This window comes from Telopea speciosissima, chromosome 5, assembly GCF_018873765.1.
Source record: "Telopea speciosissima isolate NSW1024214 ecotype Mountain lineage chromosome 5, Tspe_v1, whole genome shotgun sequence".
NCBI classification, from domain to species: domain Eukaryota; kingdom Viridiplantae; phylum Streptophyta; class Magnoliopsida; order Proteales; family Proteaceae; genus Telopea; species Telopea speciosissima.
Window position 1 is genome coordinate 57,068,997 of NC_057920.1, and position 64,405 is coordinate 57,133,401.

Genomic DNA, 64,405 nt, shown 5'->3' on the forward strand with positions numbered 1-64,405 from the left:
GGTGATCTTGGGTTTCTATGTCTTCTTTGCCCTGGGCGTGCCGCACTTGTTCCCATGTTCTCCCCTTTTATCTGAGCTGAAGAGGGGAACCATGGATGTTATCACTTTGCTCGCGCGTGCTCAAGGGGCCCTATGCCTCGTGGAGCTTCTCACGGGGATCACTAGCAACGTGAAGTATTGGAGGGATCGCTTCTTTTTTGCCACGGTCCCCGATGCCCACTACTGGATCTGTTAGGGAAGTTATTGACCTCAAGAGGGTCAATCGGGGCTTGAGCCGAGTGATTTTGAGGGTGACTCCCTCAGGTTTGTGCACGCGATCCGTTCCACGTCCAGGAGTTGGACTCGGAGGCCTTCTGTCTCTCTGGAAGTCGAGTCTGGTAAGAGCATTGTCTTTTGTACTTGATTGGCATGTTGGTATTTGAATGTATGTGTCATCCGATTGGTTGGTCGATCTATGCGGTGGATACGCGTCAGGACTTGCTTTGCTCCGCGGCAATCTACGGAGGAAGGCCGCTTCTCGGGGGTGGTCCATCTGCACCGGAGTGACCGATGTTAGTGGTGCTCTGCGCTCTGTGGTTGTTGGGAGCGAAGCGAGAAGGGTGGACCAGGACATGCCCGCGTGACGAGCTCGGGCGTGCGGGTCCTCCTTCCCGTACTTCTCCCTGGTAGCGATGGCGTTCCCGGCTACGTGCCTCTGCCTCCCTCTCGTTGTTCCTTCGGATCTTGTATTGCCCCTTTCCAAGGGGAAAGGTGTGGGTTCCTCCGGCGGGTGCGCCCTCGATCTTCCACGCCGGGTGAGTCCCCTGGTGATCACCTTGGGCGTGTCGGAGGGCTCGACCTTGGCCGAAGCCGCGTGTCGCGGGGAGTGGGTGGATAGGGCGGGGCTCCCTACCGAGATGGCCTTGCAGAGGCTTAGCGATGCTTGTCGCTCAGACCCTCTACCATGACATGGCTTCGGTGAGTTATTCCCTTCTGTCTCCTCATGTCCATTGCTCCATTTATTTTTACATTATTTTATCGCTTGCCATGTTGATTGTAGGTCCATCACCGTATTGCCGAGGCGGTGCTTATTTGGAGGGTCACGCTTCTCGTGAGGCAGATACAGCGCACCACGCGTGATGTGGAGAGGGAGCTCCGGGTCGAGGTCGATGCCCGTGAGAGGGCCGAGGTTGACGCCGAGAGGGTGTCGGGAGCTCGTGTGGCGTCCGGGAAGCTCCTAGAGGTGTCTCGAGGCTCGCGTGTGACTTCTTTGGTGCGGCCGGGAGCTCGGCTAGGGTTCGCTTTAGAGGAGGAGCTTCATTCATTGAGGGGAAGGCATGAGGTGGAGCTGCATCTGCGGGTGAGCGGTGTGGCTGAGTTCGGGCATCCTCTGCGTTCTCGACACCAATGTGCTCGCGCAGCTTCACCCGCCTATAAGGGAGGGGTCCGGGACTTAGCCGCTTGTGTCTCGAGGTGACCCCCGACTATGACTTCTCTGTCTTGGGGTTCTCTCGAGTTTGCCGCGGCGCCCGGTGTGGGTATGTGGTAGAGCGCTCGGTGTCGAGGTGGAGGCGCTCGGCCTCGAGGGGAGGTGCGCGCGTCCTCCCGAGGCGGACATGATGTCTCCAGCCGGGTCGGAGGTGACCCACCACTCTGTGATCCCTTGACCTTATGGTCGTCCCGATCTGTAGACGTCTCAACCTTTTTCCTTTTTTTGAACTCGAGTTGTAACTACTATGACTTTTCTATGTGATCGCTTTTGCTTTTCTTTGCTTACCTTGTCTCTTGGTGATTATTTGGGCGTTGATGCTCTCGACCCTTGATAGTCCTCGGATTTTGGTAGTGACGTCATGCCTTGGTGATCTCTCGACCTTGGTGTTGGCATGTCGCCTTAGGCATGAAGCCTCAATGTTGGCATGTCACCTTAGGCATAAAGCCTCAATGTTGGCATATCGTGCCTTAGGCACGAAGCCTCGGTGTTGGCATATCGCCTTAGGCACGGCCTCGATGTTGGCGTATCGCCTTGGAAGGCACGAAGCCTTAGTGTTGGCATATCGCCTACAGGGCATGAAGCCTCAATATTGGCATGTCGCCTTAGGCATGAAGCCTCAATATTGGCATGTCGCCAGGCACGAAGCCTCGGTGTTGGCATATCGCCTTAGGCACAAAGCCTCGGTGTTGGCATGTCGCCTTAGGCAAGAAGCCTCAATGTTGGCATGTCGCCTTAGGCATAAAGCATCAATGTTGGCATATCGCCTTAGGCACGAAGCCTCGGTGTTGGCATATCGCCTTAGGCCACGAAGCCTCGATGTTGGCATATCGCCTTAGGCACGAAGCCTCGGTGTTGGCATATTGCCTTAGGCATGAAGCCTCAATATTGGCATGTCGCCTTAGGCATGAAGCCTCAATATTGGCATGTCGCCTTAGGCACGAAGCCTCAATGTTGGCATATCGCCAGGCACGAAACCTCGGTGTTGGCATATCGCCTTAGGCACGAAAGCCTCGTGTTGGCATCTCGCCTTAGGCATGAAGCCTCGATGTTGGCATGTTGCCTTAATGTAGTGGCCGTGATTCGATTGAGTGGTAGGAGAAGACAAGTATTCTTGCAACATTTCTTTATTTTGATTGAAATTCACATTGTCCTGGATGTCGTCTCTTGCTAATCCTCGCTCACAGCATACGCTTCGCCATCTATCACTACCCTCGCTATGCTTCTACTGATGGTAGTACTTCTTGGATGTTCGAGTTCCCAGGTGCTTTCCCTACCTTCTTGCCCCCCGGAGTCTTCAGCGGTAGATCACAAGGTGTATTTGCTGGAGACTATGCCAAAGGTCCTTCAGATTGGGTGACGACTTCACACGCCGCCCAGGCTGCGATGCACTTGCCCTCCGTAGTACTAAATCTCCCTGGTGGAATAGCCTTTCCTTGACTTCAGCCGGGCGTTATAAGTACCTGGCAAGACGTTCTTTGGTAGGCGACGTTCCTTAGTAGTGCTCTTTCGCGGACCTCATCTATAAAAAGTCTAGGTTTGCCCCGATCCGTCGACATAGGTGCGTTCATTGAAGTCGCGAGAACCCTATGGGACATAGCACGGGACCTCTACCGCGCCAATAGCCTTGCTGCCACATGCTAGGCGGAATGGGCTCTCTCCTGTGGGCGTCCGTATGTAGTCGGATATGCCCACAGGATGCTTGGTAGTTCTTCTACCCACTTGCCTTGGCTCCTTCTAGCCTTTTCTTGACTCCTTCCCAGTAGCGTTAATTGGCAGACCTCCACGACCATTGGCTCGTGGGTATGCTACCGACACAGCCGATAGTCGATGTTGTAGCGGTGATGAATGCTTGGAATTTAGGGTTGTTGAATTATTTTCCATTGTCGAGACGAGGATCCGTGGTACCCCGAACTCGTAGATGACGTCATCGGATAAACTTCTCCATCTCTCGTCTCTGTTATCTTGGCCAAGGGTTTAGCTTCAACCCACTTGGTGAAGTAGTCGATCGCGACACCGTGTACTTTCGCTTTCTGGTCGCGGTGAAATTGCCTAAGATGTCTAGTCCCCACATGGCAAAAGGTATGGGGTTGAGGATTGATGTCAGCTTGGTGGCGGGTAGATGGGGCGAACAACCGACATTGCTCGCACTTCTTGGCATATTGGATGGCCTCCTCTTGCATTCGTGGCTGAGTATAGTCACGGCGGAGGATTTTGTAGGCTAGGGCTCGTCCCCCATGTGGCTTCCACATATCCCTCATGGACTTCGGCTGGGCGTACTCGCCCCTTGGGTCCTAGGCACCGGAGTAGTGGTGCTGTTGCCCCCCTTGTACGTGCACTTCGTCTAGGACGGTGTACTTTGCGGCCTCTCATCCGATCTTCCTTGCTTGGCCTTGTCTTACGGTAAGACATCGTTCTAGAGGTAGTTGAGTAGAGGGTCCATCCAGCCAGGTCCCTCCGTGATCTTGTTAACACGCTTTTCCTTATCACGTTGGCTCATGCAGGATCTCAACATAGACTGCATAGCCAAATTTCGAGTTCCTCATTGGCTAGCCTGGATAGGGCATCGGCGCGGCGTTCTCCTCTCCGGGAACTCGAACCATCTCAAACTTCTCAAAACCCTCGATCAATGCTTGAGCGCGTGCTAGGTATGATGCCATCCTCTCATCTTTTGCCTCATACTCCCCATTCCCGATTCACCACGAGTGGTCGCTCCGGGTGGATAGGTGTGTGACTTGGATGGCTTTGGCCACCGGAATCCAGCTAGTAATGCCTCGTACTCTGCTTCATTATTGGATGCTTGGAAGGTGAACCGGAGAGCATATTGGATACGAAATCCTGGGTGGTTAATATGAGCCCAGGGCCGCTTCCTCGCCGCATTGCTCGACCCGTCCACGAACATGTCCCAAGATCCGTGATCCTTCTCTTTGGGCTCCCTGCTTGTGACTCGATCTCGATGGGTACACTCGCAATGAAATGCAAGAGTCCGGCCTTTGATGGCTGTCCTTGGTTGGAACCTGATGTCATGCTCACTTAACTCCACCGCCCATGCTATCAATCGTCCAGGAGACATCCGGCTTGTGCAATATCTTCTTCAAGGGTAGGTCTGAGGGGAATTTGTGAAGGTATGGGCTGGAAGTATTGTCGTAGCTTCTGGCTGCCATTACCAATGCATAGGCTACCTTCTCGATCCTAGTGTACCTGGTCTCTGCATCGATTAGGACATGGCCGACGTAGTAGATCGGCCTCTGGACTTTGTCTTCTTCCTTTAGCAAGATCTGCGCTGACCGCGGCAGGGTGGCGGCCGAGGTAGAGCGCAACTCTTCGTTAGGTTCGGTCGCCCAAGCAAGGGTGGGCTCTCTAGGTACTCCTTCAATTCTTGAACGCTTTTGGCACTCTTCCGATCCATGTGAAGTCCTTAGGGCTTGGAGGTTCTTCAATGTTTTGAAGAATGGTAAGCACTTATCACCGATCGTGACACGAACCTGGAAAGGGCGGCAACCCTTCCATTCAACCTCTCGCACTTCCCCGACCGTTCGAGGAGGTGCCATCTCTTGGATGGCCTTGATCTTGGATGGGTTGGCTTCTATTCCATTTGGCGAGACCATGAACCCCGAGAATTTTCCCGATGTTACACCGAAGGCGCACTTTGCAGGTTTAGCTTCATCCGGTTCCTCCTCGATCTTGTGAATGCTTCCTCTAGGTCGGTCGGTGTTGGTTGGTGTGGGCGCTTTTCACGAGCATGTCATCCACATATACTTCCATGTTCGCGCCCGATCTGCTCCTCGAACATCTTGTTGACCATTCTCCGATAGGTGGCCCCGCATTCTTTAACCCGACGGCATGAGCGTTGTAGCATTAGTTCTCTTTGTCCGTCCGAATGCGGTGTAAGACTCATCATCCTCATACATGAGGATCTGGTTGTATCCGGAGTAGGCATCCATGAAACTCAAGCATCTCATGGCCGACGGTGGCGTCGATCAAGAGGTCGATCGGGCGTGGGTATTCATCTTTTGGGCATGCCTTGTTTAGGTCGGTGTAGTCGACACACATCCTCCACTTCCCACTTGGCTTTGGTACCATGACCACGTTGGCGAGCCAGGTTGGGAACTTCTCCTTTCGATGAACCCGATCGACTTAACTTCTCGACCTCCTCCTTGATTGCGCTTTGCGGCCGAGGGGCGAAGTTACGCCGCTCGTTGAACGGGCTTCTGGTTGGGTCGACATGTAGTCGGTGTTCCGCTATGGGCGTGGTATTCCTGGCATGTCGGAGGTCGACCATGCGAAGACATCTATGTTCGCTTGGAGGAGGTGTCCAAGCTCTTCTTCTTGCTTCCTTTAGCAATGAGCCGACCTAAACGACCTTGGAGGGGTCATCCTGGCGAGTGGCCATGGGATGAGGTCTTCCACCGGCCTTCCCCTTCTCTCTCGTCGTTCATCTCTCTCGGTCACCGATCATGCTCTCTAGGCAGAGTGCCATTCCACGGGTGTTGCCATTATTCTTTTTCATGAAGGTGGCGTAGCACTCCTTGCTTTCTTTCGATCTCCTCGGACTTCGCCTACCCCGTTCTCGGTGGGGAACTTCATCTTCAGGTGAAGTGGTGATATGACTCCTCTAAGGGCTGTCGGTGATGGTCGCCCTAAGAGGCCGTTGAAGGACACCACGGACTTGACTACCATGAAATTTACCATGATGGTTACTTGTTGAGGGTGTACCCGAAGGTGACGGGTAGCTCTATGGTACTCGATGGAGGCGGTGGCACCGAGAATCCATGGAGATAAGTGGGCTCTGGTTTGAGCTGGTCGTCCCGAACCCAGGCGTCGATAGGCGTCCAAGGAGAGTCGTCACAGATGCCCCTGTGTCTATTAGTACCCGTGTGCAGTCGATTGGCTACCTCCACTGTACTACCAAGGCATCTTCATGGGGAAGTTTAGTCCTTCCGGTCTTCATCGAGAAGGAGATCACCGCCTCGATCTTGGCTATCTTCTTTGGGCTTCTCGCCACTCCCACGAACACAGCATGAGCTTTAGCTTTTCTCGGTGGACTCTTGCCTGGTCCTCCAAGTATGGTGAGGATAGGAGGTCCTTGGTGCCACTAGGTTACAGTGGCATCTCTCCGCTCTTCTCGGGCGGTCTCTCTCTCGATCTGTTCTTCTTTCTTCTCATCTCGGCTCCACTTTGTCTCCGTCGCGACCTCTATCTCCTTGGCACGAGCGATTGTCACGTCTCCCTTCACATACTTGTTCAAGCTTCTGCTTTTACCGGTTGTTCTATCTCTCTTCAATTGATAGCACTCCTCGTGTCGTGCCCATTCTCTTTGTGGAAGAGACAATATTTGTTAGGGTTTCGCTTCTCTGCGTTGCTAGCATGGGTTGTGGCCAATGGAGTAGGTCACGGTCTGGATCTGCATGAGTATCCGGGACTGGTGGTGTTCGATGGTGTGAACTCGGGAGTGCTTGCCCTCTCGCTTCTCTCGGGCGCGGTCTGTCCTCCTAGATGGGCGGTCGCTCTTCTCTTGTCGGCGCTCGTCTCGACCTCTTACCCTTGTTGCGGTCATCGGTGCGCGACCTCTTGTTGTCTGTGGCTTGGCCTCGATTATTTTGTTCTAGCTTGTAGTACCTCGGCCATATTTGCAAACTCGTTGCACCGCTCCAGGAGCTCTTTCATAGTCCTGGTCTCATGACGTGCCAGGTCCTTGATCAAGTCCAGGTCCCTAATACCTCCTGCTAGGGCTGCATGTCGTGTCACGGTCATCCAAGTCTCGAACCTCCGGGGACTCCTTGGTGAACACGGTAACGTATTCCCGAGAGATTCCCGGGGTTACGTACCACGTTTAGTAGATTGACGGTGGTCTTCTCTCGCTTGACGCTTTGAAGCGGGTGACGAACCGCTCGCATAGCTCGCGAACGAGCCTATAGATCTCGGTCGTAGCACGGAGAACCATGATGTGGCTGCTCCCTTGAGGGACGCGGGAATGCCCGACGGATACCACGTCCGCCCCCATACAGCGTCATCATGCCATTAAAGTAGTTGATGTGGTCATTAGGGTCGTGGTACCACCTGTAGAGTTCAAAGGTGGGTAGTCGAAACCGGAAGGTAGTGTGGTGACATGATCTCGCCGAGAAGGGGTGTTGTCCAGGTATGGAATGTGTCTCGCCTTTGGTGCGCTTCTTCAACCCTTCCAGCCTTCTCATCCAGGTCGCGGAGTCTTTGATCGAGCTCCTCGTCCCGTGTCTGCCCCCACGCCTAGCCGGACGTTCGCTGCGACCCGTTCACGTTCTCTCCTGGATGTCCCCTCCCGCCTTGAGTGTTGGCGGGATGGTGAATGGTCATGCCGTGATGACCCCTGTCGTGAAGGTGAGGGGCTTTCTCTCTCTGTAGGTCGGCAAATGCGTGGTATGTGACTTTCTTCCGCGTCGTCGAATACGGACCTCCGGACCGATCTCTGCGGGCTAGACACCCTCGCCTTGGGTGTTGGCGTCCTCCCACGTTCGACCGTGGCGAGAGGTCTCTTGTTCTCCCGGGATCGGGAAGGCTCCCCCGCGGAGTGGGGTTGCCTGTCGCGCAAGTCTCTCGATCTCGCGCCCGGGAGATGATCTCCTAGGGTTTGGCTCTTATGGAGGTATGGACTCCACCCTTCTTGTTGGTGAAATCCTCCGATGGTGAGATGTCGCACGCTGCGTCGGTATTCTCGAAAGAGTCGTTGTTCATCGAGGATCCGTCGTTGCAGGTCGTTGATCCGACCCACGATGGCCGGAGCATTGGGGTCGGTGTCACCTCCACCACCACATCGTTGGCCTCGTCATTGTTGGGCTCGGCGATCACGAACTGGTCATTAAGGGGATCTCCTCCTCCGGAGGGACATGGTCCCGGTGGTTGGCTCGGCGAGAGCACTCGGGGGTGGTGATCCATTCCTTGCTCCGTTGTTGGTGGTGGTAGTCTTCCTTCGTGCCATTGAATGAGTATGGGAAGCGAGCTAGTAGTCGTAATGGCTAGCGTCGTTCCCACAGACGGCGCCAATGCATTGCGTCAAGAAATCGTCGAGCGGTCTCCGCGAGTGCCGTCACCGCAAGTGGACCAAAGGGGTCAGAGAGAACCGGTGTGGTCCGCCTAGGGCTCTCCGATGCCAAAGTTAGATCTCCTGACGCAACAGATGAATAGTGATTATCCAAGATGAGTTTAGATGTCCTCTATGGGGTTGTGTACCTTTGCCTTTTATAGTAGCATATGGCGGTGTGGAGAGTCCCCGTTTGATTGACGATTGTGCCGTTGAGTGGATAGAGGCCCTGGGTAGCGGGGCTCTATCCTCGATTGGCCATCTCCCGCGGGAGGGAGTGTCCTGGTGGATCGGGATCCTTGGTGGATAGATATCCGCGTGTGGTGATAACGTCCTTGGTGCTTGAATCCGTCCGGATGACGTGACCTCTAAGGGTCTAGAGTCCTGGTAGTGACATGAGTCTTAGCGATACGATCGGGGTCGTAGATGGGTGGCCCCCACCTCGGTGCCCATGATGTCTGCGCTGGGTGAGGCCGCGCCCGGTGAGGAGGTCGCGCTGGTGAGGCTATGAGGAGGTCGCGCTGGGTGAGGCGTGAGGAGGCCGCGCCGGGTGAGGCCGCGCCTGGTGAGGAGGCCGCGCTGAGTGAGGCCGCTCCTAGATGAGGCCAGTGAGGAGGCGCGCTGGGTGAGGTGTGAGGAGGCCGCGCCCCTGGTGAGGGGTGAGGAGGGCGCCGGGTGAGGCCGCGCCCGGTGAGGAGGCCGCACTGGGTGAGGCCGCGCCTAGGTGAGGCCGTGAGGAGGCCGCGCCCGGGTGAGGCCGCGCGGGTGAGGCCGCGCCTAGGTGAGGCCGTGAGGAGGCCGTGCTCGGGTGAGGCCGCGCCCGGTGAGGAGGCCGCGCCCTGATGTGTGGCCGCGCCCGAGTAGTGGCCGCCCCGAATGATGCTGGGACTCCGGTTCGTTCCCCTTGGCTATGGGGCGGGTCGTCTATGACACGTGGCGGTCGTTGATTGGCCCTGTGAATATTGGATGTATCAAATGGATACATTGATTAGTAGTTAATTACTCAATTAAGTAGATGTCGACAGGGGTGGGGAAGAGTGGGGCCAGAGACAAAGAAAACTTCATTGTGAGCCACAATGACGAGAAGATGACCACATTGTCGAGACGATGACAACATGCTCCCTCTTTACTTACTTGCTTACTTGTCCTTCTCGTTACTGAGAACTACAGAAGAGAAGAGAGTACGAGCTTCTCTGCTTCAATTACAGTGAAACAGAGCACAAGACCTGAACCGTATAAGAACTAACGGCAACGAGGGCCCTTCGTGGCTGTCTTTCCTCTTTTTAGTTAATTCCCCTTCGTTAGCGTCTCTATCTCTTCTTACTTTTTCTGGGTTTTTGTTGTTCGAGAGAGAGAGAGAGGGAGGAGGCAATGGGTGAGGAAGCAGATGCAGAGATCGATCGCCTGCCTGTTGACCTTCTTGCTCATATCTTCCTTTTACTCTCTTCCTTCACTGATTTGGCCCAGTGAGTGGTTTTGATTTTACTTCTATTGTTGCTGTTTTACTATTGTAGAATTGTACTTGAATGAAAATGTTGATATTTCTGAGCTGTTTTTTTTTTTTTTTTTCTTTTATATGTTCTTGTTTCTGCCCGCGCCTGTTGACCCAGGGCGAGCAGCGTTTGTAGGAAATGGAGGAAAGGGATGAAGCAATCTCTGGCTCGCAAAGAACGCCTGAGCTTTGCTGGTTGGAAGATGGATGATGACTCCACCGCCCGTCTCGTTGCTCATGCCTACAACCTCAAGGACCTCGACATGTATCTCTCTCCCTCTTTCTTTCACTGTGTGTGTATGTGTGCAGGATATATAGCTTTCCTCTTGTTTTGTTTCGTGATCATTGAGCTTGTTTCCTGGAAATTCCTTTTAGAATACCCTTTTTTCATTCAATTTTGAAAATTGCAGTTACGAATTCCTTAATGAACCGAATGCTCTGCGTCATGTATGGGGGTAACATTTTTTCTTCTTTGTTTTTCTTTTTTTGTTTTTTTTTTTTTTGGGGGGGGGGGGGAGGACGTGGGGTAGGTGTAATTTCTAGGCTACAGGGCATCACATGATGGCAGAGAATCAAATCTAATACCTAAAAGCCAGTATCTGAGAATAAGTCCTGTTGGCTAAATTGGGTGTTGTATTCATTTGCATTCTGAATTGATTCCATATCTTGGGGTAGTAAACTTCCAAGGGATATTTTGACAGGTTTTTAGGTTAAAAATTGATTGCTGTATCTCAAAGCATTTGAGTCCTTGTGTGTGGTTGAATGATTCAATAGGAGGAAATTGGGGAGGGGGTGTTTGCTATCACTGGCGTACTTGCTGTTATAACATAATTTTAAGAACCAAGTAATTGATACCTTGAACCTCATTCCCAAGGTGATCATGTGTCACAAGTATACATATTTGAGTGTTTCCAGTTCTTATTTTGAGAGTGATTTAGATGTGAGAATGTCAAACTTTAATTCTAAGATGTCAACATTGTGGAGCCATGGAGGGTATCAATAGAACATCCACTCTGTGAGAAATGTCACTGGATGCCAGAATGCCAGATTGTAGTCTGTCTGGAGAATTCAATAAATGTCTGGATCGTGTGCCATCTCATGTGAATGTTTTGGTGAGCATTATTCTCGAAGTTTGAAGTATATATTTTACTGGGATAGTAGTGGAGAATAAAGCACTCTCAACAGCTTCAGTACAATCTTTTTTGTGAACTGATGCTCTGGATGCTGCTGGAGGTGGGCATAGAATTCTCTGCAGTAGCAATATGGAAATCCATGTCTCAAAACTTATTTATTTTTGTTTCTATATTTGAGATCCTCTTTTTAAAATTATCTTTTGACTGATTACATACGACTTTATGAAAAGACAATCTCGCAGCTTAGCTTTTTTCTTTTCATAATTGTCTGGAACTTGCAGCTTGCACTAGGCAGTATGTAGAAGTTTGTAATAATTAATGTTGCTTCTTCTTTCGTATGTTTCCACAGTATTCAAGGTACTGAGAAATCAGTAAAGTCATGTACTTATTTAAAGATAGTGCATGTATAACGAATCAATTATTGTTGTCCTGATTTGCTCTAATTTGTTGTCAGTTCAAGGAGCTGTTGGGGCTGCCAAATAACAGATGATGGTTTGTACAGAATCTCTTTAGCAAAGTGTATCAGCAACCTGACATCAATATCCCTGTGGGGTATAACAGGAATTACAGACAAAGGTGTAATTCAGTTGGTATGTGATCATTACATTTAAGAACTTATATATTTGATTGATGCCATACAGTGCTTTGATATTTAGTTGGTTTGCGATCATTAAATTTTAAGTTTTAGTGCATTTGATGAGAAAAATCCATCGATAACTTTTACAAATGAAAGATCCCCCTTCTACAAGATTAAAGGATCTGCAGTAAATTTAACTGGATGCAAAATAGCTTCATCAGGGCATGTACAAAGAGCCAAAAGCTTTTTTTGGAATTAAACACTCTGAAAAAATTCAAAATACCACAAATAATGCAAATAGTGCATTCAATTGTAGCCTATCTTGCCATTGACAGCTGGACCTCCTTGTCAGTGCCTCCATAGGAGCAAGGAAGTCATCTTAAGGATATCCTTGGAAGCCACAGTTTGAAAGAATGTTATTCTTCTCTGAATAAAGATACAACTGCAAAAATAGAAGAATCTTGAAGGAGCCCAATAAAGGTAATGACTTAAGTGTCATCTTTTATGATCATATACAGTCCCTTCATAAGCTTATCTGAATTGACGGAAGAACCATTCACATTAACAGTGCAATGATTTTGAAGGGGGGGGGGGGGGTTCACCCAATGACACAATTTTATCAAAGAATGTGTGTGAACAGCTAGCAAGAAATTTAGGCCTGAAATGAATAGACTGCTAAATCAAAAACTTGAGCAATTGTCTCATATTCACAGTTCCATATATCGCATAATTACTTGAAGCAGTAGTCCTTGTATGCTAATAATGGCATGGTACTTCGCATGAATTTTGACTTCCATTTAGATTTACAATGAAGTATTTCAGTAATATTGGTCTCTTCTTTTAGTAAGGAGCATGATCTTCATGATGTTTTGCTTGATTATGTACAACACGTGGTTCTTGCTAGTTCTGAGGCTAAGAAAACTTACAGAAATTATACTTTTTGTATAATTCATTCACAGGGAAAATCATGTTAACCTCTCCTATTTAATTTCTGGGGATTCAATGATGAATGTTTTTTTGTATATCCGAAGGTCATCAAGAGTGGGATTTTAGTGCTTCATATAAGGTTGATTAATGTGAAAAGGGAAATTTGGGTTACAAGAGAATGTATCATATCTCCAGGTAGGGTTAGCAGCTACTTATCGAGCTTAGCAAGTACCCAAGGGTTATTTCTGAACTCAAAGAGAGGGATGCCATGTCTTGGACATTTCATGAAGAGGAGGTAAAATGTTTTGTCAATCACTGAAAATCAAATAGAAGAGGCCCTTAACGATAGCTTCCTTTTACCTTCTTCCCAGAGTTGAAGGAGCTCACATATAATTTCCTTAGACTTATCCAATAAACCCTCAATCCAATTTATCATTTTTATGGTTTGAACTAATCTTTAGAGGTAACATGTCTAGTTAGCTTTACTTTAAAGCTGTCTTCCAAGAAAGTTTCTCTTAATTGAGATGGTCTCAAGTTAATGATCAGTTACGATCTCATTCATGGAATCACTTGGTTTCGAGCTTCTCTTTATATTTTTGGTCTTCTTCTGGCAAGATTAGGATCCAGTGGCTTGAATGATTTTAGTTGCATCTAATCAACATATATTGCTCAAGTTTTGCTGTACCGTGTACATTTATCAAATGCCCAATATCAATGGCCATGGATTTGATATTTGAGAATACTCAACAAGGTATCATGCGCAAGTGACAAGAATAGTTTGGTTGAGGAGTTATCAGTTAGCTTAAGATTGTAGGGAGCTTTGGTCTCACTAAGCTTAAGGGAGTTCAATTATAACCAGATACATTATTTTTCTCCTCCCCCTTTTTTTGGGGATGTTAAGATACAATTAAACGGGAATTGCAGAGTACTATTCATAGGTTCTAGATCCTCTGAGGCAGGAATGGGAATAACCTTTTACTCTTGGTGGTTGAAGGTATCATGTTCGATCCATTGTGGCTGTTGAATAAACTTGATGCTTAAAATTTTAAAGTTTTTCTTTCAAGCAGGACCCTTTCAACTGATTTGGAGCCTTGGAGGTTATTCAAGTGAGAACCAGAGGGAAAAATATCAGACATGTGAGTACCATGTGAATGATTGTTCAGTTGGGGGTAGCCAGAAGAGCTGGAACTTGTCCTATATGTTTGAAGCTTGGATCATAGAATCTAGTATTCTGTTCATTCTGGTATGAAGTTTGGATCAGAATAATGGAATTTGGACCCTTCAACCAGAGAAAGGCTTCATTTTCTTTTTCCCTTTGGAAGGGGTAGTAGTTGGGGGCTGCACAATGAGGAACTTCCAAAACAAGGGCTGGAAGAAGCATATAAGGGGTCTTTATGTAATACACTGGTCTTTATTAGTAACACTAGATCCAGTTGTACTTACCAACCTAGCATGGAATGCTTTTTCTTGCTCTGGCTTTGATGCTTTCTCCTGTTCCTCCTCTTATTCCATCCATAATGAAGCATTCTCAATTCTTGAATTTCTTTGTTTGTTAAGATAATAGTGGAATAGTGGATAGTAACATTCATTTCATAGGGTCACACTAATTCCTCTTTACTAGCCATACTAGTGCATGGATATGGTGGCAATGCTCTTGTCCAATCAAGATAATTTTCAAGTCCTAGGAAGTGTCCTTGTACTGAATAGAAGTAAAACTGTTCAGGGTCCACAATTCTAGTTGTACACTAGATCTGTAGCATGCATTGTAATGATTATGCAATGGTCATAGACCTGTTGCTCCCCTGCTGCTTTGGTTCTGTTTCTGGTTTTTTAAAATTGTAATACTGCAAAGCTGACAAGCGGTTGCAATTTTTCTTCCGTCCTTATCAGAAGTATCTGTCTTCCCATTTATATTTTTCTATTGATTTAATTATCTATTTATTTGTAGGTTTCAAGAGCTACTTCCTTGCAACACCTGAATGTGGGTGGTACTTTTATTACCGATGAATCATTATTTGCAGTTGCAAATAGCTGCCCGCATTTGAAGGTTAGTTATTGATTTAATGTATTTCTTGTCCATGCACCGTGTTACTTGCCTTATGAAACAGTAACAATTGCATATTATCATTTTAATTGGATAAGGTGCAATGGGTGTGTATCTTGGTGATAATTATTATAATTCAAGGGTATGCCAATTATGAAAGAACGAGAATCGATCTCTTTTCTCCTCCCAACCCCCGTTTCTAGTGGCTCATAATCAAGAAAATATACCATTGCTTAAGAGATTGCTCTTTTACAGACAATTGTCCTGTGGAGTTGTCGCCATGTTACTGAGAGTGGACTCTTCTACCTTGTCAATAAATGCTGCAAACTGGAGTCGATTAATGTTTGGGGGATGAGAGTTCCCGTCGATTGCTTCGTTGCTTTACTTACCATAAGTCCTGCTCTTCAGATAAAGCCTGGAGGAGTGCATCTTAATGTTGAAACGGTTTCTCTTTGGCCCATCCATTGAGTTCCTTTCTTAGTTGCTTTTGAAGCACTTTGTTCATTACTTGTTCCTTATTTTTTGTATTTTGTAAGGTCATTATCAGAATTATTGTCTTAGATGGATTATTGTTAGACAAATAGCAACCTGTAAATAAATAAATTTTATTCACCCAAAAAAAGAGGAACCTGTAAATAGCTTTGCATGGTTTTTATACCAGATTCTTTGCAACATGAATCTTGTAGTGCCTTCTGTAACAACTCTTGCACTTGGAAAAATGCATATTGGGGCCATAATTATAAATTATAGAAAGGACTTCCTTGCCCTCACTTCTCAATTTACATCTTTTTTTTGGAAATTTTCCTTTCCAAAAATAAATATTCTGAAATCGTTTTTCTCATATGTTTCACATTTTTTTTTGTAAGAAAAATCAACAATCTCCACTTTCTTAGAAAACTCAACAGAGGCATCTTTGTCTTAGTAAGAAGCTTGTCTCCCTCTTCTATTCCTCTTCCATATCACTCTTTATTAGGTCCTCTACCCCCTCCCCACCTCCCAACCCCCAAATTGTGAAACCTATCTCTTTGTTTCTTTTGCTCTACATCTCACCCTCCGCTCCCCATTCCTCTTACTGGGTTCATCACACCAGTCATGTGCCATCACCGAGTTTCGCCATTCAACTCTCTGACTTGGTTTGAGTGGCCAAACTGGATTTGTACATTTGCCCCCATTTATTTGGGATAAGGCTATTGTTGAATTATTGAGTTGAGTGTACATTTACTCGTGAAAATGTAGGTACACAGATCATGGTTGCAGATAATCTAGTTGGGGAAATAGATAGATTGAAATAATTGCAAGGGTATAATCTGGACTTTATAAGAACCCTTACCCAAGGTTTCAAAAAAGAGGAGAATTTTAGTAATCCTTCTAAATTTGAATATAATTTTTTTTCGGGATTTCATAAAATTGTTCAAGTTACAAGTAGATCTTCCCCCTCAGCATTGAGAGCAGGTCTCTTACCATAAAAGCTACATTATTAGATTACAAAATCCACATTAAATTTTTTTTGGGGGGGGGAGACACTGATATCATGGCTGTAGAGCACCCACGGACTGTTAGGATCCCACATGGGATCATTCTTCTCTTCATATACTCATGAGTACCTTCATTTAATAGAATGGTCTTTTGAGATAGAATTACAACATGGTATTAGAGCAGGTTCGGATCCTCTCGCTGTGATTCTTTCACGTGTCATGTATAGGGTTTGTTCTGATACCCTTACACGTGAGGGAGCGTATTAGGATCCCACATTGGACAACTTGGAAGATAAGGTTGTCCTTGGAATTATTGAGTAGACACTATAACCAGCCATAAAACCCCGAGAAAATGATATCGTGAACTCACAATGGCATGCGTTGTGGTTCAAGACTTCAAGTAATCGAAATCAGGATCGGAATCGGTCGCCAACTATTCCAATCCGAATCTGGAAGCATCGGCCTTTTTCTGTAAAGAATCAGAAGTAATCTGCAAAAAATCCCTAAAATCGTTGGATCAGATTAGCCGGATTGGCTATGACCGATTCAGCCAATCCGATCCTGATTCCATGAACCATGCATATAACTTCCATGAACTTGTAATGAAATTACTTCTACTCTTGGAATTAAGGACAATAATGCAGGGCTCAATCTTTTTTTGTTTGTTCTTCATGTCTAAACTTTGTCATAGTTTTATGGAAATATCCCTTTCTCTCACCAATTTCTCTGGCAATCTCTATAAGTTGTCCATTCACACGGATTTATAAGTTTCATGTTCTAGCTTTAAGGAGCATTTTAGGTCTACCACCCCCCCTTCCACAAAAAAAAAAATCGCATAAAATTAAGGGTGTGGTTGTGGATGTTGGCCCAAAACAAGAATATTTGGATGACCATATAAATTTGATGGGGCTGATATCTTGTGGAGAGGTAGACCCCAAGGCCTCCAACACACATGTCAACTTGTTTACATTAGATAGAGTTGGCTAAGTAGCAAGTAAAGCTTTGAAAATATATGTTGGGGGCTAAGGGTGCACGCCGTTACATGGATGGTTGAAAAATAAAGGGAATATGCCAAAACATGGGAAATATGATTACATTTTAGGCACAATTTTGACATGTAGTCAATCCAAAATATTTCTTCAATTTTTTCTATGTCTAGCCTATCTTTGCCCAATGGGACTTTTAACTACAACTACATGAGAGAGTTGAGAAGTAGGAAAGGGAGTGCCTTTTGGCACTAGGTGAAGAGAAGAGAGTTGAACCCTTGAACATCTTGGGAGCTTGCACTCTACTTGAAAGACACTAACCAACTGAGCAAACAATTGTCATCTTTCTTAGATATTCCACAATTGGAATTATACACCATTCTTTCACGTGGCAAAACTAGATGCAAGTCCAAATATTTCTTTTTGCATTTTTGTCGGGTAAACTTTTTTGTCTAAAATTAAAATTACTGTTAATCTTTTAAAGAATATACTAAATGTGAATGTTAAATTGTTAGGGGAAGGGGGAGGGGAAGGGGAAGGGGAAAAGGTAGAGCATGGAAGGGTGGGGAGAATGGTAGAGTTCCCTTTGGGACTGGATTAAGTAATAAATTGCTACTTCTTAAGCCATAGGAATTCACACCCTACCTTTCCACCAGGAGAAAAAATGGAAATTGGATGATATATGTTGCTACATTACTTGTAAGACAGTAAAAGTGTGAATATTTGAAATTACTTAACCTTTAATTAAGCTGTGCCTTAGTAATTGAATCCTTATATTAGGGGTGGTGTTTCCACTCTCAATCCTTAAATTCACATTTTAAGGGAGACTGGACACAATCCTCAATAAATTCTCATGAAAGGATGTTATATAAAAAATACACTATGAGTTAATAATATGTTTTGGATAAGGGAGTGTTTTCTTTGAGCAAGTGGCAAGAGAAACTCAATTATGAGATGCGGTAAAACGGTATCATACATTGAAGGGCAGCAAGGACATTTCTTGTATGGAGGAAAGAGAGACACAAGGTTGCTAGTGTACCCTGCCCCAACAGCTCAGAGAACTTTTTCCCTTTGAATAATTACTGGGTGACAATTTGATTGTATTCTAAATTCAATGGATATGTTATTCATATTATCATATATTCATAAACCAAGTTTTCTTTCAGACACAGTGAATGAAAATCCATTCATCGTGGGTTTTTCGATGGACATGAGAGGGTATGGAGGTTCTTTTGGGGACATATTAAAACCCTATAGGGGTTTAGTAAAGCCTCAGATGATGGCTGAACCTTCACCCTACGGTGAAACAAAACTCTGTCCTATATCATTATCAACTTTTTTTAGATGATTTGATATCACTAGGTGTAATTATTAAGGTTAAAAAAAGTTTGAAAATTCAACCAAGAAACTCAACATGAACTAATTGAAGAACATGGGAGAAAGCCCATATAGTAGTTGAGCCATACATTTGGGATAGGTAAAAATTGGACAAGGGTCTTAGACTGTCCTAAATCTATTTAATGGTCAACTTACCAAATTATTATTGGTGGCTGAAGAGTGTAAGGTATGATGGGAAGTCTTCCGTGTCTAGGTATAATAGAAATATGAGAAAATGTTCTTTGAGCCACTAGGTAGGGTACACTAGCAGCTTTGTGTCTATCTTCCCCTTTCTCACATGAAATGATCTCGCTACCCTCCTATGTACGCTACTGTTTTAACGCACCTCATTGGTGCACTCCCCCATGACCCCTGCTCAGTGAACCCTCTCCCTAAAAATATTTTAGGAATGATTAGGGAGGCCTCACACCTTGCTACAAAGGTGCCAGACAATGGCCAAAAGGGCCGAACCCAGCTTATTTACAACTTTGCCTAAGGCTAGGGTCTATCTGGTCACTCATCCGTGGAAATAAATCCCCTCTAGCGTGCATTCAACAGCTGGATGAACTCGGGATGCGTGCCTACAACTGTTGGATCCACGCTAGAGGGGCTAGCGTTGGAGAGGATCCGAGTCCTCAGCCATGACGCTTCCATGAGTTTTATTAATTAACTGAGAAAAAGATCCCCACCCCAAAAGTGTGGGGATCCTTCCCATACCATCACATCTTGACCATGTGGGACCTATATGGATATTATCTCCTCCTTGATCATGTGGGTTTCTTTTTTTGAAAAAAACCACTTTTCTGCATTGTGATTGGTATGGTGTAGGGTTTAGGGAGAGTGTTCTTTAAGCAAGTGGCAAGAGAATCACACTTATGCGATGTGGTAAGATGGTATTATACATTGAAGGGCAATGATGACATTTCTTGTGAGGAGGAAAGAGAGACACCAGGGTGCTAGTGTACCCTATCCCAATGGCTCAAAGAACTTTTTCCCTTTAATAATTACTAGGTGACAATTTGATTGTATTCTAAGTTTAATGGATATGTTATCCATATCATCATTTATTCATGGACCAAGTTTTCTTTCAGCCACAGTGAATGAGAATCCATTTACCGTGGGCTTTTCGATGGGCGTGAGAGGGTATGGAGGTTATTTCAGGAATATATTAAAACCTTATAGGGGTTTAGTAAAACCTAAGATGGTGGCTGAACCTTCACAACATGGTGAAGGAAAACTTTGTCTTATATGCATTATCAAGCTTTTTTTAGATGATTTCATATCACTAGGTGTTATTATAAAGGTTCAAAAAAGTTTGAAAAGTCAATGAAGAAACTCAGCATGAACTAATTGAAAAACATGGTAGAAAGCCCATATAGTAGTTGGGCCATACATTTGGGATTGGTAAAAATTGGACAAGGGTCTTAGAGTGTCCTAAATTTATTTAATGGTCAACTCACCAAATTATTATAACTGCTGAAAAGTGTAAGGTATGATGGGAAGTCTTCCGTGTTTAGGTACGATAGAAATATGAGAAAAAGTTCTTTGAGCCACCAGGTAGGGTACACTTGCATCTTTGTTTTTATCTCTCTCTTTCTTACATGAAATGATCTCACTACCCTCTTATGTACGCTACCGTTTTAATGCACCTCATTGGTGCACTCCCCCATGTCACTTGTTCAGTAAACCCCCCTATAAATATTTTAGGAATGATTAGGGAGGCCTCACACCTTGCTGCAAAGGTGCCAGGCAATGGCCAAAAGGGCCCAACCCAGCTTATTTGCCACTTTGCCTAAGGCTAGGGTGTATCTAGTCACTCATCCATAGAAATAAATCATCTTTAGCGTGCATCCAATGGCTGGAGGAACTCGGGGTGTGTGGTTGGGTGCCTGCAACTGTTGGATTTGCGCTAGAGGGGTTGGCGTGCTGGAGAGGATCCGGGTTCCTCATCCATGATCCTTCCATGAGTTTTATTAATTAAATGAGAAAAAGATCCCCACCCCAATAGCGTGGGCTTCCCGTACCCTCACATCTTGACTATGTGGGAACTATATGGACATTCTCTCCTCCTTGATCATGTGGGTTTCTTTTTTGAAAAAAATAATTTTTTTGCATTGTGATTGATCTGGCGTAGGATTTAGGGTTTAGGGTTTAGGTGATTCCTCTCACTCTGCGACGTGAGGAACCCTCTGCTTTATTAAATAATACCGCGGCAATTATCCTTGGGTTTTAATCCTGTCATCCTCGGTTGACTCTTCCATCAGGTCCGGTCCGGTCCATTGAGAGCCCGGTCTAGAGAAGAAGTGGCAGATCAGTAATTTCATGGTTACTCAGAGGTATTTCTCTTTCTCGCAAAAACCCTAGACGTAAATGTATATAAAATCGACAGTGGCTACGTGCTTTCTTTTCTTTTCCTGCAAATTTCTCGCTCGAGTTTGCTTGCTAGGGTTAGGGTTTTACAGACCGGGAGGAAGGTACCATCTAATTTGCTCTCATGACGAGCGTGGATTCGGTTCAATGCTTCGGGCGCAAAAAGACTGCTGTTGCAGTAACCCACTGCAAGCGAGGCAGGGGTCTCATCAAGATTAATGGCTGCCCGATTGAGCTCGTGGAGCCGGAGATCCTCCGCTACAAGGCCTACGAGCCAATCCTTTTGCTCGGTCGTCAGCGCTTCGCAGGTGTCGACATGAGGATTAGGGTACGCGGTGGTGGTCACACTTCGCAGATCTACGCGATTCGCCAGAGTATCGCCAAGGCCCTTGTTGCTTACTACCAGAAGTACGTCGACGAGCAGTCGAAGAAGGAAATCAAGGATATCCTCGTAAGGTACGATAGGACTCTCCTTGTCGCTGATCCGAGGCGCTGCGAGCCCAAGAAGTTCGGTGGTCGTGGAGCTCGCGCTCGTTTTCAGAAGTCTTACCGTTGAGAGGAGAAGAATGACGGAAGAGAGGAAGAAGACGGAGAGGTTTTCCTCTCTTCTACTTTTTGTTTGCGTTATATTTTAGTTTTTGCCGTATTGTTGGTTATTGATTTTGATTTTTCGAGATATTTGCAAACACAATAGCTATTCGGATGGTAATTATATTTATTTCCAGTGGGAAATCGTCCTGCATTTTTCTTTCTGTTTGAACTATGGATTAGGATTTTGAATTTGAATAGAAATAAACTCTTATCTTTTATAGTTCCATTTCACTCTTAAGGCACATCAATTTAACTACTAACTCGTCCATATGTTCTTTGACTGTATGGTTTAAGCACTGGGTTTTGGGACTACGGTGATGGCTGGGATTTGATGGTTTCTTTCTCTTCTCCAGATATAATGGTTCTTGTTTGTTTCTACCTATTGGTATTCCCTGATCGTCTTACTCCAAAACAAAATTATGTTGTAAGGGGTCAAGTTTGTAGATTAACGGTATTTTCTGTGGCTTTCCCTAACATTTCTTTGACTGTAGGGTTTAAGCATTGGGTTTTGGGAGTACGGTGATGGGTAGGGTTTTAAGGTTTCGTTTTATTGTGGGTGGGAATTGGGGGGGGGGGGGATGTGCTAGGATGAGTGAAAATTTGTGCTTCATATTCCTCTGTATTTGATTACAGAGGGCTAATACAGGTCTCCTATGGGGGAGAGCAATCAACAATTCCCCATTAGCCCTGAATGTCTAATCAAGACTTCTCAGGAAATTGTAGGTTATTTGGTACATTTGTTTGGAAGCATGAAAAGTTACCTATGGGGAGAGATCTTCGAAGGAAAAATGAAAAATGAAAAATGAGTTGGTACCTAAATGCACTTAAATGTCCTGGGCATATTTTTAGATTTCAAGTATTAAATGGGATGATGGCATTGAAAGTTTTTTTGTTATATGGAAAAGATGAAGATTGATGATTGCTTGAAGTATGTGTCTCTAATCCTTGTGCTGTGACTAGAGTGGTGGCAGAAGATTGCTCTTTTATTGTTTTTCTCCTTTTATTGTTTTTGGGGAGAAAGAAGGTGGGGATGGGAAAGCTTCCTGCTGACAATAGAAATTAGAACTTCCTTATAGGCCATGTCTGAGACGCATTGTAAATAATTGCCCTGAAAACTCAGAGAAACTTCCTAGCCTTGCAAGAAGCAATTCTGTGAGCCATACCTTTTACAGTCTCTAGGAACGTGAGATGAAATACTACCACTGGAAAGACTTCACTGAGAAATATCAGGCAAGATGACTGTCATATGATTTGCAGATAATCCAGAAGGCATTTTGCATTCATCTTCATGCAGTTTCTGCTTTTTGCACTTTGGAATTGTCAGCCTAGCCTCCATGGGCAATGATGCACCTGTTCCTGGATGATCCTTTTGTCAGAAGGGAAGAAAGTAAGTTTGTTTTGGGAATTTTCTGTTCTTAGTGATGTTAGGTTAGTTGGGGTGATCTACTCCAGTAGGGTACAGACACCACATAAATTGTGCAGTTGAGGAAGTGTGCTACGTTTGTACTATTCATGAGAATAACCTTCTCACCATGGGGATCTTGAACCTTAAGTTTCTATTTAACGAAGGAACCTATTTTTCCCGTAACCCATGGAAATAGTCTTAGCTGTCCTCTTTCTAAATATTGAAAAAACTGAATGCGATGGAGATGCGACTAAAGCTTACTATGGCAAGTTCTGCAGTGCTAGCCTGACAACATTTATACTGCAAGGAGCGCAATTAAAGATCTGAATGATTTGGATTTAACAAGCAAAAAGTATGGACAAAGTGATCAGCTCTAGTGCTGCTGCCATTGGTATGAGTGTTTTCACTGTAATATAGGATTAAGAAGAGATTGGATAGACATGGCTTCTGTCCTCCCTAGGGTTATGCAGTGTAGTTCTTATTGTACCGATTCCACTTCTTATGTATTCTATTTGCAGTGTCTGTTTTTGGGCTGATCTGATGATGTCTGTAAGTATGATTGCCTGACCTGGATTAGGCTTTGGTTGGGTTGGTCCCGAGAACTAGCCCTGGTCCAGCTTAGATTGGTGGTAGTCTTCTACTCTTCTTCCGACCAGTCATGATGGCTTGACAAGGTCTTTCCCTATGAGCCATTTGAAGGTTTATTGATTTAGGATATCATTTATTTGAGGGTGGGTGTTTAGATTTTAGGTTCACATTTAAGATTTGATGGTTTAGGGTTTCACAGATAAAGGTTTAGGGTTTTAGGTGGGTCTAATTCTAGGTAGATTCTAGAACACATACATCTTTTGAATCCATGGATCGGAATTGCGCCAAACCGTCGTATATGCCATCAACAGAGCCCTCCTGACAGAGAGTTTGCAACGTTGTTAATCTCCTTTGGAATAAATTGGAAAATACAAGAAACAAAAGATGATGAAAAGAACATGATATCTTCCAAAATAGGTATAATCTCTGTGATGAGCAGAACTAACACTGCAACCGATGTAACCAACTTCTTCATTGGCCACAACATCATACTTAGATCATCGTTCAACCGATTTTGTAGTCGCCCCTAGTAGTCAACGGACAGATTCGAATTGTCTCTGAGTAGGAGTGAAGCTTCGGAGAAAAGGTCCAAACCGAAGCACTAGTCTTGAAGGATATTCTCCCACTTTAGATCAACAATGTTTAGTGCGATGAACAATTGTTGCATCAAAGAACAAGAGTCAATTATTTGAATCGTGTCCAATAGAGCCACAAAAATAACAAAAGAGGAGCAAATGTTCATAAACAACATGCACTTCACAGTGAAAACCTCCACGATGTTTAATGGTAATGACTGAAAGGAGAGCATGTAGAATATCCAACTTCACTCAATACCAATAGAACATAATTCCTTCACCATTAATAAATTGTGAATTCTCCATGATTTGCAAAGTTGGACCGATCTTAGAAGCAAAATCTGCAAAACGTCTCTATGATTCAACAATCATCGGAGGGAAACAAAAAAGACTAACACGCACTAAGGTGGAGTTTATTTGTTTGGATTCTAGTGTAGAATGGAGGCTTGGGATTGGAAGAAGGGAGAGGGAGAGATCTTTGAACCCTACGCTTCGTCAAGTTAGGGGTATGTAAGAGAGAGAGAGAGAGAGAGAGTTTAGCGTAGCGTGTTTTTCTTTTTCATTTCCCTCCGATGATTGTTGAATCATGGAGACTTATTACAGATCGTACTTCTAAGATCGGTCTAACTTTGCAAATCATGGAGTCTTTACAATTTATTAATGGTGAATGAATTATGTTCTATTGGTGTCAAGTGAAGTTAAAAAAAGTTGGATATTTGGTGTACTTTCCTTTCAGTTACTATTAAACAATGTGGAGGTTTTTCGTTGTGAAGTGCATGTTGTTTATGAATATTTACTCATCCTTTGTTATTTTGTGGCGTTATTGGATACGTTTCAAATAATTGTCTCTTATTCTTTGATGCGATAGTTGCTCATTGCACTGAACATGACTGATCTGAAGTGGAAGAATGTCCTTCAAGACCAGTGCTTCGGTTTGGAACTTGTCTTCGGGGCTTCACTTCTAATCAGAGACAACTTGAATCTGCACGCTGACTACTAAGAGCAACTACATGATCGGTTGAACGACGATCAGAGTATGGTGCCGTGACCGGTGAAGAAGTTGGTTGCAATGTTAGTTATGCTCATCACACACGTGTCCATCATTCCACAATGCCAAGAGCAACTGCATTCACTCCAGAGATTAGACCTATTTTGGAGGATATCATGTTCTTATATTCTCAATTACCAAAAAAAAAATAATGTTCTTATATTCTCATCTTTTGTTTCTTGTATTTTACAGTTTGTTTCATGGAAGATTAACGGCATTGCTGACTCCCTACTACGTGGGCTTTGTCGGTGACATGCACGATGGTTTGGCCCAATTCTGTTCCATGGATTCAGGAGATATGTTCATCTCATTCCATGTGTTTTACACGTTGACAATGGATATAATGTTTTTATACCCAAAAAAAAAAAAAAAAAGATTTCAGTTTTGAAATTAATATGGTTTGATGACTTGACTATTTGATCCAATTGTTACGATTTGAAATTTTTTGGAACTGCAATTTATATACCCTCCTTTTATCCATTGAAATGAACTACTAATCGTTGCTCTTGGGATTATTATTCTTTCGTGCCAAGTGTTTTCCAAATCTCTTTCAAAATTTTGAGATTTGGACTAATTACTATCATTGCCCCATACTTGATCTATGTTTACTCGATTTCCCTTAGTCCCAAATCCTTTCTGATTCCTCCTATAAAGCAAAATTTTTCCTCTCTTTCTCACTTGATAATTCAAGGTCTATGAATTGCCCTTGATCCCATCTCCTCCCCTCCAACTACCCACCTCGATCCCACCACAATCACTCCCATGATCCTTCTTCTCCCGCACCCACCTTTGGTTTCTGCATCTCCCCCATACCTACACCATCTACCTCCCTCCATGCCTCCTCTCATCTCCCTCACCCAACCCCCTCTGCAGCTTCCCGTATCCCTCTTCCTCGCCCTCCCCAACTGTTCTCACCCTGCCATCTTCCCAGAGTTATCATCTATGACATAAACGGTTTAAAGACCAATGATTGGTAGGGTTATTGAAGTTTTGTTGGTAAAGCTGTGAAGGGCCTTGCTGTATGTAATCAGCAATGAGGTCGTCTGGCTTTGTGCCATTGTCTCACTCACAGTACTTTCAAGCTAGCGTTATAAGCTCATGGAGATTGATTATAGCGCAATCAGCCTTGTCCAAGAGCATCTTCAATTTCCTCAAGTCATCGAACTGACCACATATCTAATACAACAGACAGAAATGACAATCCAGGAAAGCTTGCATTCCCTATTCTGAATTCAATTCAAGTCAGTTTAATCTAAAAATTTTTAAATACCATTTGGAGGTTTTCAATTTTTAAATAATTTTTTTGGGAAAGAGTACGTTACCTGGTCGCATGCAGCATGCGGCCCTTGTGCCAGACACAGAATCGTACTCTTAGGAATTTCCAGCTTTTCATGTGGGCGCAACGGTCATTTCATGCGGCATGCGGCCCTTGCATCGAGACTCCAGACACAGGCCACACCCTTTGGAATTTTTGTTTTCCATTGGGGGGGGGTTCATTTTTGCGCGGCCTTGATGAGGAATATCAATAGACATTTGAGTAGCTTTAAAAGCCATAACCGATGAAAGATAAGGGGAAGAGGTAGCTGCATGAAATTGAACTCCTTCATTCCCAAGTTGAGTTGCATGAGATAAGGAGAAGAATTGATGGACGTTGAATTGTGTAACCGCCTGGCAAGTAAATGGAACTAATGGCGGTTGAATTGATGGAGTGTTACTCGAAGCAGTCGATTGGGTTGAATTAGATGAAACGTTCTTTACCCCTAACCTGCCACATGTCTCTCCAAATGGTTGAGTCAGCTGAGGTTCATCTTCTCCGGTCACGTTAATTTCCATTGATCATCCTTGCTGCCTCACTTGCGGACTTTGAATTTTTCCCATTGTCTTCTTATTTCTTGAAAATCCCCATATTTCTTATTTCACCTCATAGACTTGGCCACTATTTATTTCACCTTCAAATGGTCAACATGGTTTCAATGGTAGAGTTGAGAAAAGAAAAAGAAAGGAAGGAGGGGGGAGAGGGAGAGGAAGAAAATAATCTTTGTTGGTTGATTTTCAAATTTTTGTTCATTAATAAAGTTAAGATTACGCCTCATGTAGTATTAGAGTATTTTCAATCCTCATATGGAGGCTCTTATCCATGCCAACGCATGCCATCACATTCAGCCTCATCCAATGAAGTTATTTTTGGAATGTATGAGTATACAACATTGAATTAGATTAGAGAATCAATTGTACAATTATATTGTATTAGATTAGGAGATCATATCCCTTAGATTAGGGAGGCAATCATGCCACCAGATTCCAATTATTTTATGTATAAATACTTTTACCATCTCTCAATGGAAAACAAGCTAATTTTAGCCTCGAATCTTCTTGTTACCAAATTAACAAAGGGGATAAGAGTTACTTGATGTACAACAAATGCATCACATCTTAGAGAATACAATTGCCCAATAGGGAATATGTAGTGATCCTTGCGACAACTCTTGTGTAAGACAGAATTCTCCACGGTTATACCATTGGATTCCCCAAACCGCAGAAAGATGTACTGTACAATTTTCTGGGATTATTATGGGAACCATTGGGAGTGACTTCGGTCAGATGCTATGAAAAAGCTTGGTTTGCTGCTGAGTGCAAGACACCTGAGCAGAGAGACTTCATCATTGATTCTGCACCTTGGTGGTTCGACAGATGCCTACTTCAGTTGTTCAAGCACCCCCCTGATGCTTCTTTGTTCAGACAAGAACGTGAAGCCGTGTTAATTTGGACACAAATCAGTGGAATCCCGGATACCTGTTTCAACGCGGGATTCATCAGACAAGCAATATCTTGTGCTGGTAAGGCTGTAGAATTCCAGTTAAACCATGCTGATTTGGGATTACCTAAGGGGACTGCTAGAGTGAAAATTCTATTAAAAAGGAATAAGCCAGTATATGTTTCTTCAAAAATCAAGGACATCCATGGTCATAATCACACTGTGGCTATTTCATATGAGGTGATTCTGTTCTGCACCTGCTGTGGGCGAATATGCCATGATATTTCTCAATGTCCAAGTCCGAGAGGGCCTCCGGATCCCACACTCCCCCCAGTGGGATTTTTCAGTAAAGCTGCTATTCCACCAATCAGGGTCAACCACATACCTGAGATCCCAAAGTGCCCGAATTTACCTTAGTCTGAATCAAACTCAACTTCGGCCATGGATGTCTCTTATGGAAATGAGGTTAACATCCCTGGTATCCATATTTTGAACTTTGAGCAAGAATCTGTTGCACACAATGCACTTTGAGGATAGGAAATACAAATACTGAGGGTACTGGAGGTACCAACTTTGGTAATTCATCTGGCAGTCCCACTTTCTCAAACCTCCCTGACATCAATATGACAACCCAAACAATGCAGCCCATGCAACAGAACCTCTTTCCTCTCCCTGAAGACATGAACTGGAATTTGTTTGAAACCCTCTCACCTGGAGTCCCTAACACAACTTGCCAGACTGCGACCACCACAACTTGTACCACACCATTGGTCCAGCACACTGCAGTAAACAATACCTACCAAAGTACTATCATCTCTAATGCTAGGAATACTGAACAACATTTTTCCCATCAGACCTTCTCAGCTTGTGGTTTCTTTGTTGGGAATCCTAGTAACTTCCTCACCACCAAGAAAAGAAAAGTGACTTTCCCTACTGAACCTTCACCTGTTCTTTCTGAGCTTGACAAAATCAAAACCTTCCTAACCCAATCTCTAGAATCATCCTCTGATCCACAAGTCCTCCTCCCCATGGTTCAGGAATGGCTGGCTACGATCTCAGTTTCATCACTAGATGAGCCGTCTCCCCCTCCTCCCATAGTCATGCCCAACTTTACAAGCTACACTGTGAGTGAACCAGATGAGCCCTATGACCAACCACAGGTAAGTCCCCCAAACTCAATATCTGATTTCCATAATTTCTTTATTGTCTATTTTATAATCCAGCTTAGCATTGTTTTTTCTTGGTTTTTGTTCTCAAACAAATACATCAAACGAGGATTTTATCCCAGAAGGTTTTCTTTTCTTAGCTTATTACTCCTGTTTTTAATGATCTCTATCACAGTACGACACATTGCATCTCTTGTTGTCACATTAATTTCCTTCACACCTGCTTTTCTTTACATGTTCATTTGTTATGCTACTTCTATAATCATCATGAAGTTGGTATCCTGGAATGTTAGGGGATTGAACAACAAATTTACATTACAATGCTTAGGTCACCATCTCAAAAATCTCAAACCTGATCTAGTTTTTATATGTGAAACCAAAGTCACTGACTACAGCAAAATAAAATGCAAAGCTATCTTTGACAATTTCCTCTCCCTAGCCACCCAAGCTAGTAATGGAACTAAAGGCCTAAGTGGAGGACTGTGGGTACTAATTGCAAAGAACACTCGGACCTCTGTTGCTTTTGAACATCAATATTTTATTGACGTTAACATTACTGAATCTGTGGGTCTTAACTGGAGATTAATTTGTGTTTATGCCCCCACAACACCCATTGGAGAGGAAAAAATGCTGGATTGACCTAAACAATTGCATCTCAACTATTAATTCAACCTACATCTTAATGGGAGATTTCAATGAACTTCTTAGCCAAAGTGACAAACTTGGAGGAAAATCTGTCTCACCCCCATCATGTACCCCATCCCTTAAATCCATCATTGAAGATCTATCCCTCGAAAACATAAAATTACCTGGCTCACCTTTCACCTGGACCAATAGACAAAAACCACCAAAATTAATTAAAGAATGCCTGGATCAAGTTCTAGCCTCACCAAATTGGCTCATGATGTTCCCTAAAGCTACCCTGAAGAAACTGTCACCCGCTGGATCCTACCACAACCCTCTCTACCTGAACACCTCTACTGAAACAAAATCTTACAAAAAACTCTTCCATTTCCAATATGCCGAGACCTATCACCCTGATTTCAAAACCTTCTGCTCCCAGACTTGGACATCTCTTCATCCCTCAAACCTTCATAACAAACTCACCAATATGAGTTTCCTCTTGTCCAAATGGAACAAGGAGATTTTTGGACACATCAACTCCTTACAAGTCAAGTACCTAAACCAAATTGCTTTGATTGAAGAAAACCCCAAAACCCCCCTGAACCTTGAGGATTTAGACTCTATCTTACACAGACTCAAATGGACTTTTGATGCTGAAGAAACCTTCTGGCTCCAAAAATCCAGACATGCCTACATCCATGATGGAGATCGCAATACTAAATTCTACCACTGTATTGCTAAAGCAAATCTGAGGAAAAGACATCTCCTCTCAGTTCTAAATGAAGAGGGGGAAAGAACAGAAGACCCCATATTGATGGCCAAAATCTTCACACACCACCTATCTAAGATCTTCACCTCCTTTGACCCCCGCGACACATCCTTTGTTGAATGCCTCTTCCCCAGTATCCTAGATCCTTCTGAATCACCCTTAACTGCATCTCCAACTTTGAATGAAGTAAAATCGACTGTTTTCAAGATTGAGGGTTTTAAAGCCCCAGGACCTGATGGCTATCAAGCTTGTTTCTTTCACACCTTCTGGGATCTCATTGCTGATGATGTCTACAATTTTGTCAATGATTTCTTCACCACTGAAGCCCTCCCTGAAGGTTGTAACCACACTCTGTTATGTATGATCCCTAAATCTGACAATGCCATGATTGCATCTGACTTTAGACCCATTAGCCTTCGCAATGTCTCATACAAAATTCTTGCAAAAATCTTGGCAGACCGATTTAAGCTCTACCTACCCCTCATCATCTCCCCCAATCAGGCTGTTTTCATCCATGGTCGACAAATCACTGACAATATTGTCATTGCTCAAGAAATCTTTCACTTCCTAAAAAGGAAGAAATTCAATCGCACTAGCTTTGTGGCTTTGAAATTGGACATGTCTAAGGCCTATGACCGTGTGGAGTGGATCATGATAACAAATATCCTTAAATTTCTTGGTTTCCCAGAAAAATGGATAAATCTGATCAGATCTCTCATCAGCACAACTTCTTTCTCTTTTAAAATAAATGGTAGTCCTTTTGGCTACTTTAAACCTTCCAGAGGCCTCAGACAAGAATGTCCTCTTAGTCTCTACCTATTCCTCCTTACTATGGAAGTCCTCTCACGACTGTTAGAGGCAATCAGAGGGATGGGAACCTTTAAAGGGATCAGAATTGCCAAAAGTGCTCCTAAAATCACACATCTCTTCTTTGCATATGACACTTTTATTTTCTGTAGGAACTCTGAAGAAGATATTTTATCTATCAAAGCTACCCTTGAGCTTTTCTTTGATCTTACTGGATAGGAAACAAACTTCTCTAAAAGTGAATTTTTCTTCAATAAAAATACTAGCAGTGAAAATAAAAGAACTTGCACACTGCTTGGTATGAAAGAGATGAAGCCTGAATCCTTATACCTGGGAACCAAATTTTTCCACCACAAATCCAAAGTGAAAGAGTTAGAACCCCTTGTCCATCGCATTAAATCCAAATTAAACCTTTGGAAGGCAAATTGCCTGTCTTTTGTTGGGAGGCATGTGTTAATACAATCTGTCTTAGCATCCATACCATCTTACCTTATGAGTTGCTTTTTATTTCCACAAAAAACTTGCTCATCCTTAGATTCAATCTACCTTAATTTCTGGAACAATAACCCACCAAATAAACACAAGACCCATCTTATTGGGTGGGATAAAATCTGCACCCCCAAAACCATGGGTGGATTGGGACTTCGCAAATCCCACAACCATAATAAAGCCCTCATCACCAAATTAGGTTGGAGACTGTAAATGAAAATAATTCCCTTTGGGCTAAGGTAATTAAGGCAAAATACTTCCTCCATGCCTCCATCTTCAACCCATGCGTGGTAAAAAAGAAAGGAACCTGGACTTGGAATAGCATTGCCTCTGTGCTAACTGACCTCAAAAAAATCGTGTGGAGAAGAATTGGGAATGGAATGAGTACCAATTGTTGGTATGACCCATGGGTACCAACTATTCCAGGACACTGTATACCCCCAAATTTTCAAAACTCGGCGTACAGCCTGGTAAGTGACCTCACTAGCAACCAAAATTGGAACTATGACATCCTATCACAAATTCTACCCAACTGTTTAAATCATGAAATCTCTAAATTGATTCTATCTGAATCCATGGACTGCTGGAGATGCTCTCTTACTAAAAATGAAAGCTTCTCCACCCAACTTGCGGCAAGTTTTTTCAATCCAATTTTGCAAAATAGGCCCCTTGTATCCAAATGGTGGTGCTTTTTCTGGAAACTAAATATTCATCCGAAATTTAAAATATTTTTTTGGCGTGCCTTAAATGCAGGTTTACCTGTCAAGGCCACTCTCTCAAAGTGGACATCGATCGAGCCTACATGTGTTTTCTGTAGTGCTCATGATGAATCCCACTGGCACCTCTTTCTATCTTGTGAATGGACTAAGCGTATCTGGGCCTGCGGACCCCTCGGACTCAGAACAGAGCACCTAAGAAGCTCTAATTTGGCACACCTATGTGCCTCCCTCCTCCAATCCAAGACCATGGACAAACAAACTGCTACTTGTTTTTTTTTTTTTTCCAGTTTTCATTATTACATGTTATTTTATTTGGACTGTAAGAAACAAAGTAATTCATCAACTAGAGTCAACAGACCCAACCCCTGTACTCAAACTTGTCACCAAATGGATTAGATATCTGAATTTAAGACCACCGTTGGAGTACAGCCAACCGCTTGATAATTTTGTTCATACACACACTGATCTTGAGGCTCCTACACATACTAATCATGAAATGAATTTTCCCATTTTATGTTGTGCAGATCTTTCTATACCAAATGTAGGCCTAATAAGATGGACGTACTGCTTTTTGATTGATGATCAGAGTGTTTTAGCATCTGCAGGATTTGCTACATCAACCGATGCAATGAAGGCTGAGCTACATGGAATCTTACAGGGGTGGAAACATGCTGTTACTGATGGAATCCAATTAAAAGAAATTTGGATCACTAACAAAAAACTTCTCAATCTTTTGCTTGCCAAGGAGAATATAAATATTCCTTGGCAAATAGTCCCTAGTTTTTTTGATCTAGCTGAGAAAACCTTGAACTTTGCAAATGTACAGTTTAAATATAAAAACAATAGATGGACTAATAGACTATGCTCTCTAGCAACCTTCCCTATTACCAACAGAACTATTATCCCTCCCTCTCTATATGATGTAAATATGTTTTTCTCTCTTTAAGTTGAATATATTACTGTTTCTCATAAAAAAAAAAAACGCTTGTGTAACTTTGTGTGAGAGAGAGAGGGAGAATTGTAGGTAGCTAGGGATAGAGGTTTATGTGTGTCGACTTCTCTCCCCTCCTCTCCTCTTACTTAGTGCATGTAAGCCACTAAAACTTACTTTGCTGTGATTGGTAAGATGTGGGATCCCATTGGGTAATCCATTTAAGATTCTATAAGCAATAATATCTCTAATTCTCAATTAAAGATATTTGCATCACGGATACCAAAAAATGTATAAACGCATTTGCCTCCAATGCATTAAATTTATCATAATCAAGTCCTTCCATTTTGCAATATCCATAACATACCTATGGGCACAAAATAATTATTGTCGCACGATTAATCTATTGGAATGTCTTATACATAATCTGAACCATCGATTTAGCATCAAAATTAATTCCAAAATATTAGAAGGTAATTATTAACAAATAATAAAATGGCAAAAGGTTTTGTGCACTGTCCTTGGATGGGGCTGGGGGCATAAAAACTAGGTCTTAATAATATTTTAAATCATTTTCTAAAACAATTTACAAAGCATTCCTCCGGTACCATAATTTCTTTCTCTTGATATACTTCGTATGAAAAGTGGATAAATAACTATTATGAATCCATCATACTAATATGGAGCTTAAGAGACATCAATCACTAATACATGAAAACCCGTAACACCCAACTGCAATGATATCAAGACCAATGCCGCTGATTCAGATTTGAGTTAGGCGATTTTTCCGATCCAACTGTTATTCCTCAAAGAATGGATTGCAGGTTTATAAATAAGGGAAATTTACATATACTATCCCTGAGGTTTGACGAAAAGATATTTTCAGTTTTTCATCCCCCAGTTTTGGAAAATTCTGCGTACCCCCCCTGAGGTTTGCAAACGGTAACAAATAAGTCTATTTCGTTAGTTCATGACTAACATTGTTAAAAATTAGACTTGAACTGACGGAATTGCTCTACTAAGAAGAACCCAAAAAAAAAAAAAAGAAAGCAAAACTTGCAACTCATCTTCCCCAATCGATTTGGGGAAGATGAGTTGCAACCATCCCAGCTCCCAACTTTAAAACTCTTCCGACCTTGTGATTTTGGATATCTGCTTCAAACTGGTGGGAATTTGATCCGAATCTGATTGAAGGAACTCCTTCAAGTCCTTGTAAATGACTGAGATCGTCTCTACGGAATGGGATGGGATACAATTTCGGCCACGGAAATCAAGGCTTCAAGAAGCTTTAAAAACCTCTTCCTCTTCTTGACCACAGAAGGTAAATAATAGACCTTATAGGCACCATAACTAGTGAAGCCGAGTGCTGCGAGTAGCAAAATCCATTTCTTCCTCCTCCGTGAGAAATCCAAACCCTTTTGCACCAACTGCAGGTCCATGTAGTAGAAGAGCGAATAATCCTTTTGCACCAACTGCAGGTCCATGCAGAAGAAAAGCGAATAACCCTTTTGCACCAACTGCAGGTCCATGTTTGTGAATAACCCTCCGTGAGAAATCCTAACCCTTCCTGCTCTTGGGTCTCTATTTTTCTTGGGTGCAAAGGACGACATTAAACCCATTCATCTGAAATGGCCCAAGATTTTTGATGGATTCAAAGTGAGCAGAAACCAAGTCTGTAGTTTCAGATGACAATGGTGAAAAATCTGCAGTTGGGCTGACACAGTAGGTTGAGTTGGATTTAAGAAGAAAACCTAACAGAGGATTGATAAGATTCGCGGTTAGTTCATCTCTAAATGTGTTGGAATTTAGATTTAAACAGTCACTAGAAAACGAAGCCGACATCTTGATTTCTTTCTCCAAGCCCCATCTGACGAGGGAGTAGTAAATGTTCTTCAGAGATGGCAGAACCAAACCCCAATTCTCCTCATGATCTCTGTGGCAAAGGACAGCATTTCCCACCACAATGGTGCTGATTTGGGTCGAAGGGAAGTAGGTCAGAACATGGGTCCTGACCCAGCTTTCTGCCATTAAAATGCTCGAAGAAACCTCATAAAGTTGGCATTCACTCACGGAGACAGCAACAGGGACATCAGTGTGAGACAAGCTTTGAAGAATCATGGGAGATGGATCAAGGATGTTCAACGGTTTGATTGATTCTTGACCTGCATCTACTACAAATACAGAGAAATGAAACAAAATTTGAAACTAGAGAGAAAGCAATCCATCGGGCAATCCATCAATGGGGCGCTGGATGGTTGCAACTCATCTTCCCAATTCCCCAATCGATTTTGGGGAAGATGAGTTGCAGGTATTGTTTTTTGGGTTTCTTCTTAGAAGGGCAATTCTGTCAGTTCAAGTCTAATTTTTAACAGTGTTAGTCATGAACTGACGGAATGGGCTTATTTGTTACCGTTTGCAAACCTCAGGGGGGTACGTAGAATTTTTCAAAACTGGGGGTGAAAATATCCTTTTGTCAAACCTCAGGGGTGGTATGTGTAAATTTCCTTATAAATAGTTATTATTGTTTTGTAGCCTTAGTACGCTTGAAACCTGAATCAGATCCACCACAACATATGTGATCGACTTGATCACAAAAAAAAAAAAAAAAAAAGGGGCACTGTTCTCTATGCCGTAGCGTAGGCTGCGCCCAGGCACATGGGGGTGGGCGCAATGACCACCCTGCCCCCCTGCACAGGTTGCCCATGTGTCTGGGCGTAGGCTGCGTTGCGGCACAGAGAACATTCTCCCCAAAAAAAAAAAGAAAAGAAATTAGTAATGGGAGAAAGACACACCGCCCTTGCATTTTGACACAGTGCGTGTGAAATGACCATCGTCACCCCTGATCATTTCTGGGATTCCAGAGGGTGTGGTGGTCATTTTCTGTTCCATTGTGTCAAGGTACAAGGTGGCATACGCTATGCAACCGGATGGCATTCTCTTTCCCATTAGTAATTGATTGGCAAATCAACCAATTCCACTTCTACAGAATAACGAATACTTCATTACCAAAAAACAAAAAAAAAAGAATATCAGATACTTTCATAGTTTTAAGTATCGGTTTGGTGAGTGGTATGGAGAAGGCCAAAGATGTTACAAAAAAAAGGTCTGAATTGTTCGATATTTATTGAAACGGGTCATGGAATCCGTTACGGTATCAATTCGGCCGATACCAAACATAAGGGATCCCTAAAACCATGGATATCTTAGGGGTGACTTCTTCATGATGTACAAGTGTTACCTAATCCTGTTTACTGACCATCTGAGTCGTCCTATCCGGCACCGATATGAACCAACTACAAACCGAGAGAAGCAAGGTGCAACCTTTAAGGGAAATAGTTAGGTACCTCACACCATACCCACTATTTTTTTGGGTAGAACCCAAACCCACCATTAACCCCATTTAGCCATGCACGAGGTGAAGAATAAAAATAGGGAAAGTGTTCTATGTCCAGGAGCGAGGCTCTTGCATGTGCACAGGGTATCAAGTTTGATGTCATTTGTGCATTTCGTGGAGAGGTAGGATGGTCATTTTGGTCTCATATGTCTGGGTGCAAGGCTTGCATTCTTAGATAGAGTTTTTCTTCTCGTTTTACGATTGAATTCTTAAGTGTGATGCACTGGGCCCAAGTCACATTGGAAGTCGAAACTATGATTTTAAAATTGTATTCGATCTGGATCAGTATCCGATGTTGCATTGGTGGAAATGTTGTTATTAAGGGTAAATTTGTCTAAAAAATAAAATTTTAAATTGAGGGCAAAACCATCAAATTCAATTCGATACGATCGATCTGTATCGGCGGCTCGGTGCCGGTATCCAACCTCGATCGGTAAAGGTTCATGAGAATTGACAGAATTAATAAGGTTGGTATTTTAGAATAGACAATACAGACTTTTCAACAATTCAAATACATCACGAGTCTTCTTAGTAAATAATTAATTAGGAGTAATTAACAATTTATACCCTCATTAATACCCCACCTTGTACCTTACCCAACAACCACCATTTTGTTCTCATCTTTGTTCTTAATGCTTTAATGAAATAAAGGGCATATAATTCCATGAAAAGAAAGATTTATGTTTTTCCAGAAAGGGAAATTAAGAAACAAATCTTCTTTTTCAAACTCTCTTGTCATGGCGCATCAACTGATACGACGGCAAATGGTGATTCCATCGCCGACGGGCAGTTGGCAGATCTCGATTCTTGGGTCGACAGCAAGGGCTTTGTTGAGTTCCATCACGAAATCTCTGTAATACCTGACATACTTACGGAGCGGAGCATCTGGCGGCGCCACCACCGATCCGTTCCAGAGAGTATTATCGTAACCGATCACACCTCCGATCTTAACCAGATCTATCAGTCTCTTGTGATAGTTCAGATAATTGTCCTTGTCTGCATCCACAAAGACGAAATCGAATGTTCCATGCTTCCCCTGTAAGAACACGCAAATAAACATTAATCAAACATCTTGGGGGCTACTCCAGCCTTTTAAATAGAGGGGATTTGAGTGGAGATTTCACTTACATCCTCGAGCAATTGATCCAGAACGGGCAAAGCAGGGCCTTCCCTGAAATCAATCTTGTGAGCTACTCCAGCCTTTTGAATACTGGGCAGACCCAATTCGAAGTTCTCCCGGTTGATGTCCATGGCCAGAATCTACAGAGAAAAGAAAGAAGAAAAAAAAAAAATCTCATTTTTAGAGTTACCCTTTTATAAATTCTATGTTTGATTTTGAATTTTATTAAAAGTACCTTTCCATCTTCAGGGAGAGCAAGAGCAGTGGCGAGGAGAGAGTATCCAGTGTAAACACCGATCTCCATAGTGTTCTTGGCGTTGATGAGTTTGAGGAGTAAGTTCAAGAACTGACCTTCGTCTGCAGAGGTGGTCATGAGGTTCCTGTTTCAAATCAATTCCCAAAATTAATAAGATCGGGATCTCAACACATGGAAGCCTCAGATCTCTCTCTTTCTCTCTCTCTGAGTTTTGATTCTCACCATGGGTGCTTGGCTGTCACTTCACGAAGCTCTTTCATTGACTCTGGCTCCCTTGGGTACACACTGGTTTCAAGTATGTACTGCAAAAGAAGAGAAGAGGAGCAGAACAGAACAGAATTGCCATGAGTGAAGGGGAATAAGGAGGAGGGAGAGATCATGAAAGATGGGAATTGAAGTTTGAAGTGGAAATACGAACCTGGTAGAGGGCATCGCTCTGGAGAAGACTCTTGTGGCCAACTTCCGAATGCCTACCTGCTTGAGTGGTTTGTTGTTGTTGTTGTTCCTCTCCATTAGTCGCCATTGCTGTTTCTCTCTGTGTGTTTTATAAGCTTTTTTGGGTTCCTTTCTTTGTTTATTGGTAAGAGAAACTTGAAAGGTTTAACCTGAAGGAGAAGAGTGAAGATCAGGGGGAATTTAAAGGCAAGAACAAGTGCGGGAGTTGGTGAGCTTCCTCTCTGTCTCTCTGAATGAATCCCACTGTGAGGTGGAGGTTGAGGAGAGGAGAGAGGATAAAAAATGTGGGGCCCACTTCGGGCCCGCTGACCAACAACTATGACTTTGTCGAAGATGGTGTGGCCCACCACTCATCTCACCAACTCCCCTTTGAAAGGAATTTCAGGATGATGATGATGCCCATATGCATGCCATGTACATCAGTAATGAGGCCATACATTTCCTGTCATAGACTCATAGTCAAGGTTTTAGTAATTGGTATCTTTAGGATCGGTATCGGTCTGATACGAAACCGATTTGGATCAGCCTGTATCGATTCGGATAAGGGTTTTAGTAATTGGTATCGGTCTAGATCGAACAAGTTTACTTCTATTTTTTTTTTTAAATTGATTTTTTTATATATATTTTTATACTTGTCCATATCGATCCAGTGATACGAGATCGATCAGGAATCAATATCAATCTCCATTGATATTGATACGAATCATTCGATATGGTCAATCCGATACCGATTCCTCAAACCATGGTTTGAATCGGATGATTTTAACCCTAAATTTAAATAAAAAAAAGTTTTAATTACATTTTTACCTTTAATTAGTACTCGTGGATAGATATTATATCGATCAAGAATCGGTATCGATCTCTATTGATACTGATACAAATCGACCGATCCCACTAATCCGTTACCGATTACTCAAACCATGGTTATAGCTGTTGAGTCATTCATTTGGAGGTGAGCATCGTGAGCTGAAAGTAACATGTATGGCATGGCATGGCACATGACAATGGGGTTTGCTTTTCGATGTGAAATAAAAACTAATCACAACTCACAAGGTTAGGAATTAGGATCTAAAAAATGTTTTTGTGACTGACCAAAGGAGAAGGACACAAAAGTCATTAATACCAAATAAGTGGACGCAAAAAGTTGGTAAATGGTAGGTGAGTGGGTGCCACAAGTCCACAAGCTCTTCTCCGCAATTATATAATAATATAATAATAATGGCCCCCACCCCCAGCTTCCTCTGGTCTGTATCTCCTATGTTACTTGTTTCTATTCTTGATTTCAATTTTCCTGTTTTAATCTGCGTAGAGGCATATAACTCACACCTAAAATTAACAAATTGGGTTTTTTTGCATTTGTTAGAAGGACAATAAATTTTAACAGTTGTAGGATTTCTTACATGAAGAGATAAGATAGATGTAGAACTTTTTTGGGATCTCGCAGGGGTTGAAACATGTTGAACGACTGAAGATTAAGCTTCAAGAAATATGGTGCAACAGTAGAGAAATATGCATTTTTTTGCATCCAGCTGATGATATTTGCTGGCCCTGGAAGTTAACTTACTTCTTCAACTCGATGATTTAACCACAAACTTTACTAATGTTAAGTTTTTTTAAAATCATAACTCTAACTTACACAGTGCGATTAGGTATTTGGCCTCTAAAGCTATTTTGAACAACTGTAATATTTTTTGGTATGAACAAGATGTAACCTTTTCCTATTCTTAGTAATATATTTTTTTCGTTTCTCATATAAAAAAACTATATAATAATAATGGAAGAGTTTCTTACACGAACATTGTGCAATTTCATGCCTTGGAAAATATGGGGTTTATGGAACATTTTATAGGGGGTGATACTACAGTAATCTGAGTCTTATGAAGAGTGCCCACATGCAATTTTAAAATTAAGTTGACGTTGTTTAAATCTTTTACCCATAGTAATATAACATAAAATGATTTTTTTTTTCATCAAAACATAAAATAAATTTATGCTCTCCTCTTATAATTTATGAATTATAAATTGAAATACGTTTCCTGTGCCGCAAGTATGGGGGAATCTCCCGTATCACACCAATGGCAACATGGGAAATAATATTATTTATATGGATTCATATACTCTAAGAGGAGATAGAAGATAATAAAAAATCTATTGTACACTGACAGTTGAAATTCTTTTTACTTATAAATTATAACAAAAACGCAGAAGTTTGGAATACCAAAATCCGAAATCACACCAATGAGAAGGTGGATTTATTCAGTAGGAACTCACATTTTGTTTGAAAAGAAGAATCTTTTTCCCATAACGAGAATAAAGAGACTTAAGATTTCATACCCAAATAACAAAGGCTCTATTTGTTTATGTTTAAAAAAGTAATAATTTTGTTTTCACTATTTATAAATATCAATTATAAAAACATGAGAAACAGATTGTATGATGCCAATGTGTAGTTTTTCTCTTGTAGGAATTTTTTATTTTTATTTTTTTCATTTGCTCTGAAAATGTAGACCCCATATGTATGATATCTTTTTAGGACTTCCATTGATGTAGCATGGAGATTCCTCCCTACACAAGTAGCTTGGGAATCATGGTTTGAGGTATCAGTATTGGATTGCTCAAATACAACCGATACTGCACAGTTTTGAAGGTGACTGATATCGATACTTGGTCGATACCGTATTAGTGAAACGGTAAGTAAAAGGGGTAAAATAGTAAAAAAAATTCATTTTTTAGAAAACAGAGGTAAACTTGTCTGATATGACTGACCCATACCATATCAACATTGTATCGATTTTGAAGATAACCGTCTAACCGATACCCGATCCAATACTGTGCACTAAAACCATGTTGGGAAACCCTCCCCATAAAATAAAAAAATTTCAAGCATAAGAATTTTTTTATAAGAAATCAAACTCCAAAGAGAACTTTTGATAATCACACAAACCACATGCCAATCCCAAAACGTTAACCAGCTTTTAAGGAATCGTAAAATGATGGATTTACACAACGCACACCAGACTCACACAAGAGAGATAACTTTGGTTGAGATGAATTTGGTGATTCCAAAATGGGCGACCACAACACCCACCCACCCACCAACTATTAGGTCGATTACATTTATTTGTAGGTGGGGAATGACTTTCCAACTTGTTGTGCCCTCTTTGACAAATAAAATACTCACAAATAAGGAGAGAAAAGAGAAAATATCCAATGGCAAAGCTAAGATTAAGCTATGAATTTTCTTCTAAAAATTAAATGAGAAAAGGTTTTTTGGGCGGCCAGGGGGAGGGAGGTACGTTAGTATATTCCATCTCATATGAAATGAGTTGTTAGTTAAAACTTTTATTCAAAAAAGGAGAAAGTACACGGTCGTGTAAATCGTGTCCGTAACTTTTTCCCCCTTAACTTTTTGTTTTTCCTAAAAAATACCCTCTCTTTATTTTTTGCTTTTCCCCAAAATTGCTTTTCATTCACAATTTTTTCTCTCTCCTCTATACATCTCTCTCATCTCTATTCACCTCATCTCTGCAACTGTGTGCCGGGAGCGACGAGGACTTGTCGGAAGACCAAAATCGAAACCTTTCCCCTTTTATAACTCTCTGTGAATCAAATCTACAGAAAAAGAAAGTTTCCTTCCCTCCCCTTGCACTAATGCAGCAATTCTAGTTCCATTGCAAAGATAAGAAGGAAGTTTCTCCTACCACTTGACAAAAGTGGTATTCTCGAAGAACACATCCCTTCCTAACAGCTCAACTTGAACCCATCGCGATACATTTTTGTCCAGCATCGGCACTCTGTCTCTCTGATTGTCTGTATTAAAGCTGTGAGGGAATAGGGATATTCAAGGCTATTTGTGTTGGTCTTTTTTCCAGATTAAAGCTGCTCATTTCCATGTGGTGGTCTTTTTCCTCAAAGACAAAATTAAAGTTTTTCTTTTCCAGCCGAAAGAGGTTATGGAGCTCTTTTGTGGAAAACTTCACATTCTCTAGTAGTCTTTTTAAATTTGGGTACAATAATGATGATACGGAAAGGAGAATTGGAGTGCAAATGCAGTTCATTTCCATGTGGGTTACTTTTCAGAATCTGCTTCCATTTGCAGCTTGAAGGCATCGTGGTAACCCACCTCACGCATCTCACCTCTAGCTTTGTATTCTTGAAGTTTCTTCAGCCCTTCTCTGATCTTTTCCCGGTTGTTATCGATCCTATCTTGGTTTCTCTATTTCTGCTTCTCTGACTCTCTAGCTGCAGTGAGGCACAACATGGCTCTTGTGCTCTAGAAAACAAGCAAGTACGCAAGATATTAGCAGAGAGTATGAATTGTCCCGATAATGAAGAAAGGTAAAAAAGCAGGGAACAACAAAACTCATCAGTCCGAGCTCCTTGATGGACGTTTCGATTGATCCCATCTCATTGCTACTAGCACCTGCTGAAGATAGAGGAAGTTGCAGTAGAAGATGCTCTAGATCAACCACATCTTCCTTCCCCAAATTGACTGAGATTTCGTTCCCGTATTGCAGATGGTCCTTGAAACTTCTACAAGCAACTTCCGTGAGTGCTTCTCAATTTTCCCATTGAAGACTATAAAACAACAATTGGAGAATGGCATCTGGGTTCTTGACGGTGAACATTCTTCCCTTCCCTGTGCAGAAAACATAGGTTCCGAAAGGCCTGTAAGGACTAAGCTCGATGAAGCTAGTAACTGTTTGCAACAACGAATTGGTACACCCCATGAATGTGCTAGCGGTGTGGCTGGCAAGGGACGAAGCATTTCTCACTACATCATAGAAGGACGACGATGCTTCTTGAGATCTAGCGATTGATTCCAGCTGGGTTGAGTTGAAGAATGGGACAAGGGTCTGCAATTTTCCTTTGATGGATGAGAGAGGAGAACAGAGGAGAGAGAAAATTGTGACTGGAAAGTAATTTTGGGGAAAAACAAAAAGTAACGAAAGGGTATTTTTTAGGAAAAGCAAAAAGTTAAGGCGGGAAAAGTTACGTACACGGTTTACACGACCGTGTATGAAACCTTTCCCCTTTAAAAAATAAGTTTTTAATTATTTAATTTTTATTTCAATTTTAAAAAAATTAATTATCTTTTATTTTTTTTTGTATGAAGTTTGATTTATACACGAAACCAAAATTGTACCTCTTTTGAATTTTTCATTTTGGATAAAGTTTTCCTCCATCCATAGACGAGTAGAAGACGGTTCACCTACCATCCTAGGGTTCACAAACCCCTCCTAAGGTTTTGGTATGTTCCAAAATACCCTCCCGATAGGAAACTTGGTCCTCTCATTTTTTACTTTGCTTTTGAAAAGTAAGCGTTAAATTTGATCATTATTCGATATCTAGAAAATGATCAAAATTAGCCACCATATCCTTCTATGTACGTCCATGCACCCCCAAAGTCTCGTGCAACCACTTTATAGTTCTGAAATTTTTATTAATTTATTTTAATGTTGTGTGACTAATTTCGATTAGATTCAAACTTAATATGTAAGCAAGAGAACATAAGCTATTTCTATCATCAAAATTTCAGCCCCATCTGAATTTCCGTGTGACCAATATAATACATGATTACAAAAATTGTGAATAAAATAATGCAAGGTCTGCATGGAGAATGAATGGCGATCGAGTAGCATGAAATGTGAGAATAGAGAGCATGATTCGTGATCTCAGTATCGGTAAGATCAGATTGGATCGGACGATACGGATCGGGATCGCCCAAATTCGGGTAAATATGACACTTTTGTCTCTATTTTCTTATAAAAAATAAATTTTTTACATTTTTATCCCTGTCTGTACAGCTGGATTGAATCAGTATCGAGATCGGTCTCGGCCGATATCAATCCGATCTGGCCAAAATCGGCTGATCCGATCCGATACCTCAAACCATGATAGAGAGGGTTAAATCATCGACGTAAACAAGTAATGATTGGAATTGAAATTGTAGTTAGTCACAAGTAAAACATATCGTTCCTTGTGAGATTGGATCACAGCTTAAAAGGGAACAATCAAAAGGAGAAATGATTGGATCATTTGAAATGCTCACATGCTTAGTGGTCTGGTTCGCATTCTTGTGTTACTTTGCGGTCTAACCCCGTTGCATTTCATTTGATTTCTCCCCTCCACACTACTCGCTCTAATATTACTTGATGGGATGCAAGTAAAACTCTTACTTAAAAACCAGTCGTTAAGGAAATGGTATTCAAGTCTTTATAAGTCTTTACATCGGGCTACTTACATTTAATGTGGGATCGATTGCTTTTGTATCGAATCTCAACACAGCTACCTCATTAGGGTGTAAGTTTAGTCTTGTTGGCTCAACCCACCTTGAGCCCGAACATGGTCTGAGCTGGATTTTTCAACCTTGGGGGCAGTTTAGGATTTAAATTTTCAAGCCCTGGGTCAGGGTCGGGCTGGGCCAAGGTTGAGGCCTCGGGCTAAGCCCAACCTAGCCAGGCCCTATGTTAGATTATGCTTTACAATTTCTTGTTTACATTTTAGAACTTTCATTTAGTATCTAATTATCTATTGATTTACAGAAAAAAAAAGATAAGTAATTATCTATTAAATGAAAATATTTACAATTTTAAGATTGGGTTAAGTTTTTTAACCCAAAGAAAAGTCTAATAGTCAATTGAGTACGAAACAAACCAATACCCAATCACATGAAGTAGGACAAGTCAATCAGGCCCTAGCAAAAATCAAGGTCAATCAGGACCAACCCGACCCAATCCGGCCCGATCAAGGTCAATCAGAGTCGGGCTAGGCTGGGCTAAGCCCGGTAGGGTTGGGCTTGGGCTGAGATATCTCAGCTCGACCTAGGGCCAGGTTGGGCTTGGATTGAGCTAAGTCCAGGACTCAGGGTTGGACTAGAGTTTTAAAAAACCCGGCCCATCCCAACCTTGTTTCACTCCTATACCTCATATCACAAAAGATGTGTTCTCAAAGAGCAATAGGAGTGGTATGTATAGTCTTGAATAACCAAGGGAAGCTTATTTTCCGCAACGGATTACTTCTGCCCGACGTTAGTTATTGTTGTTGTGGCTTTAGCGATGAGACTTGGGACTAAAGACATGTCTCTTTTGGCTAGAATTTGATCTGCGACTATCAAGTCTTTGTTTGGTGTTCGGCTGATGATGATGTAAAACCATAAACAAAGATTTCTATGGTACTTAGTGATATAAAATGTTGTAAATAGAGATTTGAATTTTGTGTGTTCTCATATATAAACTGATTTAGGAATGTGCACGCTCATAGTGTTGCAAAATGGGCTGTCTTTCCCTAACCCTAGATTATCAAGAGATCGGATCACATCCTTGTACAAGTACCGTCCAAGGCCCTAGAGTCCATGATCCACGCTTGATTATCAGTATCATCCTTTCTAGAGGTTCTCTTACCCCTGGTTACCTTTATTTTTGGCCTTATGAGACTTAATAAAAGTTGTCCAATCGGATGGTAGAAGCTTTCAATTCTTCGCATATCTAGAAGCAACATGGCAAACAAGAAATAGGGCACTCACCTATTTAGGGATCTTCATCCTTTCAAGTGCGGCCACTGCACCATATTAAAGAATCCAACCGTAAAAACATGGACAGTGACATCTTTTTATCCTCTCAAGTGTTGGGTGGACAGTTGGCACTGGAGAGGATAAATTTCCCCGACTTTGGAGGCAGTTTCTCTTCACACACATCCTTCATGGATAGGTATGCGTGTCTTGGGATGGAATGAAATTTTGGGCATTATCTACTTCATACAGTTAGGGATGTAAATGAATAGCCGAAATCCGTTTTCATATCCATGTTCATATCCGTTTAGCACTATCTGAATCCGTCCGAAAGCTAAACGAATACGGATACGGATAGGCTATAGCTATCCAGAAATTAAGCTATATTTACATGTAAACGGATAAAATATCCGATCCATATCCGTCTAGCACTATCCGAATCTGTCCGAAAACTAATTGGATGCAGATGCCAATATAGCACTATCCGAACTGAATGCGATCCGTTTACATCCCTACATATAGTAGGGGCAGAGGATTTATGACTCTAGATGAGTGTATTTTTCCTCACCCACATTGGAGAAAAACTTTCTCTCACCTATTTATAGTCACTTTTCCAAAACCCAGAAGTCTTCCCCCTTCAGCTTTTCTTAGTCACACATGTTGGTTTTCAAAATGCAATTCTCATCTTTCTTATAAGGGGGAGGCAGGAATTTCATCTCTACATTGATTACATGTAATGATATTTTTTCTTTTCATTTTCATTGACAAAACATATTAAAGATCTTGTAGCTCCGAAAGTATTGAAGCAACTGAGTTATATGACACAAATGAAACAAGTTTTATTTAAAACGTGTGGGGGCTATTGGAATCCACGACGAAAGCTACCAACTCAAAAAGAATACTTTCATGATTTATCCCAATACAGCTCTTATAAATTTGTACTTGGCCATCCAAGAGGTAGAAGAAGAAGAAGATCATCTGAAATAAATATCTCTTAGATCAGGGCTACGGAATTCAAATAGGGAAAAGATAAATGGACCATTTGATTTTTAAGGGTAGGTGCATCTTGCATCACGATCAGCATTGGTACCACGCAAGATAGAGGATTTCAATCTCCAATTCTCTGTCCGGGAGCATGGCCTTTGCGTTAGCATGGGGGCCAATGAGAGTATGTGGACAAGAATCAACAAGGGTGGAATTTCTGCTTTTCATAGGGGGGTTGGGGTGATCATTTTGCCCCATGTTGTGTCTGGCGCAAGGACCATACTCCCGGACAGAGTCCTTTTCCCTTTTTAATTTGTGAACCATAGATACTACACTCACACAACTCAATTAATAGAATCATATAAAATATGAAAATAGAAATAAGACATCCTCTTTTCACACTTACACACATAGATGGGAATGTGTTCTTTGTCCAGGAATGTGGCCCTTATGCCAACGTGAGGGCCAATGGAAGTGTACGAGGAAGCATCAATAGGGGCAGGATTTTTGCCTTTCATAGAGGTGGGGCGGTCATTTCATCTCATCATTTTTCATCATCAACATATATATATATATATATATATATATATATGAAAAACCTAATCCAAACCAGAACAAAAGCGATATCAAACCGATATGCCTAAATCGGACTGAAATCAACCAAAATCAAACTTTACATTACCGCTGACTTTGGCTTGGCCAAATACTAGATCAAAACTAATTCAGCCCGATCAAAACTGGACTGAACTGGTCGGTTGACACCCCGACACCCGACCATTATGGATGCCAATGGAGAACCATTTTATTAAAGATCAGGCACAAAGGGCAACGGGGGAATAATTCATCTGTTACTGTAGAGGCCCAAGCCCAGAGCCTGGATGATGAACCGCCCATTTGGCACCTTATTGTTATTTAGAGATGATGACTTACACTTACTAAAGCTAAATTTGTTACAAGCCTAATGGGGCTCGAACTGGATTGGGTCAAACTAGTATGGGATGAGAGGTTAAAGGGCTTGATTTAACACGTTCCATCAACTCTAGAGCTTTTGGCATAACGATCAAGTACCTAACATAATACAACTTGTCTTGCGTTGTCGTGTTACTGTAATATTCTTGTGCTGTCATACATTAGCTGTAACTTGTTCCAACTTTGATGCAAGTGAAACACATTCCACCGTTCTTTCACTCACTGTTCTGGAAAATTATTTCATTTAGCAATTGTCATGATAGGCAGTGTATCTGATGATGCAAGCTCTTAGATTTTGTAGAGGACTTCTCATTTCAGCTTATGGTGGTAGTCAATCTTAATGGTGAAACATAAAGTGTAGTCTCAGCAAGACATATTATAGATGCAAATCCATGGTATCAACAGATTCATGGGCTTGATTTTCGTATTTTTTTTGGGTTTGTGCAGTCCTGTTGCTCTTTATTCGTTGAAATCTCATACAGAGTTTGGTCCTGGTTTACAACTGAAGCATAGCTGACTTTTATTGCTTGACAAAGGAGATCAAAAGTCTGGTACTTTGGTTTATGATTTGATGATGTCCATGGTGTGTAGAGCAATTTTGCAGGAAATGGTTTCAGAAAATCCACATTTGAAGACATGTGAGATGAAGACAGTGATGGTCAAAAGTGATTGGATCTTAATATTGAATTGAGTACCATAGGAGAGCTGCCAACAATCACAACGGAATGCGAAAATAATGTGTATGATACCTGCAAGGCCATAATTCCTGCAAATTTCTAAGATAACATGTTCAAAGCATAACTATTTTTGGATATAATGCTTCAATGGAAGCTTCACTTTCCTAGGATAGTAATGCTTCAAGAAAACTATAATTGGATATGATAACGGATATTTCTCCAGTAGCATTGATATCATGACACTGGAGGGTGGAAGAAGCCCATAGCAAAAATAAACTACTATTGCAATTAATGCATACAATTACCTTCCTTCGAAATGAGCAGATGATAGCCTTTGTGAATGTATGTTCAGATCAGGCATTGGATTCTTACCAGAAAAGGGTTCAAGTTTTGGTTCACTGGTCGGCCTGCACCTATTTCATGGATCTTTTTTCATGAGAGAGAGAGAATATGAATAATTAGGAAACTCCTCTTGAATTGTAGAAATGGTGAATCTAGGATTAAGTGGGGCACAACAACAACAGAAATCAGGAAATCTCCTCCATTTGAAGAGTACAAAAATAAAGAATTCAAGCAACTCTTAAGAAGAATGAATAAAGAAGGGCTTATCTTATCTTCTTTTTTTTGGGTGGGGGGGGTGTTTGAAATTGGAGAGTCAAACATATTAAAGAATATGTAAAGGAAAAAAAATTATCATTTGCAACAATGAAATCCAGTAAGCAATGAGAAGGTGCCCCATTTATCAGAAATTGTGTTTTGCGCCCAAATCATTCCCCTAATAAGTTCTTGTAGGCATAGGTTGGCCACAGCTGACCCAAACTAATAAGTTCAAACTCCATCTATTTGATTATCCTTCCCTCAGTTTGACTTTGATTTGGTCTGAACTTGGATCCGGTAGAGAAGATCCAGAGTATGTCATGTCAAGCTTGGATCGTGTAGATATTTAACCAGTTCAAACTGAGGTTTATTGTAGTTCTGAAACCAATTTATTTACAATGCTAGTTCAACACGTCTTGACTGCATTTGTCTTTGATGTTTGTCTTCCCTTGCTTCCTGGTTCATAACCTAGTTGAACTTGTTTAATGTCAATCCTCAAAGATCATTTTTCTCTTGAACCCTGTTCATGGCTAAAATGGTTTCAGATTAACTGAAGAAGGGCAATTAGGTTATTCTCATTCATGGGGGTGCTGCAGAGCTAACTAACCAGTGGGTAGTTGGCTTTTATGTGCCAGTGCTACCCAAGCACACAACTTTGGGTGGTCAGACTGAATGCAATAAGATGCTTGTACTGCTTTCAAATCTCCTGGTTCATCCCAAAATGATGCCCTCCTGTTTCCCAACTCCTCTGCATATCTGATTCTGATCAAGTGTTATTTTTCTGGGTTGTCATATACCCAGAAGGATGGAACTTTCATTCTTCCTAAGCCTAAAAGCAACATATTGCAGACAAAAAATGGGAATCTTAAGCTCTGCTCTTTTAAAAACTTTTGGGCAGAACTCCATTATCCCCATTATCCCAAGTTGAAACATGTTATCAAGTTCTCAAAATATCTTGTTATCATTTAATATGTGAAAAGACACAAACTTACCCTCCTGTGGGTCATGACACAGTTTCCTTTTTCAATTTTCCCTTCCCTATCCTTTCTGCCAAGATGAAACAGGTGTTGTTGAAAATGAATGTACACTCAACAACTTATATGTCTCATTATCCATGAGAATAATCAAAGAAATGGATGCAGCTAGTTTAACAATTACACTACTTTTTTGGGTGAAGAGGCCCCTCAAGATGAAGAGGCTCCAGCAAGTAGCAAATCCATTTGAGGAGCTACAGTTACATCTTACGTACCTTGGTGGTGATATCCTGTGATGCTGCTTAATTCTCGAGACTTAAAGGCAACTGCAAAATCCAGTAAAAGGAATACAGAGCTTGTTACAGCATTACCTTTCCAATTGTTGTGGAGTTAAGGGATAATGAACGAATCTGTCAATTTCTGAAGTAGCCCTTGCACATCTTGAAACAGAGGCAATAGTTGAGTTGTGAAAGGTAAAACTCAGTCCACATATAGTAAGATTGGGAGAGTTAGGAATCTTAGATGTCCCACCAAGGGGGTTGTAGTAGACCCATGAGTTGTATATCATACTCTATGAGGCTCCCTTTCTGCTGGAAGAAACACATCTTCTGGTGGATCTCATATTTTCATTGTCCACAATAGTTTTTGACAAAAGCTTTCCAGAATAAACCTACTGGATACTTCCATAAAGGAGCAGATCAATGAATTGGACCAAAAGAAATTTCAATCGCCATACATCTAGAGGATTCGATGAAAATTAAAGTGGACATTCATCAACTTCCTCAGAGCACAAATCTTTTACCCCCCAGCTAAATATAAATTTGAGATGGTGATAGCAAAGAAGTTGCTAGTCTGAACCTCAAGAAGTCTTTTGATTGAAATACCTTTAGTAGTTGTTTTAAGTTTGTGAATCAATGCCACAGCACCTGAGGTTCTGGAAGATATGAAGATCACAAGTCATTCCTCACATGGTTACAGCCTGGATTGCACTCATAAGCATCTTCCAGTTACAAGCTGGTATCAACTCTTCGCTTGATAAAGAGGAGGCAGCCGACACTACCACTGACAGGACTGAGGTTGAGCTCCCTGCAGTTGAAGGGGCAAGGGACTGAGGATGGCTGCTGCTTTGAAGCCTATACAGAAAAAAAAGAAGGAAAAAAAAGTATTCTGATAGTGCCATTATTCCATCTTCTTGCATGTACATATCCCAGTCTCCAGATTGACAATATTGAGTCCTCAGTGTCCAGGTCACTGAACCCAGAGATACTAATTTTTTTTTTTTTTTTCAGGGGTTCAACTGAGATCTTTTTTCAGATTTGCCTAATTATAATGGACTCCTCCAACTAAAGAGTTCCCCTACATATTGAATGAGAGATACAAATTTGTTAGAGCTTCAGAGCTTTGGTTAAGTTAACAAATGCTGACTCTCATGAGAGGAAACCAAGGGAAATATCAATAGATTGAGAAGTGAAAGACAGCACTCCCCCTTTTTTTATTAGAGGTGAAACGAAGTGTTGAGGAGAGACTTTATAAATGATGTAGAAAAGTGAGCTCTGGAATTTCGGATATTTTGGATCTTTATCTCTGTTGTCCCTCTTCTAAGGCAATATCATTTTTTGTGTTGCATTAGGTGGAAGAACAGAGAATGTGTGTTTCAGTCCAGGTACATCAGCAGTTTCATTGGATGGCACTTTCTTTATGGATCATAAAAATGAAAAAACAAGAGAAGAAGGTAAAATATTGTGTTGACTGGTGCTGATTTATTTGAAAGAGATGAGTAGAAGAAGATGCAACCACAGAAACTAGGATGCTGCCGAAGTACATCTATGCATGTACTTAGTTTGTCAGCCTGATGAGAAACCTACTAAAGAAATTAAAAGAGCATATGAGTTTATGAAGAAAGCATGATCAGAGGGGTCTAAAAAGAAATGTGTCGAGTGAAAGACAGCCTAGATAATAGGAAGGGGGAAGGATAGATAATTGCTAAGTCCTTGCACAAAGGTATGTGTCTCACCCATTTAAATTTCCTGATATCATCATATTGTGCTTTTGAATTATCTTGAAGACCCTTTGCAGATCTGTGAGGTGATTGTCTTTCTTTCTGATTTTAACTGCACCTTCAAGGAAGAGGGAATTTCATTCACTCCTAATATTGACCCCTCTGATCAGGTCCTCCTTACTCCATAGTGCCGAGGTAGATTAATTGGAAGGATCTGCCTTAGCCAACACCGGGATAAAGTTGGTTAAGCTGGCTCTTTGAAGGGAAACATTGGTAATATTTTATCCACAAACATGCAAACTTATTCATTTCATTCTCAAGTGTGAGATGAAATCAAAGCAGACAAATTCAAGGTCTAAATGCTGTTTTCAATCAATGTACTCCAATAGCAAATATTGCACTGGTGTAAACTTCCGAAATTATGAAGGGATTTTTTTTTTTTTGTAAAGAGCAATAGAAATACACTTTTTTAATAAATAAAAAAAGAGAGGCATGATTACAACATTGGATATTTTAGGAAATACTGTGAATTATTTTTTATGAGCATGTGATGACTGATTGCTGCAGAATGAAAATAATTTGCAATAGCTTGTGGGAAAATAAGAAACATATGTAATACATATGATATCATAACAGTTGCCTTGTTGCAGAAGTATTTATCAGAACTTGAAACCGCAGTGAAATTCGCTAATAAAATGAACAAGAGAAAATGACAGTAGAATGATATCATTCCCTCACAGCAATTAGATATTTGCAATTATTTCCAATGTCCACCAATGATAAAGCCTCTGAGAGACTATTGAACTCATGCTCCAGTTCGAGATGTTTCAGCATTGCCACAACCTGCTTAGGTGTACCAAATTTGCATTTGTAGATGACTTGATGCGGTCAAAAGTTTGGTTTCAGACTGTTCAACACCCAGTTCAAAATCACACACATTTTGTTCCATGAGTATTTCCATCCCACTTCTCCCCCCCCCCCCCCAAAAAAAAAAAAAAAAAAAGAGAGTTAATTCTTAGTGGCCCATTTTTCATGTCATGTTACACTAATGGAATTTTTATTCACTTTATTTCTAGTTAGAGAGAAATTAACTGAAGCATTTGGTTGAAAACCTTTAAATGAGCAAAATGATCAATTTTGTTTTAGAATAATTGACATAGACAGTGCGTTACAACCATATTCCTAGAATAAAATGTCCTTATGTTGCCTTCTGGTGTTCTCCAAAAAATGGAATGAGGGGACAACGAGCATCTCTAAAGAAACATAAGGTTAAAATGAACAGAAATATTACCATGTGAGGAACAGAAGGAACACAGTCAAAACCAATCTTCAGTCACCAATCATGGATTCAAGTCCGAAATTCTTTTGCTCTAGCCGACAATGCATTCTGTATGACACAAGCTTTCTGCTCAATCGAATTCTCCCCCAGGCTAGTAGTATCCCGATAGTACTGAGAGCTTTGATCATACGATGAGAAATCCTCCGTTACATCGCAGAGGGCAGAATAATCTTCCCTCATAAGCAAAACATTATGAAGGATCGAGCACGCACCAATATATGCTACGGCTGTCCTGAATTCCTCTTCTATTGGGCGGCTCAGTACACCCCAATTCCTCAAACTCGCAATGGTTCTGAGAGCCGGAAGACGCATCAAGTGATGGACCACATTGAAATCCTCTTCACATGAGGTACGAACGGGATCAACAATTGGAACCATCAACCAAGGGAGCAGAGGATACCCTCCATCCCCAATCAAGTATTGAGGAACAGAAACCCCTTTAAGAAAAAGGGGAGGAGAGTTCAATAACTTCCCTTCTTCCACATCTCTGTACAACGTTGAAGACTTGAGAACCCTGGAATCCCCCTTGTCACCATGAAATCCCACCACAACGCTCAAAATCCTAGACGAAGAATCAACCACAATCTGCGCCGCAACACTGTCTTCCTGATAATCCCCCTCTTTTGCAACCCTGAATCGAGTACAGTCAATAACACCGCAGCAATTCGGGATTCCACCGATATCTTCGAAGGCCGCCGACACGGATTGCAACTCGGAAGGACTGGGAAACGCAACCCAAAACCTAAAATTGGTGCAAAGGACACGACACAGCTGCTTGGTACAGAACCTGGATGTGGCTTCTGAGACTCCAAATCTACTGGAGATATCAGCGTAACCAGAACCAGTAGCCAATCGGAGAAGACCGATGCCGAGACGAATTTCGGGAGAGAGATTGAGGGGAGACCCAACAGGGTCACGGCACTCCAATAAAGGCTCCAGCAGACCAGAGAGCCATTTGAAGGTGGAAGATGTCATCCGGAAACACAATTTAAAGGAATCAAGATGCGGAAGTGGAACCTGCGATGACATTTCAAGATCACGATCATCATCAACATCGGTGAAACCCTCATCGTTAATTTCTTCTTCTTCTTCTGTGGAATCTTCAAATGAACCGTTTCTTTTGCGTTTTTTGGAGGGAGAGAGGAGGGAAATGGAAGTGAGGAGTTCAGAGGATGAGAGGATATGGAGAATGAGAGGAAAGAGAGTGGAAGTAGAAGAGGTGGAAGTAAAGATATGGTCAGTGGTAGAAGAAGGAAAGAGAAGAAGGCAAAGTAGGACCTGTGAGATCACAGAAGTGACTAAAGCTGCCAAAATCCGAGGATCCATCTTTGATCTTTGGAAGGTGTGCTTGTGGTTTGTGGTGGAGAAGGTGTTAGGCGTTGGATTGATCATTTTTTGCCCACTTTATCGGGCACTGCTTTGTCGGGAATCAGATCGCATCGCAATCCCCAACACAAAGAAAAGGTCTCTCTCTCTACTCGGGAGATTCTGCGACTTCCAGACGCTGACACATGCGAGAGAGAGAGAGAAAAAATGGACTATTGGATACTTTCTTGTTTTGTCACGTGATTCATGAAATTACCCCTACCGTTCTGAGATTTTCTCGAATTGCTACTGTTCACGTACAATTGTGGCGGTCGGGCCGGATCAGACTCATTTTGAACCGCCAAGTCATTTGATCCTCTCACCTTTCTTTGTAGACAAACTTTCCCTTGGGATCCCACCAAGGGGGTGAAAGGGTGGGAATGGGTATTGGGAAAGTATTTTGGAATATACTAAAACCCTAGAATGGTGGATGAACCGTCCTCTATGGGTGAAGGAAAACTGTCTTTTTAGTTTTTTTTAAATTAAAGATCTTAAGATCATCTCATTCGATATGGTTAATTTGTATATAACCTGTTGGCGCATTAATTATCCATGATTCTATGAAAATATTAATCATATTTGGAAGAGATTTTTTAGGATTGTGGTCAAGGTAAGTAAAAGAAAGGGAAGAAAGTTGGTAGGATTTATTCAGTAATTAGAAGATTTGCAAATTTAAATCGATGAAAATAACTTGGTTGAATTCCTACTAAATGGGATTAGGTCCACACTGTGCTTAACCTATGGTGTTAGGGGTGCAACTGGGCTGGCTGGGCTCGGATCTTTGAAAGCCTAGGCCAAACCAGATGGTACCTAGGTATATCTAACTATGTAGCAAACTCACAAGTCTCTCTCTCTCTCGCTCTCTCTCGCTCTCTCTCTATTGATGATGCAATGGTGGATTTATGTGTTTATTTCTCTCCGTAAATTCAAAATTTCCCCTTAAATTCAAAATTCTTTTGAATTTTTTCTTTTCATTTCATGACATCCAAACATAGTCTAAGGCACCTCTCAAATGAAATAAAAAGATTAATTGAGTTTAATTTTATACTTTTTTATTTTGATTTACTTCACTTCCAACAACAAACTGAACCTTATCCCAACTTAATGGGGTCGACTTCATGGATCCAAACAAAACACAGTGATAAACCATAAATACTTGGGACCAACTTCGATCCGCCACGTGGCATGGCATGAAGAGTGGACAACCCAGACTCGGCTACATCAAGACTCATCCGCTAGACTTAAGAGGAAGAGACCCATTAGGTCACTCAAGGACCAAGGTCACTACACGAGTTGGCAATGGCATCACCACCCGGATTTACATCATTTTACCGGTCAAGGGATCTTATCCCAAAGGAGATGCACTTTATCTATGCACGACCCTCAAGATCTTATCCAATACGCGAGGGACACACATATCCATCTGCCAAGGAACACCGTCCCTATTCGGACTCTACCTCCCAGGAGGAGGTGATCTACCACGTGATGGACTCTACTACCAAGGAGACTATCACCCACTACCTAGACTTTCCACAGTCATACCCAACTATATATACTCAGGTATTCTACCCCATGACCCATCTTGAATTCCAATAATTCATCTATTGCGGAGAGAGATCTAACTTAGGCATCAGAGAGTCCTAGGCCGAAACTACACTGGTTCTTCCTTGTCCTTGACGTCCTTTTGCAGGTTGCGGTACCCGAAGGATCACAAGACGATTTCTTGATGCAACACACAGTAAGAAAAATTAAGTTCGAACCAAAAAAAAGAATGAAAAGATGGGAAAAGAGGAGTCGGGAAAGAGAAAAGAAATGAAAAATGATAGCTGAAAGATGAAAATAAATAGAAAAATAAAAGATGAAAGATAGTAAGAGGAAACAGACAATACCCAGCACGTCAGGAGAATCTCAACTAATTTGGGTTTACAACATGAATCCTTGCTTTCCAATAGGCTCTCTCCGAGGCCATACTTGGTACAAGACCTAGACTATGCATATCCTTTCTCACACTTCTCCTATGGTCATTTTAAGCATGCCCCTAACTTATTTAGCTCCTTCAATCAGGACCACCTTAAATGATTCTCTTAGAACTTTTTTTTTTTTGTTAGATAGACCCGAAGGAGATTTGAACTCATAACCTCTCAGAGTTTGTCATTGATCGAGGCAACTCCCAAGTCCGCTCTAATACGTTCATTCCATACTTTATCTTTCCTTGTTTTTTCATACATCCATCTTAACATCTTCATTTCTACTACATAGAGCTTATCAATATGACACTTCTTAATTGTCTATCATTTTGCCTCATACATCATAGCCAGTCGTACAATAGTCCTATTAAATTTTCTTTTAAGCTAGGCATTCTGCCCCATACATCATTTACTTCATTTTCAATATAAATTTTTTCTTAATTAATTTTCCTTTTAATTTCTTGTAAAAGACGGTGGATATAGTTTAGAGTGATTTGATACCCACTCCATAATAGTTGAATTGATTAAGGGAATTAACGTCCTAAATCTATTTTATTTTTCTTAATGGGAGGATTACGGTACTTAGTTATAAATGTTGGACTCTTGGTCCTCTTTCATTCAATACTTTATCCTTCCTTGTTTTTTCATACATCCATCTTAACATCTTCATTTCTGCTACATAGAGCTTATCAATATGATACTTCTTAATTGTTTATCATTTTGCCTCATACATCATAGTCAGTCGTACAATAGTCCTATAAAATTTTCTTTTAAGCTAGGCATTCTGCCCCATACATCATTTACTTCATTTTCAATATAAATTTTTTCTTAATTAATTTTTCTTTTAATTTCTTGTAAAAGACGGTGGATATAGTTTAGATTGATTTGATACCCACTCCATAATAGTTGAATTGATTAAGGGAATTAATGTCCTAAATCTATTTTATTTTCCTTAATGGGAGGATTGTGGTACTTGATTATAAATGTTGGACTCTTGGTCCTCTGTCCTTAATTTGGTTTTCATTATTGAGATATATTGAAGGGAAGGAAGAACGAGAAATCTTAAAGTTTCATAGCATGCTTCCCTACTCCATTTTACGTTAGTTGTGATTCAAGGTACGCATAGACGAGATCTTTTGTTTATCGCATATAAATGATATAAAAAATCTCATACGTGGTATCAGAATCGAAGGTTATGCCTATAGCGTACCTTGAATCACATAAATTAATTTGTTAAGGATTAATATCTTGGCATTAAAAAAAAAAAAGGCGTAACCAAGGCATCATTCTTGGTCGTCAACCACAGCTATGTGCATGAAGTTTTCATAGCTGTAGGTATTTCACACTTGCAGTCAAACCTCCTCACCTTATGTTAAATCTGCATGTTGAATTTTATAAAAATAAAGAAATTTTTTTTTCTAGGCCCACAAGCCCCCGAAGCAGGCTCGAAAACTACGACCTGTTGAATCCCGTATGAAGCCCCCCCCTTTTAACTCTTGTGGTTAGCCTCCTGTTCAATCAACTAGCTGCTCACATGCTAGGTTTCTTTTTCTTCCTTAGTCTTCTCCTCCTTGCGGGTTTTCTCTAAAACCTATAATAATGAAGTAATAGAAAAAATCACAATACAAGACATAGACATCTGCATCTGCGTCGACGCAAGGATCAATCACCCGTGCCATATGCTATTGTGCTTCTGTATGTGCAAAACCCCCTGTTATGTAACTATCGAAAAAGAGTTTAGCCGCAGGTCTAAGTGAGTAGGCTAACATTAACTTTGCCTCCTTCGGTCATTTTGGTGATCTGCAAGTTCAATTAAAAAAAATGAAGATGTGAAGATTGAAATGGAAACAACAATTTTGGGAGAGAAGGATAATGTAGGAGAGGAGAACATCGGATACTGTGTCTTCTCTTAATTGTTTTTATACATAATTATTTATGTTTCTATTTCTGTTTCTATTCTTCTAGAATTTTTTTCCGTTATTATTTTAGAACCTCTAAATATCCAATGTTATGATTATGAGTGCATGTTTTATTAGATTTCACTATCATGAATTAATGTTTACGATTGTCTTATGATATTATTTGAGTTATTATGACATTTGAGGAGAAATCTAAAAATTGAAGTAATTCGATTGTTGTCATAACAGATAGACTATAAAAATTTGAAGATATCAAATCGAAATAATAATAGTTCGTTTTTTAGAGTGATAACTTTATAATTGTTGTGGTTTGCGATTATAAATTGATGCTCGGTAGCTCAATAAGTATGATATCTTTCAAACAATCAATCACTTTAAGGTATTATGTGATAGTCTAACTGCCAAGTTTGACTATGAATATCCAAAAGTTTACATCCTTCTTGATTATGTTGCCCTTAATTATTTAGCCCTATAGGTGACTTCCTATGCCTATCAAGTAAAGGCCAAGTATGTTGTGGTCTTGATCTTATATGATAGATTATGATAATGCAATAAGTTGGTCTCCAAAATAAATTTATTATTGCAAACTAATTAATTATTTTAAAATTAATAAATTGCATGAATCTCAAAGCATTGTGGATTATTAGTTTTTTTTTTTTTTTTTTTTGAATTGGTAGGAACAAATTTTGTTCACCTTTGGCAATATAAATCTTGACATGAAAGTTAAGGGGTCTTTCCTTATTCAGTTCATATTAAACTCCCTTCCTCAAAAGTTTGGACCATTTAAGATCTACTATGACACAATAAGCAAAAGTGAAATTTGAATAAACTTTAAATTTTGTGGGTCTAATAGGAATATAGACTGAAATAAGAAGGACAAATGCTTCACTATATGTCCTGCCAGAATAATAAGAAAGGGAAATGTCTAAAAGAGGCGAGAAATGATCACCCAAGAAAAAAGTGATTCCTCTACAGAACAACATAGTAAAGTAAAGTGTTTCTTTTATAAAAAGATAAGATATCTCCAACAAAATAGTTTAAAAAAAAAAGAATTGATTTGAAAAAGAAGGATAACGATTCTACTTCGTATGTTTTCAAACTAATTTAATTGATACAACAATATATCCTTATCCTAATTAAATGGGGTCGGCCACATGGATCTTTGCTCTCCAATTAGCTCTATAACGTCTATTTAAAGTCATACATGATATAAGGCCTAAACCAATTTAGTCGATATCTCTTATAATACTTAATGGATTCAATTAGGTGCTATAGTCCATTTTTTCAAATTTTGTATGAGGATTTCTTATAATTCAAAGTTCAAAAGAAATCGAGAGTAAAATCTATTTGGGGAACCAGATGGAGTCTGAAGTTTGGAAAATTGACACAAACAAACTCATTATAGATATCAAATTCCAATTAGATCTTATAAATACTCTATATATTCTGTGTATTTCAAGAAACTTGATTTCTTTATCTAGACTTGACTGTGAAAGATATAATTTTATTTTTAAAAATAAAGTTATTAATGTTTATAAAGATAATAATCTAGTTTGTACTGGATATTTATGTGATGGTTTTTGTAGATTTAATTAAAATTAGAATTTAAAAAATCTCTTCTCATTCTGCATATGAATATTGGATCAAAACATAAAATTCATATGAAAGTTCATTAACTTTGTGGCATCATTGTTTAGGTTATATAACAAAACAAAGAATAGAGAAATTAGTGAGAGTTAGAGTGTTACCCACTCTATATTCATCAATTTCAATACTTATATAAATTATATTAATAAAAAAATATTTAAAACAAGTGACGTAGATGCCACCGTAGTAATGCGCTTCAAAAATTGATGCATATTGATATTTATGTCGAATAATGATGGCTACTGAGAGGGGGGTAAATCAGTGGACTCTAAAATTTTTCCCTCAATAAGTTCACTTCGCAGTTCACTTGTTGATGTAACTGGCACTCAATGCAATCACCTGCACAATCCTGAACACTCACCATAAGCACTGGACTATCATAAAAAATAGTCAGGTGTACAACCAATCTGATATGATAACACTAACTAAGGCACACTCAACCACACTCACAGTCTCATTGTTCAACAATTGGTATCAGAGTCGTTTTAATGTAATGCGGCTCATTTGAAATTTCCAAGAAATTGGAAAGATAATGACTGATTTATTGAAATTTTTTTGAGTGGTTTGAAAGATTCCAACTATTAGAATCTAATTGGTGTTTAAAAAGATAAATCGTTGGCTTGTCCACGTGAATTCCGTGAGGTCACTTTTTAATGGCTTGAAAATGGTGTAGGTAAATTAAAATAAAAAGTTTAGTATTTGCTACACTTTGGAAATCCATTACAATAAAACTTCCCAACACTTAGCCAAATTTTTGGCCGACTTCTCAAGATGGGCTTTTGTTTCTTTAATCTCTATAAAGGTTTAAATATAATTGTTCAATAGTAATGTCTATAGGGGCATATAAAGGTTTGAATGCAATTTTCAAAAGTTGAAAATTTTTTTTAGTAGAAAGTAGGGCTATTCATTCATGCGCGCCCAACGCCAAAAGAAAGAAACAAGAAACATAACGCAGATAACACAAATAGTTGACATGTGATACACATAGGTTTAAATCTGACAGAGTTCAGAAACCAATGAGAGACATATGGTCCTGACATACATGTCATAGGCAGGACCGGTTGGGGGAGGGAATGGGTAATGACCATATCCCAATGAAACTCGCTGTAGACACAGCTTATATAATAAAGCGCATGCACGAACGTACCATAAAAAAGGAATACATCAGCAATAAACAAATAGAAGACATCATTTTTATACCGCATTCCAGATACGACCCTAGGAGACGAGGAAAGTCACACTATGCACGTGACCCAATGATGTTCATGATGGTCGTTGCATCAAATCCAAGACGCACATTCCGAGTAGCTTAACCATCGTCGGTGATGGTGACCGCCCAATCGAACGGGGGAAGGGCTTCGATTCCAGCCAAATCCAAGGCGCCACTAATGCCAGAGCTTGCTAAAGCTGCACAACCACATGCAAAAAAAGAAAAGGAAAAACAGAGCCAGGTGAATGCATAGGGGTGGAAAGGGGTGAGCTAGAGGCTGAGGTGGGAATAGGAAATCAGAGCAGGAGTTTGGATGGGAGTGAGAGAGGCGGTCATCGGTTAGGGTGAACAGGGGGTGCGGTGAGGGTGAACATGGGGGAGAGGGTGAGTCGTGGCGTATGGTGAGAGTGAGGGTAAACAGGGGGGAGAGGGTGAGCCGTGGGTATGGTGAGTGTGAGGGTGAGGTGATGACAGTGAGGGTGAGCGATGGCGTGGAGGATGGAGGCATCGGTGAGGGTGAGGGAGGTGGCGGTTAGGGAGATGGCGAGGGGGATAGGAGCAGTGAGGGCGATGGAGGTGGCGGTGAGGGGGTGGGAGTGAGAGAGGTGGTGGTGAGGGTGATGTAGAGGATCGTCACATTGTCATCGACTTTGGCGGCTTTGTCGGCGACACCCAGGTCATGGCTGGTGAACTGATACTGAACCTCACAAGGAGGAGACACGCCATTGGGGCGGAGAGACAGGGGCGGAGGGGGTGCATGCGGCTGCGGAGGAGGTTGCAGAGCTCATTTGAGCGTAGCAATTAGGGCTTTTTCTCTATCCCAATTCTTCTTTCTGGCTTAAAAAAAAGTTGAAAGATTAATGACCAGCTTTTTGGTAGTTAAAAGATTTCATTTATTGAATTATGAATGTAGCTCAAAAAGGTAGAATGGGAAATCAAGTCCATGTGAACTCTGAGAGGTATAGGCTTAAGTGACCTAAATTAATGAAGTAGTTATGATTCCATGTAATGGAATCTGATTGGTGAACATAAAGTAACTTCATTTGAATCCCCAGATTCTTTAATGTCTGATGCTTAGTTGTAAGGCACGTGCACCAAAGCCCACCTCAAGATTCCATGTTATAGCATTTTGTTCATTGTAATAAAGCAGCTTTGATACCAATTGTTGAACAGTGATGGCCACTAAGAGCATCGTTCGTGGCATTCGTATACCTGAGATTTAACTGCAAACGCCACCGATTCTGCTTCCTCTCAAGTAACACTATCTTTTGGCGTTCGTAGCTAGTTCTTTGTTTTCTTTTACTTAATTTAGATTTCTATTGTTTAGATAATTTTAGCAAGAGCATTGTTCGTGGTGTTCGTACAATGCCTGGGATTCAACTGCAAACGCTATCGATTCTGCTTCCGTTCAAGTAAGCTCTGCTATGTTTTTACACTCTTCGTACTTTCTAGAGCTAATAGATCTTAAATGATTGTTTATACTTTAATTGTAGGTACCAATGTTGGGATTTTCTCATTGTATGCTTTTCTAACACTATCTTTTGTCGTAACAGTGAACTTGTACAATGTGATAGATTGTTTTAATAGTAAATTGCTTTAATTACCCTAAGGCTTGCAACGTGAACTTTTAAAATTTTTTTTTATCGATGGGAGGGGGTCTTTGAAATGATTTTATTTGTTATATTTCACTGAAGGAATAGGTTGCTAGGTTTTCAAGCAACATATCCTTTTTATGGTGAAAAAACTAATCTCAATCATTCTTCCATTTGATATATAGATGCCTGGAATCCAATTGCCTCCCTCTTTCTGTCAACTGAGATATTACGAAAACAGAAAAATTGCATCAGAGACAAATGAGAGAATTTTAGTAGTGGGAGAATCGGATTTTAATTTCTCCCTACTCTTGGCTGAAAAGAGCTATTCCATGAGAAATATAACCGCCTCTTGTCAGTGAGTGAGCTAATATTGGCAAAGTATTTTAGAGCAGCCATTGCTAAGCCTAAGCCGAAGCAAGTCATGGAGGTTAGATGGAGGCGGCCTCCAGTAGGGTGGTGGAAATTAAACATTGACGGCTCTTTCCTAGGGAACCCTGATTATTCAGGTGCAGGGGGGATCTTCAGGAATCACATAGGTGCACCTGGGAGATGTTTCTCCTCGTTCCAAGGGATAGGGACTAACTTTTCGGCTAAGATGGCAGCCTTCTTCGTCTGCATAAAGGAGGCTGAGATTCTAGCAGTGGAACGGTTATGGGTAGAATGTGACTCGACAACAGTGGTATTCTACACTCTCCTCAAAGATCCCCTGGTGCTTCCTTCAAAATTGGTGGGCTGCAGCAAAGTACCTAAGCACCATATAGTGGCGTATCACACACTGTTACAGAGAAGGAAATATGTCAGCCGATGCGCTAGCTAATCGTGTGGCAACATCTCAAAGTTCATGTGATTGGAATGGAACTCCTCCCTTTATTTCTCATTTGACTACTTGGGAAGCCTTGGGTCGGCCATATTATCGATTCACTTAATTCTTCTGAGGCTGAAAGGAATTAATCTCTTAATGTACTATGCTGGTTGAGCTCTCGAGGTACAACTGAAGCTCAGGAGCTTTTTTCTATATTTGTCTTTATCTTATTTAATACATACTTGCTGACCT

General features: G+C 41.3%; 5 protein-coding genes across 5 annotated transcripts; 2 read left to right on the top strand and 3 right to left on the bottom strand.

The window, feature by feature from the left end:
* The first annotated feature begins 9,774 nt into the window (after positions 1–9,774).
* On the top strand, positions 9,775–15,260 carry LOC122660990 (F-box protein At5g67140). Its single transcript, XM_043856268.1, has 5 exons — positions 9,775–9,991; positions 10,136–10,282; positions 11,605–11,740; positions 14,603–14,701; positions 14,954–15,260. The coding sequence occupies exons 1-5, from the start codon at positions 9,897–9,899 to the stop codon at positions 15,164–15,166; spliced, it is 690 nt and encodes a 229-aa protein (XP_043712203.1). The 5' UTR covers positions 9,775–9,896; the 3' UTR covers positions 15,167–15,260.
* A 5,677-nt stretch (positions 15,261–20,937) lies between these two features.
* LOC122662390 (40S ribosomal protein S16) lies at positions 20,938–21,666 on the top strand. The gene has a single exon (XM_043858010.1). It carries the CDS (start codon positions 21,031–21,033, stop codon positions 21,460–21,462), a length of 432 nt encoding a protein of 143 aa, XP_043713945.1. The 5' UTR covers positions 20,938–21,030; the 3' UTR covers positions 21,463–21,666.
* Positions 21,667–34,954: 13,288 nt separating this feature from the next.
* On the bottom strand, positions 34,955–35,491 carry LOC122663124 (probable glucan endo-1,3-beta-glucosidase A6). Its single transcript, XM_043858826.1, has one exon. It carries the CDS (start codon positions 35,489–35,491, stop codon positions 34,955–34,957), a length of 537 nt encoding a protein of 178 aa, XP_043714761.1.
* A 1,965-nt stretch (positions 35,492–37,456) lies between these two features.
* Positions 37,457–38,678, bottom strand: LOC122662542 (caffeoyl-CoA O-methyltransferase 1-like). Its single transcript, XM_043858198.1, has 5 exons — positions 38,562–38,678; positions 38,366–38,445; positions 38,123–38,267; positions 37,896–38,027; positions 37,457–37,803 (listed from the first exon to the last, which is right to left on the bottom strand). The coding sequence occupies exons 1-5, from the start codon at positions 38,664–38,666 to the stop codon at positions 37,513–37,515; spliced, it is 753 nt and encodes a 250-aa protein (XP_043714133.1). The 5' UTR covers positions 38,667–38,678; the 3' UTR covers positions 37,457–37,512.
* Positions 38,679–53,657: 14,979 nt separating this feature from the next.
* Positions 53,658–54,974, bottom strand: LOC122663125 (protein ANTAGONIST OF LIKE HETEROCHROMATIN PROTEIN 1-like). The gene has a single exon (XM_043858827.1). The coding sequence runs from the start codon at positions 54,972–54,974 to the stop codon at positions 53,658–53,660; it is 1,317 nt and encodes a 438-aa protein (XP_043714762.1).
* Positions 54,975–64,405: the final 9,431 nt, after the last annotated feature.

Coding starts and splice junctions, on each gene's coding strand:
- LOC122660990 (XM_043856268.1), top strand. CDS start 9,897: ATGGGTGAGGAAGCAGATGCAGAGATCGATCGCCTGCCTGTTGACCTT. Junction 11,741..14,602: donor ACAAAGGTGTAATTCAGTTG/GTATGTGATCAT, acceptor ATTTATTTGTAG/GTTTCAAGAGCTACTTCCTT. Junction 14,702..14,953: donor ATAGCTGCCCGCATTTGAAG/GTTAGTTATTGA, acceptor GCTCTTTTACAG/ACAATTGTCCTGTGGAGTTG.
- LOC122662390 (XM_043858010.1), top strand. CDS start 21,031: ATGACGAGCGTGGATTCGGTTCAATGCTTCGGGCGCAAAAAGACTGCT.
- LOC122663124 (XM_043858826.1), bottom strand. CDS start 35,491: ATGATTCTTCAAAGCTTGTCTCACACTGATGTCCCTGTTGCTGTCTCC.
- LOC122662542 (XM_043858198.1), bottom strand. CDS start 38,666: ATGGCGACTAATGGAGAGGAACAACAACAACAACAAACCACTCAAGCA. Junction 38,446..38,561: donor AGAGCGATGCCCTCTACCAG/GTTCGTATTTCC, acceptor CTTCTTTTGCAG/TACATACTTGAAACCAGTGT. Junction 37,804..37,895: donor TGGATCAATTGCTCGAGGAT/GTAAGTGAAATC, acceptor GTGTTCTTACAG/GGGAAGCATGGAACATTCGA.
- LOC122663125 (XM_043858827.1), bottom strand. CDS start 54,974: ATGGATCCTCGGATTTTGGCAGCTTTAGTCACTTCTGTGATCTCACAG.